The sequence below is a fragment of the Pundamilia nyererei genome, unplaced genomic scaffold (genome assembly GCF_000239375.1).
Source record: "Pundamilia nyererei isolate P.nyererei 1_Seehausen unplaced genomic scaffold, PunNye1.0 scaffold00190, whole genome shotgun sequence".
Classification (NCBI taxonomy): Eukaryota; Metazoa; Chordata; class Actinopteri; order Cichliformes; family Cichlidae; genus Pundamilia; species Pundamilia nyererei.
This window is the reverse complement of record NW_005187591.1, coordinates 971182-1041866: the sequence shown is the minus strand read 5'-3', so window position 1 is coordinate 1041866 and position 70685 is coordinate 971182. Positions and strand designations below refer to the sequence as shown.

The window sequence follows — 70685 nt, the reverse complement described above, 5'->3', positions numbered from 1 at the left end:
CACTGTAGACAGGTGCTTTGTTAGTTAACTCATGTAAGTTCTCAAAATATACTGACAGAAGAGACACAATAATGAAAAATGACATAAACAGGTTTTCGCATAAAAGGTTTTCGCAGAACAAATGTGCGCTCTATTATCAATTGTGCAATTCTGTATTTATTTCTGTATTTATTTGTTGATGATTTGGTGCCCAGAATTACTTTATGTTTCTTTTATTATAAACATTCCTTAAAATGTTGTTATGTTCCTTTGCTGACTCTGAGTTTGAATTTACAATGTGCATTCTGTGAATGTGAGTGCTGACTTGATGTTAAATACTAAACCTCACCTTTATATGATTTCCATGTTAAATGCAACATTTTCCCTGAGTTAAAATATTTGCCAGGCTTCCCATCACTTAAATCTCCACCATGATTTCACCACATTTTCATGGGTTTTCCTGAAACACAGACAAAAGCCTTTTCTGCCTCGTATCTTTCATGTCTCTTTTATAGCTTGCCCTTCACTTCCACTCCCTTCTGCTATCTACTCTCTGTCTTTCTCGTATTTTTTTCCTCCACTAATGGGAAAATGTATGTTTGCCGGGGGAGGTGTTGCTATGAAGGCAAAACAGTGTCTTGCGTTACTTCTGCTCAGCTGCCTGCTTTTAAGATGCTGCTGCTCTCTGTTCAGCATATGAACCATTGAAGGCCAGCCTGGGAGAAACTCCCTTTGATACGGAGAATAAAACCCACACGCATACACACACACACCTGCATAAAAGATACACTAGCAACTGTATCACTGTGAACAGGGAAAGACTTTCCTGCCCTTTCTGGATTCTGCATTCGATAGACTTTATTGCCATTTCATGAAATGCAGCACACATATAATTAGAGTTCAGTACAGTTAGTGACACTCACATGCATTTGCAGAAAAGAACAAGATACACCTTCAGCGATTTTAGATCACCAGACAAACATAAACTGCATGAATTCCAACCTTTTTGGTGGTTTGTTAACAATAACTGCTTTATAGATCAGTAATAAATCACAGTTCTAGATTATTTAGAATATTTTTGACTCAGTGATACAACATTCAATTATTAACACCTCATTTAAAATTTATATTAATGGTTTCTTCTTCTTCTTTTGCATGCTCCCTTTAGGGGTCACCACGATGGATCATCTGCCTCATTCTCACACTATCCCTAAATCCTCCTCTGTCACATCAGCCATCTGCATGTCCTCTGTCACCACAGCCATGAACCTTCTCTGTGATCTTCCTCTTTTTCCTCCAGCCTCGCAGCTCCATTTTTAAAATATATCTATTATCCCTCCTCTGCAAGTCCTCTCATCCTTGTCTCTCTGACTTTGTCTCCAAACCTACCATCAGCTATCATCTTGTAAACCTTCCCTTTCACTCATGCTGCTTTTGTCACAAATCACCCCTGACACTCGTCTCCACCCAGTCCACCCTGCCTGCACTCTCTTCTTCACTGTCCGTTGCTTTGGATTTTTGACTCAGTGTAGTTAAACTCATCCACCTTCACTACCTCTGCTCCTTGCAGCTTCACTATTATTAATTAAAATCGTTCATAAATATTATGTCAGTGGAAATCAATAGCCCTCTCAAGGGTAAGAGGAAAGAGAACAGACAAAGAAGATCATGGAGAGACAAGGACAAAACACAATGGCAGAGAGAAGAAAAAAGTTAATGCCATGCTGGAGTGGTATGTAAATGCAGCTGTAGCATAAAGCCATAAGAGAAGAAGAAATGCTCATTGCATCTTAGCAAGTCCCCCAGCAATATTGCATCATAATCAAGACATGGTTCGGGGTCACCTGATCTAGCCCTACCTATAAGCTTAAAAGAAAAAAGGAGAGTTTTAAGCCAAGAGTAAAGAGGGTATCTGTCTCCTCAAACTGGGAGCTGAGTCCACAGGGGAGATTGCTAGCTGAAGGTTTTGCCTATGATTCTCCTTTTAGAAACTATATACATCAAAATATCACCAAAAATTAAGCGGAAAAAAAAAACATCAGTCAAAGGAATCTTCAGAACCAACTCATCCATTAGGTACCTTTATTAAATAAATAATAGCAAAAGCTTTGTTTATCTTGCATCTTTAAAACACACAAAGAGACAGCAGTTAAAATGTGAAATCAGGACGTACGATGCTAAACATGTAAGATAAGGTTATAATAGAAGGATGAGACGCGTGCACGCGCACATTATTACATTACTAAGCAGGATGACACTAATTAAAAGGATGTGCCCGAGGGCCGCGTGTGGTAAAAAGTGTTGGGGAGCGATAAAGGAGAGGCTTTTGTAACTAACATAGCAACAGTGCTGCATGACCACCGGTGCTCCGTGTCCGTGACAGCTGGGTCCATTTGAACTGACAGCCCGGCTTCGGCTCTCCATTGGTGGAAGAAGTCATCCATCCCGGGAACGGGCCCGCCCCTTGTCCCCGACGCGGCACATGAAAAAAGCCTTTGAAGTCGCGAGGGCGGTGCCGAGCAAATTATGCCATGTGGTGCTCGAGAGCGGGGTTTTCATTGGACGGCGGTGAAATGGTCGCCGCCCATTTTTGAAGGATACCCTTTCTGATTGGCTCAATCGGCCACCCCAGATTCGCCGTGCGCGCGTTCACAGTTTTCCTATTCTCCCTCGCGAGTTACGTCAGCAGCGTGAACGTCTTTCCGTGACGCCGGAGCAATCCCTCGAACAATTTGCGGAAACGGCGTACCTACCATGCGCAGCGACAAAGACTGCGAGCCTGAAACCTATGGGGAAGGAATAAAAAAAGAAATTTCGTATCGTCGCACTCTGAGCTTAAAGACCAGTATTTTCTGAGGAGCTCGCCGGCCTGGGGTCTCGGTAAAGACACCGAAATTTAACCGAGGCAAGGCTGGATTTAGAGTCGGCGTACGGCTAGTGAATTCGCTGAAGAAGACTGTAGCAGCTGGCAGATTTTCCGTTGGACCGTCTGTAGGCTAGGGTAGCGAGGGAGCCGCCATGGCAGTCGGATCATTGAGCCTCCACATCGGGATATGAAGTGGAACTGCATGTGTCCCGAATCGTTAAGAAAACGCCGCATTTGTCACCGATCCGCACCGGATCAGTATCTGAACTAACCCTTCTTCATCTCCGTGAAATCGATTCCGCACCCCGAAAGAAATTACCGCTGGTTTTTAACCGTGGGGCCACAGGGAGAGGCCAGATTCATGACTATTTTAGTCGGATACGTGTCTTCAAAGGCCCGCTGAAAGAAATCCTGGAGCACAAGGAGGAAACGATGCTCTGATAGACCGTCGGTGGAAAAGAAAAGGGTCATTTAGTGGCGATACGAAGTAGTGTGAAGGATTCCTGGGATAAGGGGATCTCTTTCTGGCTGACCTCCCCGTGAATTACAGTGATATTAATTTACTGTCATCCCCCCCTCCTTTTTTTTTTATTATTTTTTATTTTTGATGAGAAGGTTCGGCGAATCGATCAGCTCCGCCGTTTAAGCAAGTCACAGTCGAGAGAATCAAGGGGATCGTCGGATCATGTCGGGTCGGCCCAGGACCACATCTTTCGCCGAGAGCTGCAAGCCAGTGCCGCAGCCTTCAGCTTTCGGCAGCATGAAAGTCAGCAGTAAGTACACCCGTGTAATTCTAGAGTGGCAGACTTTTCCTGCACGCACCAGGCCCACCGTGGGCTGCATATGCTCGCTTAAGTGTCCTCTCACTAACTAGACTGGAAATGTGTCAAGTTAGCATACGGTTAGCTCCGGGAAGCTTATCTCTGTCATATATGTGTGTCACAGAGCGAGACAGTGGATGGTGCTGAGCGGCACACACTGCTGCTCGCCCCGATGTTGGCACACAGCGTTACGCGCTCTGTCGCGCCGCCCCGGGGCCGGTCAGCCGGAGCGGGGTTAGCAGGCCGCGCCGGGAAGGGCCGGGCCATAGGAAGGTAGTGTTGGCACAGGCCCAGGTCAAAACCAAGCCTTCTCCTTCCACCGCAGATCCGGCCTGATTATTGTCCATTTGAATGTAGATTAGATCGCGTAGAGATATTGCCACACAGCACCAATCACATGCGTAATGGAGTTAAAGCGATAGGTCCGGTCTATTACGCAACTGTCAGAACGGAAGGTGCGCCCGTAGTTGAGTCGGGCAAAACTGACGCGATCCTACGGGGGGTGGTTTATTAGCCCTGTTTCCACTACTTCCACGGGCCGTGTCGCGACGACCGGAGGGAGTGTGACATCGAGTATCCTGTTCATGAAGCCACGGTGGCACGGTGCCGGAGACCGCTTATAGACTGGCTGCAGAGAGGAAGCCATGCGACTGACTAGGCCTGTCAGCTGAGCAAGTGGCGGGGTGGGGGGCTGGCAATGTGGGTGCTAGACGCCTCTCCTTCGTCTAGTCTATCCATCACCACGATGATCTCAAGGCAAGGCGCACTCGCTCCCATGCTGAAGATACTACTGCTGTGTTGGTTATATTTAATGGCCCAGTTAGAGCTCAGTCAGTTTAAATAACATCAAATTAACACTTTACATATCTAAAAGTCTTTTCATTGAAATTAATTTATAAGTATAGCATCTTTATTATTAATGAGTATCGACTGTCATAGATGGACACTTGCACAGTTCCTAGTTACACCCCTGTCTTATCTGACACACAGATGGGTGGGGTGGAGTGGAGTGGGGTGTGAGGGCACGTACCTGTTAAAGAATGCTGATGGAGCCTTAAGGCTGTGATGTGAGCATGATGTATGTCAGGCGGGTGAGGCCTGAGCTCAGGCTCATGTCTGGGCCTTGGTGCTGGAAACCGATTAGTGCACTGTGACACACATACACACACCAAACCCAAGCCTAATTCTTGTCTCACCCCAGGTGCATGTATGGGTCAGGTCTGCTAAATGTGAGAATTAATTTTTTCAGACAAAAGTTTTGGAGACTCATCTGGTGACTCGGTACTTTTTTATCAACTAAAATAATAAGCTGAACCTCTAGTTGCTCAATTAAATAGGTGTTTGATAATCTGATGTCTAACAGCAGGTGGTGTTCATCTCCATGGAGGAAAGTAGAGTGGCTGATTGCTCAGATGTCCCCTGTTGTAAAATTTTTCAGTATTTTGTCTAGTGTCAGTTATATCGTTATCGCAAATTTTCAAATGTATGACGTGATAAATAGTTTTGGTCATATCGCCCTGCTCTAGTTCCCAATCTTTAACGATCAAGGATGACAGCAAATCTAAATCACTGAGTTTTATTTTTTCTTGTAACAAGCAGCTACATATAATTTAACTTTCTTTTTAGTTATAGTTTTAATCTAAGGTAGGCTCTGTCACACAGAGGTATGTGGTACGCAGTTTCAGTTGTATAAAAACTGTACTTTGGACTGTGTCACTTAGCTGGAATCTACCTAGACTTGTTTTTTCATCCGGTCCAGGATGTCATCCACTATTATCCTTTCCTCCACCATCCTATAACACACACACACTTGGATAGATATATGCACTCAAATGTGTGTGTAATAACTTGGCTGATGGTCCTAAACAGCTGTAGCCACTGCGTATGATCCTGGAGAGAATGCTCTTATCCCTCCTACACAGGCAGACGGAAACACACATGCATATACATACATACAGTACATTCACACACCCACTCGAGCACCCTCAGGTTTTGTATTTTGGGGGGTGAGGCAGCTGGCCAGGAACAATGAGCAGCTTGTTTAGCATCTCAAAGCAGCAGCTCTCTCTTCCTCTTTTCTCCTTTTTCCTGTCTGTCCCCCTCTCACGTTTTACAAGTGATGACGAGAACAAAATGAACTAATTATACTCTTTGATTCCAAACGAAACAGCAGGGCTTACAGACGAGACGAGGACCACCGGAATCGCTCAGGGTTTAGAAGAAAGATGAGATCTTTTTTTTTTTTTTTTTTTGTGAGTGAGAGAAAGAGAGAGCGAGAAAGCTAAATAAGATGAGTGTAGTAGTGCAGCAATGGCTCTGCAGGCTGCACGCTACCCTGACATCTACAATCCATGCACCAATATTATGTCTCCATCTCAGTGATTCTTGGCCAAGTTTGCTTTGCATTAGCTGTAACACTCGTTCCAGTAATGCAGTAAATTATCGTGTCAGCTTTACAACGGGGGGGATTCTGCAAAATTGTTTGTACCTGTGTCTGCATTACAGGAGCTGAGGACTGCGAAGCAGCAGATGCGCGTCTGTCATGAAAGACACGTGAATGCAGCATCAGTGGGGGAAAAAATAAAGAGAAATCTATTAATATTAATAAAAAAATGAAGCATAGCAAGGGAAAAATGACAGTGAAATATATACGGTATATACCGGAACTGAGCCAGAATGCCAAAATTTTGTATCTTAATTGCTTTCAACTTGCTTCTAGGAAGCCACTACACTTTAAAGCAATGTAGACTGAAAAAGAGGAGGCTGGAGAGGTGTAGAAGAAAATGCAAGAGCTGTCACTGCCACTTCCTGTTACCTGTGTGAATGCAAACAAAAAAAAAAGGTATTGAAAAGTAGTAGCGACTCCTTAGAACTGTTTGATCCAATGCGTGGATGCTTCTGCTTGCCAGGTTCAGGCATGACGAGGCCTAAATGTTCTCCTGACTCGGCAGTGTAAAATATGGCACACATATCTTGAGCTAGGTTTAAAATCTAAGCTTAGTGATAAGCCCGTCAGGTTTTAGTTACCCTAAAGGTTATAAAAATATCTCTGCGTGCACTCTTCAGGGCTTGCACCTATGTTTAGTTGGGTGTTGATGCTTGGACCTAAGGTTTCCCAGCAGAACACTGCCTTGTAACGAGTCGTCCACAAATCCCCTGTCAGTAGTTCCCTTGCGTAGCTGATTGGTGTGTGAGCAAGTTATTGTGTGCAATTCTTTGCCAAAATTCAGAAAGCGATGGACACATGGGCTGTTTGGCAGGCTTTACATTCTTTGACATTCACTTGTAGTGATGCAACATGAATGGTGTGAAAATTATTATTCGCACTGCAGTAAATACATGACTAATTTTATGACTGCAGCTTGATTACTGCTGCATATTTATACCCCTGTAGTACTTGGAAAGAGTGTGGCTGATCATGCTGTGGGAGTCGAGTGTAAAACTACAAAGAAAATTTCTTTGTTTAGACTTCCGTGTCAGACAAAATACTAATGCATTAACTAGAAGGGGTAAAACTGCTATTGCATTAATAAAAAGAAGCATCTTGTCCAGAACTTGGACCATGGAATAGTGAGCGTGGAGGATTTGTCTTTAGAATTATGCCATGTTATTCTGTTCATTATCAGTGCCAAGGCACTGCTGTATATTAATAGCTAATAACTAGGGGTGCAACGATACACAAAATTCACGGTTCGGTTCGATACTTTGGTGTCACGGTTTGATATTTTTTCGATACAAAAAAATGTTCATGCCTTTTTAATTTGTCATTTATTAAAATTATAAATATATATTTTAACTCAAAAGTACAGTTTTTAAATTTAACCCTAACCCTTGTGCCTGTTTTTTATTTTGACAGCGAATGCGCACCTGCGGACCACTTATGTGCAGCCCTGGTTATTTAGCTCGTCATATTGCAGCCACAGAAATTCTTTTGTCCATGAAACCATAAAGCTGCACTTTCTTTTTGCCTTATAGTCTGATTTGTCATAACTTCTCCGTTTTGTGGTAAGCTTTTCTTTGGCTGTCACTTCTTCACCCTGACCTGTCTTATTTGGCTCAGCAGAACTGAAATATAAATCCTGCTGCTTTTACACACGCACTCACATAAGCTCAGCGATTCTCTGCGCGATCAACCTCTCACATGTTTAAGCTGCGGGAGATTTCACTTGTCATGTTTGCATAGTAAGCTAACAATTAATAAGACGATGTCAGAGGAATTGGTGCACAAATTATCATCACTCACAGATCAGTGCTGTCGCTCTCTACACACAGTTCGCGCGATTGCAAAGTGAAAGCAAAAAAACAAGCGCAAATTCAAACGCGACTTCAATATGTCACATATTGACAGTGGCTCACCGATGCCAATGACATAATTACCCAGCTACATTTCTGAAAGAATGCAAAAGCATTGACATATATTTTTCCTTCCTACAAAAGCCCGACGGGCAGGGCAGAGATAGATTTTGGTAGCCCGACTGAAAAAAATCGCTAGCCCCAGGACGTCGGGCTAGCGATATTGCGAGCCCTGTATCTGATTGAGGAATCACTCATCTTTGGAAAAGAGAGTTTATTGCAGAGAAATGTCTCTTTCCAAAATAAAAGCTATACTATCCGCTTCTTCTGGGCTATATTCTCAGCAGCATATTAAACATATATAAGGAGAATCATGTGCTAACAGCTGTCTAAATGACTCGGCTAAAGTTAGTAGCATGCTTGCTTGTTTTTTTTCTGCTTCCACTTGTCTTTGCACTAGGATGATGTCGGCGTAAATGTGCAGTCATATTCGTTGTGTTCCCACTAGTGCTTTCAGGTTAATCTCGTTGAAATGACCTTAACGCCACAACATGGCAAATCTCCGTTAACGAGCTACCGCCCATCGCCCCGTGCATGGGGCTAGACAGCCAACACGTTAACGAGCTAACTGCGCTAACACACTAGTTCCCACCCATGTAATTGAGCATTGCATGGCACATCCAACATACTGTTTTACTTTAGTCCATGACTCGCTTACCTTCAGGGTCATCCGTCACATGAAAACCAAAATAATTCCAAACGCCAGATCTGAATGAGGGTGGGGGAGGTCCATGTTGCAAGGAGAGCTTAACTTCTGTCTCGCTAGCTTGCCCTGCGCTCTTCCTTCTGACTATGCTGTCTGTGTGGAGCGCTCAGTGGATCTGTGCTCGACAGTGCAGCCTAGGCGGAGTAGTCGAACGCAGATTCACTGAGCGCTCCACACAGACAGCATCGTCAGAAGGAAAGTTGATAAAATAAATTACAAATGTTGTATTGTTCGATACATATGCGTACCGAACCGAAAGCACTGTATCGAACGGTTCAATATCGATACGAATATCGTTGCACCCCTACTAATAACTTATTGAATTATCGTGTACATGCCACAATGTGAGTGCGGTCATTTTGTGGCTAATCTTCTGTTTTGAGGAGGGACTGACAAATAATTTCAGTGGCAATATAATCTTCTTTTTTAGGGGTAAAATTCTGTTGGGCTGTGATTAAAAGAGAGTTTAACGAAACAATAAAGATGTGATTAATATTTGCCAGCCACAGGAAGACTTGAGAGTCAGAACTCAAAGTTCCTTTACTGACTGTGACTGTGGGGAGACGTCCACACAGGGAGCAATTTGTTGTCACGAGGCGTTTAGAGGCCGTAGAAAGTCAGTGACACTCAACGTGACTACGGGCAAAAAAGATCCCACTGGTGACGCGTTGAAGCGACTGCCAGTGAGAGGACAGGATACCGGTGGTTGACATGACCTGGTAGGAAATGCCTTAAAGGGTAACCTCGGCAACTGGAACCTAGAATATCTTCTGTCGACCAACTGTCAGCATCAGACCAGTGATCGCTTCCCTGTGCGGATGCAACCTAACCTGAAAGGGCTACCCTGTCAATCAGCACGTCCTTCCCTCTCATTGGTAGCTGCTTCATTTTCTCACCTCAGGTTGATGAAAGTTTAACGCAGGATCCCCCCACCTTGCATTGCCAGCAGTTATTTTGCTCCACATCACCTGAAGTTGCTGAATATTGTTGACTATTTATGGTCTCTTGTTGCCAAGATGCTGCTGGTTGCTTCCTTTGTGGATGCCCCTTAAAAGTACTTCATTGCCCTCCACCAGAGAAAAATAAATGACAAAAAGACAGAATAAAAGTGTTGCTTTTAGGCAACACTTTACAAACTTAATCACGTTACTTATCCCATAATAAGCTTCAAATAACTGCAAGTCCTTATTTATTATTCATGTCAGGAAAATTAAGATGATCCACAAGGCTGTAAGTTAAAAAGTAGTTTTTTTCCCCTTGATTTGATTTAGATAAACACAGATGAATTTATGACATTTGCTCAGGTAGTTTTTCAGCAGCTTTGATAGAAATACAGGGTTACACGTTTTTAACAGCAGCAGCCGCACACGTGTCCTGTGACTGCTCAGCAGCAGTGTTGTTGTGCGCACGCGTTAGCCATATTCAGCCGTGGCCTGAACTAGTCTGCTGACCTGAATCGAATATTGATGCCGCTGGCTAAACGTCGCATTGCAACAACCGTCTCTGCTCTGTCACTTTGTAGATATATAATACAGCATACGTACATGGAGTGATGCACTGCGATTTATGTATTAACTAGTGTACTTGTCGCAGGCTGACTGATAAGTTAACAATTCCCGCGCATGCTTGAAGATGTTTGTTGTTGCTCTGATTTCTCTGTTATTGGTGCAAAATTCATGTTTGGTTATATTTAAAGAACTCTTTACATGTAATAGAAGTTTTTACCAAATACTTTTGCTTGTTGGGGATAGTTTATTATAGGGATGGACAGATTATTGGTTAAACCAATATTGGCCTTTTTTACTGTAGAAATATTGGTAGAAATGACTGTTTATCAATGCCTGGATCTATTTTTTTGTCTCCCCAATGTTTTTTAGTTTTCTAAAAGTTAAATGACAAAGTGATTAAGAACTAAACTGCAGTTAAAGTTTTTAGGATTTTTTTAAATTTATTGTAGTAAAGATTTGCTTGTTTTCCTGGTTTATTGTTTACTTATTAGAATAAATAGGTGCCCTTTGCTTTATAGGAAGTTACATTTCTTCTCACATGTGAACTGAAGGTAATTCCTAATTGTGTGCAATTGTAATAGTTTCTCTAGTCTGTGTGAAAAGTCCTGCTTCATGCGTGTCCAGTTAGTCACTCAAATGACATTTGATCGCTTGGTCATTCCTTCCTTACGGCAGTGTGGGTTCCCAGTATGTGTTTGTGAGCAGGCACAGACTTTTCTCACGGTTTGAGGAAGTGCAGAGGCGTCATAGAAATGGCCCTGTTGGAATATATGTAGGCAGAGTCATATTCCTCTCTCTGTCCACAGTCCTGGAAAGTCTATTTCTGTTGGTACAGAATCCATCTTTAGTTTCCCTTTCTAGACTTGGTCCTGGAGAGGGAAGCTGTCTCTTTTTTCTTTTTTGGGTTTCTCAGACCCCTCCACTGTTTTCTCCCATTCCTTCCCTATTCTTTGATTGTAATTGCATCTTTGGTAATGGAGCCTCTCGCTGGCCACACAGCAGCAGAATAAGGCTTGCAAACGCACATTAATAATTTTATGTCTGGATTGAGCCCGTGGGGGGATTATTTGCATCGAAATCAATGGTGGTGTTGGAAAATAAACTCAGCAAACCAGTGAAAGTAAGAAATAGGACTGGTTAACCTCCACACCCTCGGTTATAGTTTGAGGTCAAATGTTGATTTGTGGATTAGCAGTGCGGGGTTAATCAGTCCGAGGAAATTGTTGATTCAAAACACACATGCAAACAACCCATGACCTGGTACTTTACTAGAAATCAGCATGACATGCACGCCCACTCAATATGGGTGGACGCAGCGGCCTTCCAGAGTCCATCCAACCAGTTGTGTTTGCTGCCTACCGCTGTGAGAAATTCAAAGAAGAATGCATTTGATATTTTTGACTTGTTTAGGCTCCTCCTCTGAAGTCTGGGTTAAGTTCAGACCTGTCCAGTCATCCTTTTTACTGCCAGCTAATGTAGAGTTTCCTCAATTTTACAGCTCTTTCCACTTGTGCTTTTTTTTTTTTTGTCTGTCTGAGGCTAAAGCTGATAGGCATGACAGTAACACGGTTCAAATGTTCATCAGTAATACACGGTCCTTGCCTGCGTTGTATGACTTGTGAATCGAGGACCAATTTGACGCTTTGATGACCAAAGACAGCCTGCAGCAGAATTCAGAAACGGTGTCAGAGAACGAGTTCTCACAGTGTGACCCACATTTAAAAGCCAGTCCATCACACATGAATCAATACACCAGTCAACTGTCGTTCTGAATAAAGTTCAGTTTGAAGATTTAAAAAAAAAAAAATTTTTATTTTTTAAATGCTTGGAAGCACTGCTGCAGTGGTCACACAGTGGTCTGGTTTTCTGTGAACTATCTTTGGATTTTCAGATGGGGAGCTCTGAGACTCACCTGAAACTCTCAGGATCACGAGCATTTTTACTCTTCTTTCGTGTATTTCAGACAAAATGATTCGGAAAGAATATAATAAATGGGAAAATCAATGTTTTGATCTAATCTACTCGGATCTGAACACTTGTGTGTTGCTTGTGTCTTTGTCTGTATCTGCAGGGGACAAAGATGGCAGCAAGGTAACGACAGTTGTGGCCACCCCAGGCCAAGGCCCCGACCGGCCACAGGAAGTCAGCTACACGGACACCAAGGTCATCGGCAATGGCTCTTTTGGCGTCGTCTACCAAGCTAAACTCTGCGACTCTGGAGAGCTGGTGGCCATCAAGAAGGTCCTGCAAGACAAGAGGTTTAAGGTAAAACTTGTTATGACTGAGAACAGCTGCAGGCGTAATTGACGAGTGTGCATATAAACACAAACTCAATGTTTACCCTCCAAATCACCCTTTTTTTCTTTTCTTTCTTTCTTTTTTTTAAAACAAAAAATCCATGCAATCAGAGTCGAGATGTGTGGCATTAATGAATGTTACGGGGTAACCGTGAAAGAGACATGAATGGAGAGATCTTTCACACGAACGGGGAGATCAGAGAAGCTGTGAAACAAAAGAAAACAAAAGAAGAGCATGAAAGTTTGTCATTCAACACATTCCTACTTTAAAGCGTGTCTTTTCTTCTTCTTGCAGAGAATGTGCGTGTTTGTGTAGTAGTGGAGCGGAGGTCTTTTCTCACACCGACAAACTCAAACACATAAATACTCCGTCATCCGTCAGCTTGCAAATGTCATGTTTCTTTCCAAGTAGAGCTCTGCTGGAAATCTCCTCCTGTGCTTTGAATAGATTTGGCTGATGGCTCGTTGTTCCTTCATTTGGGCAACATTGTCTTTGCTCCACTGGTTCATGGCCTCCGCTGAGTGTATATGGGTGGAAATAAGTGTCCCGAGGATCATGCGGATAGGATGTTTACATGAAACACACAAACTTGATAATAAGATGTATATAAGCAACATTAGCTGGGATTATTTTTGAGTGCTTAGGATAGCATATTTGGGTCTCTCTGACTGGTTAAGGGTTTGTCCTTGTTTCAGAAATCAGGATATGATGTTTATGTGGCAAAGACAAAATGGGATGCTTCAAAAACTCATGTTCATATAAACAAACTCATTGTCCCTGCCACTAGACCTCAGAAAGCAACGCTTGCAGAAGAGCTGTTTAGAGTTTCATCAAGTTTAAAGGCTTTAAAAAATGAGCTTCCACAGTATTTTAAGTGTGTGATCAGGCTGGGGTTAAACTGGGTAACAGCTCAAAGTGTTAATCTTGCAGTTGGTTATTTTATACATATGTATAATGTTTGTTAAATGGTTTAAATTCAAACCAGCGCTTCTTAACCTATTTCTGGGATGCTTCAAAAGCAGCCATAAACTCTAACACTGGGATCAAAGTTTTATTTATTAAAATATACATTACCAGGATACCATCAGTCAACTCGTGTTTGTTTCACTTTCACCAGAAAAATGATATCTGTTAACTTAGCTGGACTCCACATTTTTACCCAGGTCACCTTCACTGGTTCTCTTCCTCACCACTGAAGCCAGTGCAGTCTAATTAGGGATGTTATTGGATTTAGTGATACCAATACTATTATTGAGTCTGCTTAAAGGGCTTATTCTTTATCGATTCTCTTATTGATTGTTGATCAATTTTCTGAAAAATGGAGGCCCATTCTTGTTTTCAGCAGCCAGTATAGCAACAAAATATAAAAATAGCTTATGTTAGACTCAGGTACTCAACATGCTAAAGGAAGTTATTAAGCTTGCAGGTGTGTGATTATGGTGTACTGGACAGTTTAGTAGTGGTTCTTAACTGGAACTTGGTTCTTGAAATGTAAATGTATAGTAGTCACGTTTCAGTTTCTTTAGGCTCCAGTCACACAGGATAGAAATCGGTCGGCAACCAAATGCAAACTTCAATTCAATTCCATTTTATTTATATAGCGCCGAATCACAACAACAGTGGCCTCAAGGCGCTTTATTTTGTAAGGTAGACCCTACAATAATAGATACAGAGAAAAACGCAACAATTATATGAGCCCCTATGAGCAAGCACTTTGACAGTGGCAGTGGGAAGGAAAAACTCTTTTAACAGGAAGAAACCGCCAGCAGAACCAGGCTCAGGGAGGGGCGGCCATCTACCGTGATCGGTTGGGGTAAGAGAAGGAAAACAGGATAAAAGACATGCTGTGGAAGAAAGCCAGAGATTAATAACAAGTATGATTCAGTGCAGAGAGGTCTATTAACACATAGTGAGTGAGAAAGGTGACTGAAGAAGAACTACTCAATGCAGCATCCATTCAGGGCGACCTCAGCCCTAACTATATGCTTTAGCAAAAAGGAAAGTTTTAAGCCTAATCTTAAAAGTAGAGATAGTGTCTGTCTCCCGAATCCAAACTGCAAGCTGGTTCCACAGAAGAGGGGCCTGAAAACTGAAGGCTCTGCCTCCCATTCTACTTTTAAATACAGTACAAGTAGGTCTGCAGTGCGAGAGCAAAGTGCTCTAATAGGGTGATATGGTACTACAAGGTCATTAAAATAAGATGGGGCCTGATTATTTAAGACCTTGTATGTGAGGAGCAGGATTTTGAATTCAATTCTGGATTTAGCAGGGAGCCAGTGAAGGGAAGCCAATATGGGAGAAATATGCTCTCTCTTTCTAGCCTTTTTTTGATGAACTGAAACCACTGTAAGCTACGGGAAATGCTGGTGAGTGGTTGCTACCTCCTTGGAATTGTCTTGGTTACAATAAGACAGCTTGTAGTTTGCAAGGGAGACGCAAACGTGTCCACAAACAGTGCCGCTGTGCACAGACTGGTGGTGAAACTGTGAAAAGTACAATACAAATGGAAACAAAGACGCTTAGCCTTGAAAGTAGAAGCTACACCTTTATGAAACATGTCAGCAGTAAAGCTTAATTTAGGCTTCTGCAGGAAATTTACGTCTTAACTTACATAGTAACTCCTTTTACCTCCACACTGCAACCTTTCACACCACTCGAGTGGTTGTGGTCGTCGACCCAACGTGTAGTTACTTTTCTCAGGAGGTGCCTGTCTGGCGTAGAGTTAAAATAGGATTCCGGTTATTGCGTACGTTACAATGTAGATCTGACGCAGGAGTATAATTTACATGTTAGGCTTAAACTTGAACTTTGTGTTTGTGTCAATGCAAACTAAGGGTGACCATGGCTGCCTGCTAGCCACGCAAGGAGGATTTTTTTTGGTTTTGTTTTTTGGTGCAGCGCTGTCTTCGCAATCGACAACCCCTAGCGACAGCCAGCAACCTCCAACAACTTGTCAGCCAGGTAGGGAATACACATTTTTCCTGGCAACTGAAGGTTACCAGGGGCTCACCAGCCGACCTCTAGAGTTGCTGCCATTCCAACCACAACTGAAAGTCACACCTTAAAAAAAACGAGTGCACTATTGTCGTGTGAGACTATATATTTGTCATACACACAGACACTCAATACAGTAACAACTACCAGCTGAGTTGGGGTTGGTTTGACTGGGCTCTTCCAGCCTAAGCACAGCAATTACTTTGCAGCTCTGAATGGACTCAGACACTTAATTTCTAACCTCACAGGCAAAAATAAGAAGTTTTTGCGATGATTAAAGGAGATACATTTCAACTGTAAAATTACTGCAAAAAACAATTTATACCTCACATCTCTGACCTTGTGATGCTGTAAAGTTTGTGTACGTTCTACCCATAAGCTTTTATTTCACTGTGTGACAAGAGATGCTTTAATTGTAGACATTTGACTAGAGGAAAGGGGGGAAAAAAGCACAGACGTTACTAAAAATAGCAGGGGCTATGTCGTCAGACTATGGTTCCAGTAAACAATGGCTGCAAACCAGGAGAAGCAGTTCACATTTACATGCATTTAAAGTAAAACTGAAAATACAAAATGAAATCTGGCATGAAGAAAAGAGGGGAAAAAACGAACTAAAAATGTATTGACAATGATAAATGGGTAGGTTATGTGTCATACTACATACATGCCCCTGTTATAAATAAATAAATGAGTAGTATGTCTAATGGGAATTAAGTCTGTTAATATTTGATTTAAGCTTGGAAGGCAGAGCTATTCCCTTCTCGCTCATCATTTATGTCCGTTATTCCCAGGAGGAGAACGCTCACTGTTGTCTTGTAGACTCCCATCCCGCTGCTCTTTTTCTTTTTACCCATAACTGTGAGAACTGCTCACAAAGTTCAGTCAAATCTATTTGCCTGTAGCGTTTTCACCCAACTGGTTCAGCTAAATGCTTGAGCAACTCAAAACCCTGGGTTTAACCTGTTGGAGATTCAGCACAGTTTTTCTTTTCCTCGGGATGTGCTAGTCCTTTGCTCTGTGAAGCCAGACAAGATGAATGATGTCACTTAATGGTGTAGGGGGTCGGACATCTGCCACCAAATTCGCGGTGCTCGTTGCGGACGCTCACACTGTCTTTTTGTGGCTCTGCGTGCCGGCCCCGGTGAAGTCACATCCTGCTCTTCCTGTTAGCCTGTGGTTAGCATGACGTGCTAGCAGGCTGCCTCCTCTTTTAAACAGCTCAGTGAAGCTCACGCTGGTTTGATTGTTCAGTTTCCTCTTTAGAGAAGACCCTCTGCCTCAGCTGGCTGTCGCTCTTTCCGCCTCGTCTTTCTCGCTGCTTCATCTGCACGTCCTCCTCATGAACAGCTTGTTAGGAAAAATGAAGCAAATGAGGGCTAAGACTCTTCACATGACTGTCAAGCATGCAGCGCGCGCGCGCGCGCACACACACACACACACACACACACACACACACACCTGCGTTCTATTTTCTTCTCCCCCACTTCAAAAGCCTTTTGTCCACACTTCTGCTTTTTTCCTGTCTGATTTAGTGCTCATCTGTGAAGTGAGCGTGGGTTGAGTAAACCATGCCAGTCAACATGTGTGAATGTTTTATTTTCTCTCACTGGGCGCACACACACACACACACACACACACACACACAACCAATTCAAGTCAAACAGGGTAATCATGTGAATAGGCTTCTGGTTTAACTGTGAGGCTTCTTTGGTGGGCTCACAGTGTTCTTGTTGTCCATTATGGGATGGGTCCTTCTCCCATCCCAACTGAGGGATCACATATCAGCCTATCGGAAAATGGATGCTCGCATTAGACCTCGCTGTCACACAGACCGAGAGCACGCCTGATGGCAGATACTTGTAAATATTATTAACGAATAAAGAAAAATAACAAATCCTGTAAATACTCTGTAGCTGAAACCTGATCAATTTAACCCCGTAGGTTTTTTTTAAAATTCACAAGTGTGTGTTTGACAGTTTTGAGTAATACACTTAGAGAAACCCCTTTGTTCTTTTATTTTGGATGATTTACAGTTTGAGTGGGCTTGAGAGGGACCGCAGGTCTATTTTAATTGCATTTAACTTATACATAAACAACATTTCTTCTCATTATTTATATTTAAACCACATCAGATTGATCATTTTTTCATTTGTTTGATTGTACAAGTGCATTACAGTATTTATAATCAACTTATGTTGATGACAGCTCCGTATAATTCCCAAACACAATCCAAGATCTACATTGGTGCTGTAGGAAGCCATTTAAAACGACAAAACCAAGGAACTGGTTGACTCATCTGGAAGTATGAGATGGGAATAACTATAGTAGGACAGGGCTCGTGTTTGCGAAGGTTGTATTGTTCTGTGGCTTTGGCGTTCTTAATCTTTTTGGGATGCGGTTTGGTTTTGGCAGCATCAGCTGCGTGAGGCGCTCAGGTGTAGTCCTTGCAGCCGCCGCAAATCAAGTCATTTTTCTCTTTCCTCTCGGTCTCTGCTGTCTGTGCCGCTCACACTCTGGGGGATGATAGGTCAGCAGGATGGACTGCAGTATAACTGGAGCTGGGTTGGGCTTTACTCGACAGCCTTCCCACTCCTCCTCCATATGCTACTGTCTCTCTCTCTGTCTCTCACACAGAGACACACCCTCGGACACTCCAGCACAAAAAAGACGAGGGCGTTGCCTGCGGCCGGTCTTTGACCCCGTGTGCAGTGATGTCACTCGGTGATGTGGGGGGTTGTGTGTGTGTGTGTGTGTGTGTTTGTGGTTGTCGTGGCTGCGTAAAGGGTAAAAAAGCAGGGGGAAGACTGTGGGGATGATTTGCATCAGCTTAAGTGAATTAGACTGGGGGGTTGTCTGCAGGAGGCTATTGAGCTACCAGATGCTCTGTTGTGCTGCTGTTGTTTAGGTGGAGAGGACCTAACCCTGCTAACATGGGTTTAAAGCCTTATAAAGACAAGGACAGCTGCAAGCATCATCCTGACCCACGTAAGGGACTTTTCATGAGTCACAGCTTCAGACAGACAGTTCAAACCACGCAGTGTTTTGTCAACCACGTTTATCCATATTTCTTTTTACGAAAACCACTGATTTACAGGCAAAACTATGAGCTTAAAATCTTTTGGTTTGAGGAATTGGCATTTTTTTGTGTGTTGTTGCATATAATGAACAAACTTACCCATTCTGCTATCTTACACTGAGCTGCAAAACCAGTTGATGCCAGTCGGGAGGCTTTTAGCGGCTTTTGTAATGATCGTCTTGACTTGGACTTAAGGAGTTAAACAGTTATCAAAGCCGCTGTTAAATAATACTATAAATTTTAGTTAATCATTAGATTAGTCAAAGAGGAAGATTAAATCTCTAGCTGCTGTGTTATATACTAAATAGTAGCACTTATGTTAAGCCTCTTTATTACAGAAGAGCAAAGAGAAGAACCTTCAATAAGTAGTTGTGTATTCCTACATAATGTGTTTTTACTCGCAATGATACTAGACAATTTGTGGATGGATAAGTTGCTTAAAAGCACAACAGTCTCTTAACTTCGTAGTTTCAATTGATCACTCTCTGTTTAAAGTCCAAAGCTCACAAAGTAGTTTCTTTTGCCATCACATGTGCATCCAATTTAAACAACACAAAGATGATTTGCGTGGCTTCTAAGCCAATCGTGAAACCTGTCTTTAGACAAGTTCAGACATGATGTTGAGTGGTTGACACTTGGTCTGGTAGCTTGTTAGTCAGCTGGACAGTCATGCAATTCTGTGCTTCCTTAATAACTTTGTCTGTGAATTAACTCTGTAACCAGTCTGGTTACAGGGGAATTAGACAGGAAGCTGCTGAGTTTCTTTGAGTGGAAATGTACATCTGATTTTTTTTTCCATTAAAAGCATGCTGCATACTGATCATTGTGGCTATATTTGCCATCTTTATGTCACCAAAGTCACAGCGCTTGGTTTCTGAATGTAATCATATTTTTCCCAGAAGCTGCTAGCCTTCATCAAATACAAAAAAGAAAGTAAATGTGGGCGGCAGTTCTTTTGTACATCTACAAGTGGACAGCTTCACTGAAAACCCACATCACAGCTATAGAATATGCTGCTCTAATACGTTTCTAATTGAAAATATTAAAATGTACTCATTCAAATTGCAGGACTTCTAACCAAAAGTCAGAATATTACGTAAGGAGTCCACTTCACTGCTGCACACTGATGGTGCGTTTCTTTTCCACTTTGTCCCTGTACTGAGCTTTCTTCTCTGATCTCTGTGTTAGTTCTCCATATGCTTGTTACCCTCCATTTCTTTCTCGACACCGGGGCCACACAATGTTACACAAGCACTTTAGTCAACACCGAGCACTGTGGAAAAGAGGAGGAAGGAAAATGGAGAATGGGAGCAAATGTGGACTATAATGGAGCTGTTAAAGCTTTTTGTAATGCTTGAATTCCTGCCCAACCTTTGAGAAAATCCATACGCCCAACCTTTTTATGTATGGAAACACTGTATATGAATACAGATGGAGTGGTCTGACATTTTTTCTCTGCCTCTGGATTGTCTGACTACAGGGCCCAGAGCTTTACTCGAACCCTTCTGAACATCTTTTTTTTTTTTTTTTGGACAACTCTTTTTCTGGGGCCATTTTCTGTAGGTGCTGGTGCTTTAAATGGGAATGGATGGCATGCAACCTTTTTTTTGTTTGCTTTCTACCCCTCCCTGTGGAAGTGTTTGTCTTGGTAACACACTGACCTGCCACAATGATTTTATTGTGAAACCAGTTGACTAACGGAATGCGTTTTCTGTCATAAGACAGTCATAAGCAATATAAGGTTGATGGTTTATGTTAAACGTTTGCCTTGTCCAAACTGCACTCGTTGCTGTTGAACCCACTGAGGCTGACACGTAACGCTTCTGACATCTAGTTGGTTAAAAAAAGCTCAAAAGGAACTCTCCACAGTGTGCTAAAGGTTCAGTGGAAAGCTTTCATGATCTCCTGACCCTCTTTAGACCAACTGTGTTATGAAAGCTGTCTGAAGCATAAACATGAAGTATCTCTCACGCTTTTTCTGTTTTGTTTTCTTCTTTTGTTCAGAATCGTGAGCTGCAGATCATGAGGAAACTGGACCACTGCAACATAGTCCGCCTGCGCTACTTCTTCTATTCCAGTGGAGACAAGGTGAGTCGGCTCGGTGTGCTTCTTCTAATTCTTCATCTGACCGTGGGAGGATGCATATTTAATTCTGCACAAATATACAGGAAAAAATATTAACAGCCATCTGTTTAAATTGACTGTTCAGCATAATCTATTTTTTCCATCCTTGGAAAAGTATCGCAGCTTGTGGCTGAGGAAGCGTATTCAAGGACGAGCCTTGCTTAGATTCCTCTTTTATGGGCCTTTTTAAGGTATCTTGGGGTCTTCTAAACAAAATAAAAGAAGATCTAAAATTCAATTTATTGACTCTGATTGCAGTAGCATAACACCAGCCTCTTCTACAGAGTATACACTAAATGTGCTCTGTGGACGCTGTACTTTCAGAAGCAGTTGAGCATTTTCTAGCTCAATCAACTTGTTCTGTGTTTAAAGGGACTGGACTCATAGCTTATTTCACTGAGTCCCATTCACAGGTCATTTTGTTGTATTTTGGAATCTGTTGTTTTCCTGTTTTTATTTTTTTATTTTTTAATGTTTTCTCCTGGCCAGCTTAGCTGTAATAAATACAATAGTACATATCTTGCCTGGAAAGTCCCTCTCTGTGCCCTGCTGTCGGTCTTCGCCGAACATCAGAGGTCCCTTGGAGACTACACGGCTGTGCTATGTCATTCAGCTAGCTTACAACGGGCAAAGGTCTGTGTGTCAAATATAGAACCACGTGGACTTGGCTCACATGCTGTCGGGACTATACCCATGACACGGCAGTTAGGAATGCTTTCCTGTTGCTCACCTAGCGACACCAAGGAAAGCTGTTAAGGTTTGAAGGGAGGGGAGTGGACGGTGAGATGGTCAGAGGGCATCGGCTAATTATAGATCCACTCGAGCTCTCCCTTCCGCACCGTGCAAGCTCCAAGCCTGTCCCAGGCTCTCGTCACACACCCACTGACCTCTGGGAATCACCTCTAATTCTTGGTATACTGACACAACGCCCGAGGCGACATGTTACACAAATCACCTTACACGCTGCCAACCTTTTTTTTTTATATTGCACAAGTTTCATGTGACTGTACCATTGCATCCACCTTTACATCACTTTCTTGTATAAGTCCCCCCCACCACCCCTTCTCTTCGCCCTCTCCTCACCATGTCTAATTATGGAGACCGGCACCATGTTTTTGGTATGGGATTTTACCACCCATAGAGCTGCTGAGAGGTAGTGAAGTAGCCAAAAGGCAATGTGAAAGGGATGGAGAGTTTCAGGCATGTTGATGGATTGATGGCAGATGGGTTTAAAATAAGTACGGGAAGAAAAAAGACATAGACAAAGAGATGACATGAGAAGAGGTCAGGTGTGTAGGTGCCACTGGTGTCCTGAAATGAGGGTTCATGTTGGGTGCAGCTGTGAGACAGGCAGGGACTGTTGCTACAGTAGCTGTCAGTGTGTGCACAGGTAGTCTTATATAAGTGCTGGCATGTGGCGTGCCTGATGCACACAGTGTGCTTTTGCTTTTACCCTTTAACCACTTGTATAATGCTGTGTTTAAACAGAAGGCCACCGGTCCAAACAGCGTAGGCAGGGAAGCAAATAGTCGCTTGACTTTTAACTATGAAAACGCTCAGAGGGTGCATGGAACGTACTCTGCTGACATGTAGCTGCCCTGTGCTGCATTTCTTCTTAAAATCACATATATTTACACACTGATTGCTTTCAGTAACATGAAAAAAATTAAGATAACATTCTTGGCAGCAGATTGACACTACAGGTTTTTTTTGTGTTGTAACAGACTTGAAGACAAAGTTCAGTTCATTTTCAGGTTACTGACTGAACGGTGATTAGAAATATGAGAGGCAGAGTTCAAAAACCAGCTAATTAATTGTTCATAGGTGACGAATCTGCATTAAAATTAACTTGCACTCTCACTTGCAACTTCCACTGGCACATCTAGCACTAGGACCACCTTTGGTCTTCAGAACTACCCTAATTCTCTGTGTCTTAGAATAAATAAGCCACTTGAAACATTCGAAACATTCCTCATTGACTTTGGTCCATGTTGACATGCTGTGGTGTTTTAACAATGCTCAGCTGGTACTAAGGGGCCCAAAGTGTGCCAAGAAAAAAAAACCCTCATCTTTACACCATCATCAAGCCAAAACCACTGATAGCAAGCAGGATGGATCCACAGAAGAATCCACTGAGACCTCTCAACAGAAAGTGAGGAATCTTAGACCATCCGGTATTTTTCCCCCAATCTTCTGTTGTCCAGTTTTGTTGAGCCTTTGTCAGCTGTAGCTTTAGTTTTCTGTTCTCAGCTGACACGAGCAGCTCCCAGCGTGCTCTTTTGCTGCTGTAGCCCATTTCCTTCCAGATTTAATGTGTTGTGCATTCAGAGACGCTCTTCTGCTTTTGTTATTTGAGTTACTGTTGCCTTCCTATGAACTCGAAGAAGTCTGGCCATTCTCCTCTGGCGAGGATCAGGATATTTTCGCCCAGAGAACTGCCGCTCACAGAATATTCTCTTTTTTTTTTTTTCTCTTTTTTTCAGACCATATTCTATAAACCCTAGAGATGGCTGTGCGGGAATATCCCAGGAGATCAGCAGTTTCTGAAAAACTCAGCCTGTCTGGCACCAACAACAACGCCACATTGAAAGACACTTTAATCAGTGTTCTCCCCATTCTGATACTCAGTTTAAGTTGGTGCCATATCATTGACTGATTAGATATTTGCATTAATAAGCAGTTGAAAAGGTGTAACTCTAAAAAGTGTAGGAGTTTATTGAGGACTATGAAATGCATACAATTTGGTCTAGGCGTATGATTCTCGCTTGGGGTGCGAGAGGTCCTGGGTTCAAATCCCGGACGAGCCCCCAGTTATGCCCCCAATTAAACATAAGAATAGACTTGTACATTACAATGGTGTAAAGAAATGGTAACTTAATGATAGAGCTGTGACTTTGGTTAATGTCTTACATTAGTGTTGGAAATCACTTTGATCATGTCCAGTTAATTTAACGATGTGCAACAGATGCACTTTTCTAACGTGGGCATTGTGACTTTCCTGACTTCAACAGTGTCTTAAAACTGACATCATTATGTGATTCAGACAGGATTCAGGAGGGATGTGTAACGATGATGAGTTTTGTTAACATGGAACTCATCTGTACTTTAGTTAATACATCTTTTTTTATACTGCAGCTTACAAAGTGAGCAAATCAAAGTACGCTGTGTCACATCCTATTAGATTTTGATTTATGTCGGAAAAACGTTTCCACGTTGGGGAAAATATATTGTACGTATAAAGCTATTGTGCTACGTGCATAAGTGATGCTGATGATGAATCCTGCTGCTCTGTGATGTTGCAGATATATAATAAACTCAGAGGAACGACTCCAGCACACACAAAGCCTAAAACTAAATTTCACCCCCTGTTATTGTTTTGTCAAAAACCCAAATCATATTTATTGCTCCCACTGAGTTTTGTTAATCTGTTATACTGAATGATACTGAATTGGAGGCCCTAATCTTTGGTGTCCACTATTTCTTCTCCACATTTATAATCAGTCTGGGTGATTAAGAATGTAACCCTGACTAGTTGTTGGAGGCATACATTCTTCTTCTTGTGATTCTTGTTGAGGGCATTCCTCACATCAGTCTTTCCTTTTTCTTTTTTTGTGGGCTCAGAAACTGGCGACAAGAGAAACCACAGTCTAGTGCGTGCCGCTCCATTAATACTGCAACGAGTTACTTCAGATATGAAGCAGACGCTTTCAGATGCTGTCTGATAAGCAGAAAGACGTGCACGTCACAAACAGATTTAAGTGACGTGAATGACTCAACAACCTTGCGTGCTTGGTGAATTAGCTGGAAAGGAAAAGGGAACTGCTCTGGTTTTTTGTGGTATTTGTTGCTGGTGCCTTTAAAGGACTTTTAACAACTGATTTTTAAAAGACAAAATAAAAAATGTGTATTTTCTGTATGAGAAATAAATCTACATCAAGTTTTCAGTTATTTATTATGTTAGATTATGTTGCGCTTGGATGGTGCATATTTTTAAATGAAGTGCACTGAACTTATGAACTGATGGGTTGACAATGAGCCTGTGTGGCTATTTATGAGTGCAGCTGAAGGATGGTTGTGTAAACATCAAAACGAATAGGCCCAGGGGCACCTCTTCTGCCCCCGGTCCTCCTGACTGGTTGATCCGGCTGTTGATAACATACCAGTGTAGCTTTCTGCTTCTTTCTGGCTTTTTTGAGCTATTAAATCAGTGATTCCAGATTTTAATAGAGACACTGTGGTTGAATCTAGATAATGAATCTGGTAGAGCTGCCACTGGATTTCCCAGGAGCCAGTGAGAAACAGGTGAGAGTTTATGGCTGTGGCTGACATATCTGGCATTGCTCCTGCACATATTAAAGACTTATTCTTAGATTCGTAGTGCCATGTTGCAGTCTTCATTAGCGTGGGCCAAAATAAGGACTCAGTTAACGTCCCTCACATCTTGCTCGAGCTCCGTCTGTGCCGCTGTCTGCCTTCCTTGATTTCACAGACTCATTTGCGCTCACAGTTGTGTAATTTCCTCCCATAATATGCATTTAAATATGCTTCATAATGTCAACACAGAAGCGCAAACACACATGCTAATAAAAGCTTTGCTTGTGAAGACTGACATGCAAACTGTGCATTACATACTGAAGACTGCTAAGCTTACTGACAGATAGCGTAGCCAGGTTTTCTCACCAAATTAAAGGCTGGGTTGCTTAGCTGGGAGTGAACAAGGAGCCAATCGGATCCTGCCTGGCTAACCTCCGGGAACAAGCCAAGGAAGTGGCTTTGTAGTGAGGCAGGAAGTGAGTCATCACTGTTGCTAGGCTAAATATAGCTTTAGTGGCACCAGAAGGAGGTGTAATGGGCTCTCCAGACGTCACAATTCTTATCAATGGGAGTTTTGCTGGTGAACGAGGGATGGCTGTGTGCTATGATTGGTAGAAGAGAAAGGCACGCAGAGATCGCGTGCTAAGGAGTGAACGCGATGCCGGTGATGGATCAGTTTGTAAATGAAGCTATACTCACCAGTATCGGAAACCCTGTGCGTGCCTGTCCATCTGTCTTCCAGGAGTCAAGGCCCTGTACTTCGCTCGCTGTCTGTGTATGTGTCCAGTCATCTGAGTGTGAACAGGAGAGAGCTGTCAGGACAAAGCAGGACACTGAGCTGACAGAAGTGTACCGCACAGTCTGTCTGGAGGCTCTTCACAGGCCCAGCTCACTCATTTTGCTTTGCAGACCTGCAGGGAGCCAGCGCCTAAGCTGCATGTTGGGCAGCGTTGCTAACAGATGGGGAAAAGGAGGCAAAAGGAATCCAGACACTCAGTCCCAGACTAGATAGGAGGGAGAGAAGAAAGCAAGGAATAATTTAATTAAAGTGTAATTTAAAAGCTCAGATTTATTTATTTATTTATTTTACTCAAAGAGGGATGTCTCATGGGTGTCTGTGCAGATACTGTTCAATACCAGTCAGTGCTACATGATTACATGTAGCAGTATGCGCTCACCGCCCACTGATCCTCTCAAAGATGTCATGATGAGGGAACACATGAGGTATATAGCTTTGCAGATGCAGTTACAGTGTGGGCGATGGGCCGCTGTTATCAAAAATGCAGTTTATCACAGTATTACATGCGCCTACACAGAAGACACACCCATGTGAAGTCCATTTACACTTTATCTTACATTTATGTTTGAAACGAGTGAAGGAGCCTTCTGCCAGTGATAAACAGTGAACGCACACAACTTATATTTTGAAGGCGAGTCGGTTGTGTTGCAAAGATTAAAGACTGCATCAGCAAATCCCTTGAAAGAAAAGCAACACCATCAATAAAGCGATGGCCAGGTTTAGCTTCTCGCTCTGCTTCATATACCTCAGCTGTATTTAAAACACATCAGTGGCCCGCAGTGTTGCATGGCTGCCATGTTTCTTCACTACAACATGGCCTGTGTAGTTTATTTTGGGTTAGTCCCGCCTCACCATTTTGGTGCTATGAATACTTACTAGAGCATCAAATGTGTACCAATACCCTGGTGAGAAAAGTCCCCTCCACTAAAGCTCAGCTTGCTCTAGTTTGAGCAATATTAGATCAAATTTGCTCTGTCCAGTGGTTTGGGCATTTTTCATAAGACCACAATTTGTGATTAAGTGGCTGTTGAATGATTTATGCAGTTGGGAGGGAAGTCAAAGTATTAAGAGAGACAGCAGGACTGTGGTTGTGCTAATATTTTGTAGAGAATGCATGAAAAATATATAAATTCCAGGTTTGTCTTCTAGAAAAGTGCTCAGTTTGTTACATTGTTACTACTACTGGTATTCTGTTACTGGTTTTATTGTTAGCATTAAATGCTTAGAAGAAGACACTTCTTCCGATGATGGACATTTTCCAAAAAACACCACTGATCACTCAGTGCTGATTTATTCACATCACCCTCAACATGGGCATAGTGTTTTATGCAGAGGCCTCTGCTGTTCCTCCTAGCATGCAATCAGAGCCTGAGCAGGCTAGTTGTCAATGCGTCACGTATGCGTTTGTGAGTAACCTTCCTCCTGAATTTTTAAAGTATTTCTTAACTCTGGCATTTTAGCCTTATACGATTTACAGCCTCCCAAGCTTGAGTTCCTCAAGACACTCTAATGGCTTACTTTGGGCTCATTCTGGCCATATTTAAAGGAAATGGGAAGTCTAAGAATAATTGGGTGGAGAACCCCCCAGATACAGCATCCTTTCATGGTCAGTGCGCTCCAGAGTTCAATGTACACAACCCCGCCCTCCAGCACTGGTCTCGTCCAACCAGGAAACAAGGAAATGATATCACTGTCTGCGGCCACTGTCGGGGCAACGGCCGTTATGACGCACGGTTGTGTGCTTCCTGCCCACAGGGAGAGATACAATGGATTCCCAGTTAGGCTGCAAGAAAGCATCAATTACATCAGCATGAATACGGCTTCTTTCTTAGGAAAAGATGCACCACAGCTAAGAGGAGAGAGACAGGGTAATAGGATGGGGATACATATTTAGATCACAAGTTTTGAGTTAAATTCATGCATTTTCCAAGATTGTGTTGTTTTTCTTAACATGTTTAGATTACAAGTGTCTTTTCTATACAGTTTACATGATTTCTGTCAGTGTAACCATGTTTTTTTCTTTTCTATTGTTGCTTCTCACCGACAGAAAGATGAAGTGTATCTGAATTTGGTTCTGGATTACGTGCCTGAGACCGTCTACAGAGTGGCCAGACACTACAGCCGAGCCAAACAGACTCTGCCTATGGTTTATGTGAAGGTAAAAGCTCTGTCTGTTTAACAAGGCTGAAAAACACAGTTTAAAGTGAACTTGACGGACATGTTTCCAATCTCATATTTTTTATTCTTGGAGTCTACTATAGTAACTTTCAAAACAATCCTCATTGGTGGAGCTCCTTGGTTTATCCACTGACTGAAACAGTTCGCTTTAGCAAGCCTTCCTTTAATCCTGCTTACTTCTGATTGGTATCTCTTTGTAAACAGAAGGTTATGAGATGACCATGTAACAATTCTGAAATACATAATAGTTAATCGAATATCTCTGGTAATTCTTACCGGTAGTTACAGCAACTTAGTTAAATCTGAGTTAGTCTGGTGAAAGCTGCAAGTATAAAGACTGTAGATATATCAGTAAAATGGGGTGTGGGCTTTTTGTGTGTGAATCAGTCGTGATAAATTTGGGCTTTGAGAATTGTTATACTTTTAATATGGGACACACTGCTTGTAGGTCCACTTTAACCACACTACCCCACTATGTGTCCTTTATCTTCACATTTCTTAAAGTACGTATTTTTCTTTTTTCTACAGAAAGAATATTATCAAATCAAAACATTTTTTTATTAAACAGCTGTGTTGGTATAAAATGTGGCTTAACTCTTCTAGTTGATTATGGGGCTCAGTTTTCATCCAGCACCATAAGATCCAGATTTCACTGAGCTGTGTTATCAGCTCGTTTTTGATAAAAGCTAATTTATCATATTTTGAGAGCTTCACTGCTAAACACTAAATATAAACAGCTCAACAAATGAAAATTTTTGTCCTTGCATATCCCATCTATTTTTGCCCGTAGACGACTTTTACTAACTTTTTAACGTTGTGTTTTGTACAGATCTTAGATTTAGCTAAAAATCATAAAAAATCTCAGAAACAATCTCTGTCTTCAGGTTTCTTTTACACAATGTGAAACTTTACTGCTTTGTTGGTTTGCATCGTGTGTGCACACATGAGATGCTACTTTTTAGGACTTACTTAGATGACAGATGTGCGAAACAAATTGGGAATAATTAGCAGAGGCACAAAAAAACCTCCATCTGAAGGACTTTTCTGTATCAGTGAAGCAATTAAAAATAAAACACACCTACTGGTTACTACACCTGCTGTTCCACTGAGCAAATTCTCTGCTCAGTTCTCTTTGAAAGTAAATCCACCATTGTAATATTAATTAGGATTAAACAACTAGTTCACTGTGTTAACAAGTAAAACATTTTTTGATCTTATTTGTAAGATTAGATTGACCTGAGGCGGCAAATTTGAAACAAGAAATGAGTTTGGATTTAAAAATTTGCTTTAGTTTTAAAACGTGTGTGTCTATAAAAACACTTCATATACTTAATTTTATCTCTACAAAAGCTGAGTGACAATGTTTAGGAGTTAAAAGAAACAGTGTGTGAAACTGGAGTCTAAACATTTGCTGTAAAACTCATTCTCTGGAGCTGAAATACAGCCCAGAGTTTCTATATTTTAGTGCTGTAATGGAAGTTTGCTGTTTCTCTAACCTCTGTGTGTGTATTTGTGTGTGTTTTCCTGTGTAGTTGTATATGTACCAGCTCTTCAGGAGCCTGGCCTACATTCACTCGTTTGGTATCTGCCATCGGGACATCAAACCCCAGAATCTGCTGCTGGATCCAGAGACGGCTGTTCTCAAGCTCTGTGACTTTGGCAGGTGAGGGACAGTCATGTTTTACACTGATCTGAGTTTTTTCTTTTCTTGGCATTTACAAAAGATGTTCACATTGGTACCGCTGTGATGTTCGATAACATAAAAAGTGAGCGCCAGCAACCAGTTAGCTTGGCTTAGCATGGACAGTGGAAATAAAGGAATGGGTCTTCTGGATCTGTGTGAAGGTTTCAGAAGGCTTCTAAGTAACATTGCTGCTCATCCTCAGTATTTAGCAGTGTCCTGAAGACAGCAAATCACACACTGTAACTATGCACAACCAAGAAAAAGGCCCTGTAACACTGCTGTACATCATTCTTACACCAGATCATGTTGGAATTAAGCAAACGAGACTGACCCCTGTTTACATCTCTTCTCATATGACTTTATATTTATGAGCATGAGAATGAAATCAGTCTCCAGCTCTAAACATACCTAGTCAGTCTGTTTCCCCAAATGTTACTCTCTTCCTTTTGAAGAGTTTCACCCTTAAGCTGATGCACACTGTGTGGCTGCCTGGTTGAACTGAGAAAATGGGTGAGGCCATAGTTAAAGTCACGTGGTGCCATGAGTCTAGGTTTACTCTGTTCCTGGGAGATGAGCACACTGTACCCTGAAGAGAGGTAGATAAAAGTGATGCAGCCACCATCATTGTCATCATACCTGTACCTGCCCTACAAGCCTGTGGAAGCAGTGTTATGATCTGGGGTTGCTTCAGTGTCTCAGGTCTAGGTTCAGCAACATTATCTGCCCAAACATGAGGACAGCGGAACGGGCACATTTCAAGATGACAATGTCAGGATTCACTGGGTTTAAATTGTGAAAAGAGTAGTTGAGAGAGCACGAGACATCATTTTCACACAGAGTCCAGACTGTATCTCCACTGAGAAGCTTTGGGATGTGCTGTAGAAGACTTTCAACTAACTGTCCAATTTGTTCAGTTTGTTAGTGGAAAAACGTGAACCACCTCTGGAGTGAAAATGTCGTAATAAATGTTGCTTAAACGTATCAAAACAATGCCATGGAGAATGCAACGCCTAAATCCAGCAACATAATAATGTGGGAGCTGTTTTCAGGCGCATTATACAGGCTCTGGAAAGTGTGCAAAAGTCAAACTGAGATCAGCGTGCGTTGTCGAAAACAGATGATTTATTTACTTTTCATTCGTTAGCATAAATGTTGATTATATTTGTAGCAGAAATGTAGAAATCTTCCTTTTAGCTGTGTGTTTGATTGGATATGAAGTCCACTGAGGTTTTATCACACGTGTAAATCCTCAGTACTGGGTGTTTCTTCAGGTTCATTTTTTCCCTTTTTTTGAAGTATGCAGATGGTGGTGATGATGATTATTTGCTATGATTTTGTGTGCAGCGCTAAGCAGCTGGTCCGTGGAGAGCCTAACGTGTCCTACATCTGCTCTCGCTACTATCGAGCCCCTGAGCTGATCTTTGGTGCCACTGACTACACTTCCAGCATAGGTAGGCTAACTCGAGCAACAACTCTCGCTGCCTGACACATGCACATTCATCAGGAAATTATGAGATCGTGTGTTACTTATGATAAATGGACTGGTTCTTATATAGTGCTTTTCTACTCTGGTTCAGCACTCAAAGGAGTTTATAAGCTTTACAGCAAGTCGTCATTGCTCCTCTTCTGCTTTTACAATCGGACTCCTGCCTTGTCCTTTAGATGTGTGGTCAGCCGGCTGTGTACTGGCAGAGCTGCTCCTGGGACAGCCGATCTTCCCTGGTGACAGCGGAGTGGACCAGTTGGTGGAAATCATCAAGGTAATGACCGTACTAACCGAGAGTATTCCAATATTCCCAAACAAATACCGCTTCAAGTTGGATGTAATATTACTCGGGCTAATGGTTCCACCCGTGTGTTTCAGGTTCTCGGCACCCCGACCCGAGAGCAGATCCGTGAGATGAACCCCAACTACACTGAATTCAAATTCCCCCAGATCAAGGCACATCCATGGACTAAGGTGAGTCAACAGGTACAGGAGCCCTTTTACTTCTTTAAGATCCACCGCAAAAGCATTCTGCCATTCCTGTTTTGCCTGCATGCTTCGCAACCATCCAACATCATCATCTTCATCTAACAGACCTGCATGTGAAATAGTTAATGCCATAAATGTTCTAAAAAATAAAAGATGCAAAGAATTTGCATTTACTGAAAATTTACTGAACTCAGCTCACACTTATCTCCCTCAGATCGAGATTATGGAATCAGCAGCACTCGTGCTCAGAGCAGATGTGCTGACTGGTAGCTAGCAGCAATGTGCGGATGTGCAAATCAAATATTGAGCACCAGGCAATGAATCTGAGGCGCCGTGTACTTTTTTTGCATCAACTGTTTCAAACTCGGGGGGATGGATGAAGGCCTTGAAATCCTACTCAGTGTTCCCGAACGTGCCGTGCAGTTGTGTGATTTCTTGGTGTTGATGCTGCCAAAGATGCTTTTGTTTAAATGTTTAGTGAGAGTCTTGACCAAATCACATCAGCCAGACAACTGGCATCCTTAACTGAGAGGAAGGGTTTTTTTTATTTCTCCAATTTTGAATAAGTCAGTCCTGAATTTTATATTAAATTTATATATTTTATTGGTTTTTAAGTTTTTTCAGTCCCAATAATTATTTGAACAAAGAACAAAATATCAGACTTTATAAGAGCAAGAAGGGAGAAGGATGCAACACCATCGCTGGTAGAACTCTACATTTTAAACACTTGTTACCGGATCTGACTGGTGATTCAGAACATGCCGTTTTAAAGTAGCAGTTAACCCTGAAATGAAAGTTGACTTACCCGATGCTTCAAAACAACTGAAGCATTTAACCACGACTTCCGAGTTGCAAGACTTGCTTCAGGGAGGAGTTTGATAATGACGCACTGGTTCATCGAGCTGAAAACAACCACTTTCTTTGTTCTTGACCACCTGTAGCACAATGTCTGGGCCTATTATCAGCAGCATCAGAGCTTTGGCACAGGCTCAAAGCAAATATAAGATCTGCCTGATGTTTTAGAGTGGACTGATGTTAAACCTGTGCTATCCTGCTTCAGTCAGTTACTTCATCAACTGCCACCCTACCTCCCAACATCACGATGTTGCCTCGTTGCTTGTTTTAACTCATCTTAAGAACTAAACAGGTTTTAAAATCTAAAGGACAGTCTCTCTTTCTTAGCTAAGCACAGCTCTTCTATTTGAAAAAGCAATTAGCCAATCAGGAGGGAGCAGGGCTATCAGGCCCTCCTGTTCACCTCCGACGTGCCTCGCTGTGGTCGCTCTCTGCAGCTGCATTTCATTTGCTACTCACTGCTACAGCAGTCATATGCTTCCACTGATTCATTCATAGCACGCCATAAAAAATGCATTGGTCAAAGTGCATTAGCTTTCATAGGATATTAGTAAAGATTCATTTTTCATCCAGTCATATGCTCTGTGTGTGTGTGTGTGTGTGTGTGTGTGTGTGTTGTATATGCATTTGTGCTAAAAATACTGAAATGTCTCTTTTCTTTGGAAACTCGTGATGTTCTCATTGTTGATTCGAATTGACGTTCAGGTGTTCCGACCACGTACGCCTCCGGAGGCCATTGCCTTGTGCTCCCGCCTGCTGGAGTACACGCCCACGGCCCGCCTGACACCCCTAGAGGCATGCGCACACTCATTCTTTGACGAGCTGCGCGACCCCAGCATCAAACTGCCCAACGGGCGAGAGAAGCCCTCGCTCTTCAACTTCACTACCCAGGGTAGGCGCACTCACAAAGCATTCCTCGGAAGAGAAACCATTCATTTAAAAAAATAACACCTCTCCCAAAGTCCCATTTGCATTGTAAATACGGTTTAAACACGAATATTAAAATAACAAATTCAGGGGGATCCAAAGCCCTGAGGGTTTAAAGTTTTTCTGTTTTGAATAATTCACTTTACTTTATTTAGATACTCCAATCTAACAGATTTTTTAGAAGAATATAAAGTACATTTAAATATTTTTTTTTTGTCTGGGACATATCGGTTATCTCGTATTCACAGTAGCATTTATCCGTAAGGAAATCTAAGCACATCTTAAAACGCCACTTTTATGTTATCGCTGGTCTGCAGGTAACTTTGTAACAGCATAATGTGGTAATGCATTGTGTGTTCTTCTTCTTTTAGAACTATCTAGTAATCCTTCTTTGGCCTCCATACTCATCCCTGCCCACGCCCGCAGCCAGGCTGCCGCCTCTACCCCAACCAATGCATCTGCCACCACAGGTTAGAGCCACGCTACCTCCGTCAGACCCTTGTTTTATGTGGTTAGCTGCTCTATATTTATTACTTTGAAGTACTGGTTGTGGCTTTGTTTTTCAAATTAGCAGTAAGCAATTTCATCCCCTAAAGGTCAGCCTCTTTAGTTCAATTTAAGTTCAATTTAACTTAAGCCAGAAGTTGTTTTGCACTCATGTCTCCGAGCACTAAACGCTGCAAACAACAACACATGCTGTTTTCGTCGAAGGGTTGACTTTACTTAACATGCCACCTCAGTTTGGCAGTGTGTTAGGTGTTTTCAGCTGTGAGTTTGGCTTTTAATTATTAATAAAACAAGATAATTGAGTTTTTTATAAAAATTGTGACACCCTTGCTTTGTTTTTTGCTATAAATTCTTCGCACTGTGCTCTATTACAGCAGCGGCTTTTGCCCGACACCATAGGCCCAAACTCACTCCCAGTCATGTGACATGCTTAGCTTACTTCACATTCATTAATTATTGCGTTTCCACTTCAAAGAACTGCTAAAAAAAAAGTTTAGTGTTTTTTCCATCAATCTATGGGGTTTCTAATTGTTTTTAAATTGTGTGTTTTTCCAGAATTTAAAATTCCTTTCTTCTCATGTATGCTTATGTTTAACCTGCGTAGCATTATCGATTCACATTTGCTGCTTATATTGTTCAGTGTAGTTTGTATACACAGATTTGTATCCTTCGCTCTCATTGTGTCTCTGTAACTCTTTTTCTACCTTTATCTCTAAACCAGCTGTTCAACTGAGCACTTCCTCTTCCTGTTCATAGATGGCAGCAGCACAGAGCGAGGTCCCACCACCACCACCGCCTCTGCCTCAGCTTCCAACTCCACCTCCTGAGCCCACAGAGCACCTGCCCCGCCCCGGTCTCAGCCCCAGCCCTCAGCCTCTCCATTGCCCTGGCCAGGGGGTGAGCTCTGCTCAGCTCAGCTCTGCCCTGCTCCTCTTCCCCGGCAGCAGCGGAGCGATGCTGAAGCAGGCCGGGTTCGACAGCTAACTGACCACAAACCTAGCATCCCCAGTCTGCCTCTCTTACCCCCAAACCCGGCCTCAACATAAAGCTGTTTGAACTCTTCTCCATCCTCCGTCAAAGATGCCTCTCCGTGCCCTCTCGACAGGGAAGTGAAGCGCAGGGCCGAAGATGTTATCGACTGTACTGTTGATTTAAAAAGTACACTGTACACGTATACACAATGCTAGCCTGCTAAGAGGACAATCTGTAGAAAAGTCCTGAGCTCTCCCCCTTTTTTTGCCCTGTCTCTATCTGGCCTCCCTCTCCATTGTTCCATTTTTCTGCATCCTTTGACCTCTGACCCCTCCGTCCCCTGGCCAACCCCTCCTCCTCGAAAAAAAACAAAAACGAGCCCCGCCCCCCTTTTGGTTCTTTCTGTAGTGCATGGCCTGAGTATGGTAGGATCACCTGGGGGCCACCAAGCCCTCTCACATCCACTTCTGCAGACAAGGCATGAGGCTCACGCACGCGTATACACACACACAGACACACACCTACACCCTCAAACACACACATCCTCACACACATGGATGCATGATGATCCTGGTGTATGTGGGAAGAAACAGTCCTCTTTGGAAGGACATGTTTGGACAGTGTTGTTTTTTGTTTTGTTTTGTTTTGTTTGCCCGGGGTTATTTTTAAAAATTGTTGGCGATCTGTTTTATTCAACTTTGTTTTTAATTATTTTCTTTTTTGTTGTTTTTTTTTTTTGTACTCCTGGGCAGACGTCTTTTGGATTGCCACGTGTGATGGATGTGACATGTATCTGGTCCTGTGTGCTTGTATAATATATACATACAATACAAAACAGACATGCATACACACACAGTTTATATATTACTTTTCCTTATGTATAAAAAGTATATATAGATATATGTATATTAACTACAATGGTTCAGAAATCATTTATGGTGAGCTCATATCTGGCAGAGCAGTGGCAATATTTGCCGCTGCCTAAAGACAATAGATTTAGATAAGGTGGTGTTTTGTTATTCTTTTATTTCTGTTTTTGTTGTTGTTCTCTTCTTTGCTGGAGTGTGGTTAGATTCCAGCAGCCACTTCCCTGTGTCGTCTGTATTAAGGCTGTAGATGGATTTAGGGCATCGCTCTATTCCCCGTCTTTGTACCGGCTCTGTCTGTAACAGTGTTTCTGTGACAGTGCAGCGTCTAGACAAACGTGTCCCCCACCCTTTTCCCTCTCTCCCTCTCTCTTTCTCTCGCCGTTTCTGTGAAGAATTCGAGGTTCGTTTTCACGCTCGACTCTCGGCCCGCGGTCTTCGGCGCACCACCGGCTGCCTCGTGCGCTACGACCACCGACCGGAGCGCCCCTTTCTTTTTGTCCCCCTCCACCCCCGCAGCACATAGAGCCACTCGGTACAGTCTGACGAATCGTCTTATTTACGGAGAATACTCACTACATTTAAACAAAAAAATTAAAAAGATAAAACCAACAAAAAAAAAATTCAGAAAACAAAAAAAAATCACACACACACAAGAAAGAAAAACTGAATTTGTACATACAGTATAAATGCTCCTCACCAAAATTCTGACTTGTATGACTTGTATGTTGTTTTTTTTTTATGTTGTTATGTTGATTTTTTTTTTTTCTTCCATGTTGTGTTCAAGGTATGTATATATGCAGACCCATGTACTGTTTATGAGCAAAAACAAAGATGACAAAGGGTGAGGGAACGGATGAAAAAGATTCAAAAACAAACAAAAAAATGAAACAAAAACAAAAAAAAAAACCAGAATCAGGGCAAAACTGATGTTGTGTATGGATATTGTAGATGACGACGACGATGATCAGCTTTATCCAGCCATATGTTCAATCTTACCTGTACAGTACAGTAGATTACAGCTGTATTATTGTAACAAGAACTAGTCATGTATAGTGTAACTATAGTTTGGAGTGCCTTTGCTTTCATACACCTTCGCCTTGTTTCCACCCTCACCCAGCCCACGCCATCAACCCCCCACCCCCACTGTCACCGCCCCCCTCTGATATTGTGACTCTCCCTTTTGGTGCTGTTGAATGTCCTGCTGTCCGCGTGCTCACTCACGCGCCCCCCTCTTCCACCCGATGCACATCCTCTCCCTCCTGCTCTTTTCATTGCACACTAAATGTAATATACAGACATTGTTAATTGTAAGGATATTTTTTTCTTTAACTGAAGATATAGTAGACAGGTGTTTATTTTAATAGATGTTTTATCTTGGGGGGCACACACACACACACGCACACATACACGTGTACTGCAGTCCTGGCACAGATTTGGGGTATGAAGTGGGTGGGTGGTGTGCTGTGGACGGCAGCAGGGTTTTAAACAAAAAAAAAAATCAAACCAAAAAAAGGCCTCACATATTATATACGATACAGTGCAGTTTCTGTATTACTCGCAGTGTTGGTTCTGTTACCAAAGCCAAACCATCATGTTGTGATGAGCCATCCTCAGAGGCAATAACTCTTCTTCTTCTCTTCTCTTTGGATGTTTTGTTGTTTCTCCTCCTGCTCTTGAGTAATCAGGGGGGTGAAATTCAGTAGCACCTAAGGGGTCAAGTCATGTAGCCTTTCTCCTGTCTCTCCCGCTTGCTGTAATTTTGCATTCATGAACGTGTTGCTACCCTCCACCAGAAGGTTGGACCACTTCACCCCTGCCCTCTTACTCCAGTTCAATTAAAGCACCACAATGGCTACCAAAAAAAGAATAAAAGTGTATAAGCTAGTATAATATCTTATACTGACATATACACTAGTGTCATGCTGACTGGGTTAAACTGGGGTAATAGAAAAGAAGAATCTTAAGAAAATACTACAAAAACATCCTGTATAACAGTACTACTACTTGAATGCCTCTGTTTGTGACTGAAATTTCGATTTCTTTTTTTGTTTGTTTGTTTTTGTTTGTTTGTTTTTTCCTTTTGTTCTGTGAAGGTATGCTAAATGTGCGCCTCTGTAAATATTCCCTCTGCGTGCTCCGAGGAATAGTTCCCTGGTACTGTAATTTGCATTAAATAAAGAGTAGGATAGCCTGGAAATGATCATGAAATTTGTCTGTTTGAGATTCTTTTACTGTGTTTGTTCCCGTCACTTTGTAGACATCGGATCGATTTTGTTAAAGAAAATTCAAACCAAAGTAGTGGCAGCTTAAATATATCTGACATTTATGTACATTGCTGAAGTGGCAGGGACACATATTATATATTGTAAATGGCAATTTATTAGGTAGACCTGCTCAACTAATCATTAATGCAAATATGTATTCGGCTGATCGCATGGCTCTAGCTCAGTGCATTTAGGTGTAGACATGGTCGAGAGACCTGATGAAGTTCAAACAGAGCATCAGAATGGGGGCAAAAAGGGGACTCTGAATGTGGTGTGGTTGTTGGTGCCAGACTGGATTATCTGACTATTACAGAAACTGATTTCTACCACACAACCATCTCTAGAGTTCACAGAGAATTATCTTAGAATTATTAAGAGAGAGAGAAAACATCCAGTGGATATAACCAGGATACATAAGACCATCTCTGAATGCACGCGCATCGAACCTTGCAACAGAAGACCACACTGGATGTCACTCCTTTCAGCTAAGAACAGAAAACTGAGGCTACAGTTTACACAGGCTTATCAAAAGTGGACTGGAAAAACACATCTGCCCTGACGTCTCAAGTTCTGCTGCTGTGTTCGGACTGTAGGGTTAAAATATTTTGTGAACAACTTAAAAGCGTGGATCCCTCCTGCGTTGTATCAACAGTTCAGGTTGTTGGTGGTGTAAAGTTTTCAGGGATATTTTCTTTGCGAACTGGTTTTTTGAACATGACAATGAAGTCACTGTAGCTAATTGGCCTCCGCAGTCACCAGATGTGTAATGCTGTCATGTCAATCAAGTCTCCAGCACTTCAGCCTGTGCCACAAAGAATTAGGTCAACTCTGAAGAACAAACCATGACCAGCCTGATACTTTCACAACATATCTGTTAAAGTGTTTAGTGAGTGTCTTTTTGTGTATATTACAAAACCAGCATGGCAAAACTCATATGATCATATAGATTCACACAGATTTATGTTTACATATTAAGAGTCTGAAACCTTGCTAATGGTTCAATGATGCACTGGCTTAAAATAAATGTGTTTGAAAAAAGAATATCTTTATTACAACATGATGCACAGAGATAACAGAAGCATCAACAGTGAATCACAAAGTCTATAGTAAATAAAAGTAAACAAATGTGGAGGTATTCTGTGCCAGGTAAATCCAAGGATTTCAGTTAGAGTGCCAGTTTCAAGTTCAACCCAAACCCATTAAAAGTTGCCCTTTAATGATGATCTGAAGGCAATAGCTGATAAAGAGAAAAATAGTAAAAAACTGTGTCCTTTTGCTTAATCTGAATCAAATGGAACAACTGCCGGGTACTGTACACAGAAATCTTGAAGAACAAAACTCTCAACTCTCAAAGTCACATAATGAAAAAAGTTCTCCTTAGTGCAAAGAGAAGACTCGAGTCTGCCATCACAAATTAAGGTGGACAAAGAACTGACAAAATAAAAAGTTCCTCCCTTGGGGCGTGTTTATTTAATCCATTAGATCAAAAGTGATCAACAAAACTTCAGGACAGTCCAGATGTTTGCAGTGCAGATCAGCCTCACAGAGAATCTGTTTTTCTGTGTGTGGCCAGAGGGGGGCAGTGTTTGTCTTTATATGCCATCAGAAACGCTCATGTCAAGCATTTTTCATTCATCACGGTTTACAATAAATGAACATTAAGGCACCAAAAGCACAAAACTAGACCAACAACAAAATTCTACATTTAAAAAGCAGCTTTTTCGGAGTCACAACACTGACAACACTCGTTCACTCCCTCTCACCTATATATTTTTGTCCTGTCAATATTTAAGACAATTCAATTCCATTCATTTTTATTTATATAATCACAGCAAAAATCGCCTCGAGGCACTTTATATTGTACAGTAGATCGCACAATAATAGATACGGAGAAAAACCCAACAATCATATGACCCCCTATGAGCAAGCACTTTGGCGACAGTGGGAAGGAAAAACTCCCTTTTAACAGGAAGAAACCTCCGGCAGAACCAGGCTCAGGGAGGGGCGGCCATCTGCTGCGACCGGTTGGGGTGAGAGAAGGAAGACAGTATAAAATATGATTTGATGCAGAGAGGTCTGTTAACCAGAGATGGGCAGTAACGCGTTACTTGTAACGCGTTACTGTAATCTGATTACTTTTTTCAAGTAACGAGTAAAGTAAGGGATTACTATTGCAAAATCGGTAATTAGATTACCGTTACTTTCCCGTAGGAACGCTGCAGTACTGCGTTACTAAAACCGTGATTTTTTGCGAGAATGTCTCACGACAGTGACGTAAGCGAGTGCGCCGTTAGTGACAACAGCTGTGTGCAGATCAACAATGGATCACATATCGATTGTGGGAGAGAGTATGAGCGTGCAGCGTTTAAAGCGTGGAAGTACTGACCTTACTTTGAGTTTGATTCCATAAAAAGTGACAAAAATATTAGCGTCCATCGTGCGTGGGAAGAAAACTTTTTACAGCGAAAAAAAACCCTAAACTTCCAAGCAAGCACCGAGTAGCTACGACGTAATGGGAAACTCACAGAGAAACTCGCGGATTCTTCAACTGACCGCGGCACACCTGCACCAGGGTAAACCTCCGCCTACCGCAGTGCTGCTTTATAGGTGAAAATAGAGCAACAGGACCGCTGAGTCTTTGACTTTATTTATTTTCTGCTGTGTTTTACTTGCATCTATTTGAAAGAGTGAGTGTAAACACAAAAAATATTTTATTTTATGTGCTGGAATGTGCAGAAAATAGGTTTAAATGTTAAACTAATTTATTCAAGTCAGAGAATGTTGCATATAATTAAATTTTTGCTTGATGCATAAAGTTAAAAGATTAAAACTGATAAAACAAGTTTAAAAAAAGAGACTTTTCCATTTGATTACATTTTGTATGATGGATTATGCAGAAAAAGTAGAATTGGGCTGAAAGATCTATCGCTTTATCACCTATTCAGGTTGTAAATCATGTTTTTAAAAAGTAACTAAGTAACTAAGTAATTAATTACTTTTGAAAATAAGTAATCAGTAAAGTAACGGGATTACTTTTTTGGGGAAGTAATCAGTAATTAGTTACTGATTACTTTTTTCAAGTAACTTGACCAACACTGCTGTTAACACATAGTGAGTGAGAAAGGTGACTGGAAAGGAAAAACTCAATGCATCATGGGAATCCCCGGCAGCCTACGTCTATTGCAGCATAATTAAGGGAGGATTCAAGGTCACCTGGTCCAGCCCTAACTATATGCTTTAGCAAAAAGGAAAAGTTTTAAGCCTAATCTTAAAAGTAGAGATAGTGTCTGTCTCCCGAGTCCAGTCTTCACTCTTTCGACACATGTAAAATAACAATAGGATACTTTCATTTAAGCGTCCCCATTAATAGTGCTTGTGCTGCTCATGTACAGCACACTCTTCATAAGTCATTACAGGAGCCTTTACTGACCATCTCCATTATGAGAGGACTGATGGTGTCAGGCTGGATGTCCTGGATCTGTAGAATCTGTTTGCTGTATTCCTCAGTCATTGTTCTCATCTCTGTAAAGCAGGCTATCACTTTGGGATACAGCAGGCTGAAATACAATAGAAAAGTCAATAACTGCAGTATGTAAAAACATTTCACACTGACTGAAAAGGGGCGAGAATTTGACATTTCACTCACTGTTTCTCTGGACCTGTTCTCTTGCACTCAATCCAGGTTTTTAGCGTCAGCGCCAAGTTTTCATGAACTTTGTCAATCAAGCTGTGCTGCTGCACGCCTGGACGGTCTGGTAAATCAAGTAAAAAACAAATTTCTTTTAATTTGAAGCCACTTCGCCCTGAGGAAAATCTGAGAATGCATTTTTATTTTGGGCTGGGTACAAATGCACACTGTTTGTAGGGTTTAAATATTTACAGGGTTGGTTAATTATTGATTTGGTCCTAGCAAGGACTGGGATGAACTGCTGAAGAACGACCATCACCTGGAGAAAACAGAGACATGGCTTGCATGAGAACGTATTCTTCCTCCTGTAGGCCCAGTGTGCGCAGCGTGTGGTGAAATCTGAACAGAGGCTCCAGCAGACATGGCTGAAATCCCGCTGGAAAACACAGGAAAACGGGTCAGGAGCAGGACAGATACGGAAGGACAGTCTGAGGGCCACTGAGGTCTGATCTGTTCCCACTTTTCTCCACACTCCAAGAAACGGATTCAAATGGATATGTTTAGTTCCCACTTTCGAGTGAGCTACCATCAAGGTGATTCTGGCAGGGATTTATGTGTGAAAATGTGCAACACATGTACACAATCTAAAAGCTCATTCATGCAGAATTATCCACAATTAGGAAGGAAAAAAAAATCAGGGAGAACGATGAGCTCAAAACTACCAGCTACACAGTAAATATTCACCAAATACACAAAACACGTATGCCAGTCAGATATGCGCTCCAAGAACATGCTGCAGGATTTTCCAGACATTCTTGCAAAACTATTTTTGCACAAGTTCTAAAAAAAGCAGGGGTGGTGATTTGCCACAACTTCCCTACAGTTTTTCCAACACACAAGGCTTATAAATGTAACTGACATGCTGTTAGCCTAGGAGCACTGAAACGGTGAAAGGAATTTGCACCAATAAAGACAACTAAAAGCCAGCGGATTAGTCGGGATATCCTTGGTGTGTTGACTGGAATCAGTCAGACATCATTTTATACTGATTTCTGTTGTTGTGGATGAAATAAAGGTACAGTTATTCCACTTGGCTTTGCCAGACAGATTGCACCAGTCCCAAAAAAATAATATCTAACAGATTATAAACAAAATACAAAGTATTTATAAAAGCATTTATACCAAAGACCCCTGTAGTTCAAATGTCATTTATGGTTTATGTGTATTTTCATTCCTTTAAAAACAAAACAAAACAAGGAAGTGCTATTTTTAGTGTTTGTTCTGTGTGACCTACTTATAGGTCAGTCTGAGCAGTTAACTCGCAAGTAAAGTAGCATGAAGAGCAAACACCTTTGTGATGGATATTTGTAGCTGCACACCTTATCCAGTGTGAAAACTGCAGGTCAGCACCTTGAAAATTAAACTGAGCTGTATTCCCTGTAATCTCAACTTTCACCTAGTGCTCAGTGTGAATTCCTTATTCCTAAGAGCTGTTTGTCTAATAGTAAAAGGAAACCTTCAGACAGCGCGTTGGTGAAGCACTTTGGATCGAAAGAAGTAAAAACCAGTTTGACAGCATTGCAGTGAGTGTTTCTTAAGGAGTCATATTACACCACCGTGTGAGAACATGTAACAAGAGTGATAACAGACTGGACATGTTACTGACTGACTGTTGTCTGACTGCTTCAAAAATAAAAGTGCAACATGTGCATGCATGTTAGGAGCGTCAAATTTCTCTTTGTTCATTTTACTCCTGTTTAATAACAGTTTGCAACGTTACATATAGTTTAAAAGCAAAAAAACTAGCGAGATCAGAGAATAACGACTCAACGTGTTCATCAAGTGAAAAAACATTTTGCGGGGGCAAAGGTCATTCAGTACACGTTACATGTTATTTAATCAGGTGTACAGAATTTGTGATCAGGGACGTTACTTTGAGTCCTCAGACAACACACACCTCAGAGTTACTCCAATTCAATCAACAACAGACCATAATTGTCTCCATTACTGAATGCATTTTGTATTTTTGTATATTGACTTGGTTATAAGCACTAAGTCCATCTTTATGAACAGTGAAACACAGTGAGAAGTCAAAGAATTTGCACCTACATATGCAGTTTCTCACACTCTTTGGAGTACGTCAGCATTTTAAACTGCACAGCCACTCATTGTCACACTTTTTTCAGCAAAAGCTTTCATACAGCGCTGCAGTCTTTGCCAGCACCAAAGAGCACCTCGAGATTGCTAACACAGCAGATGATTAGGGAGCTAATTAGGCCTAATCCTCCACTATCCTCTGGTAAGCAGCGTCAAATGTAGAGACAAATGAAGAAAACAAGTGTCAAAAACTAAACTGCAGTTCCTCTAATGACCACTTGAGGCTTCATTCATTCATCATGCTTATCCAACTCAGGCTCACCCCGGGGCTGCAGCCTATTCCAGGTGCCAATGAAATAGTGGACGGTTACACCAAACATCGCAAGGCTAACAGACAGAGAGCAACAACCATTCACACCTATTTAGATTCACCAATAAGCCTAACATTGAATTTTCCTGAGTGTGTAGAGTCAGTTGCTCATTTTAGGCCATATTGTATAAAACATGAAGTTCAACTTTTCTAATTTACATGTCAGAAAGGAGGATTATCCAGGACATGCTCTTCTCTTCTGGGATGGTTTGAAACACACAGCAAGCCATAATAATTGTCAGATAAACTATTAAAAATGCTCCAGATGATACAACTTCACTTTAAATGATGCTTTGTCACAAATGTTCAGGAAAGTGGCCACTCTAAGTGACAGTCTGACTTCACCTAATCTAATCTAATCTAATCTAATCTAATCTAATCTAATCTAATCTAATCTAATCTAATCTAATCTAATCTAATCTAATCTAATCTAATCCATCCAACTGTAAGAAGTCTTACCTCGTACAGCGTCATCTATGCAGTATGTAATATGGCCACATTCCCATGTGCTCGTTTTTGAGTTGAACACCATGTTGAAGCGGATCTGCATTATTTCAAACGTGGCTCCCTTCAGCAGAGATATTTGGTCTTCCATGGTAAGAGACCTGTAAGACACCAGTTTGACATCAAGTGTCGAAAACGTGCCGACTGAATATAAATATTCGTTGATGTACACATTTACCGGAAGTCTTGGAGACTTTTGGAAAAGCTAATGACGTTCTGGATCATGTAAGTCGTGAGGTCGGCCACATGCGGAAGAGCAGTGAAAACACATCTGTTTTCGACGTCATTCCGTATGTGGTGTTCTTGTTTTTTAATGGAACTGTGGAAACAGGAGGAGGATGAAGAGCATGAGGTGGCAGATGGCGATGATGTGGGCTCGGTGGTAGATTTACTCGCAGTGCTGCAGCCGTTTCTAGGGCACTCGGTCAGAGGGTTAAAGAGCTTGCTTGCCGTCTGCTTGTGCGTATTCACAGGAAGGATGTTTCGGTCCATAGGCTGAAAAAAATCAAAGATCAATTACACAAGTTAAAACAAAGATGATGATGAAGAGCTGAAACTGCATGCATTCACTCACACACCCTGAAGCTGCTGAAGCGGGAAAATGCTGAGTCGAATGTGCTGCGGTGACCAAAGAGCAGTTCCTGAATACGTTTTTCTTGTTGGAATGAAAGCTCCACTGGGGAGTTAAGCATCTTATTCTTCTTGATTTGGACCCTCCTCTCCTGCACCTTTTCATCAGACATGACCACTGAACAAGCACAAAAATACAAGCATTTACTATGTCAAGCATGTCAGCATAAAAAAACCTGATCTGATTCATAATTTCTTCTCAAGGCATGAAAATTATGTGTATCAATTTATTGTATGACATGATGTAAACATGCAAAATGATAACAAGCATTCTAGAAACTGATGGGTGCACCTTTTATAATACCACACACTTCCTACAGTGACTTAAACATTAAGTATAAAAGCCTTTAGATGTTACTTACTGTCTTTGCACATGCCAATGGCCTGACATTTGCGCATGCGGCAGGCTTGACAAGACCGGCGGCTGTTTTTCGTTATAACACATTTATTCAGGAATGGACAACGGAGCTGGTTTGACCTCTTTATGTTACGTCTGAAATGAAAAACATCCACTCACAAAATAACAGCTTCATGCATTAGGTTTAACTGCTTGTTAATGCAAATATCTAATGAGTCACAATTTGCACAAGTTTACTGAAATTGCACAACAAATGTGCAGTCTCAAGTTCTGCCGCAACATTTGTTTGATAGGGTCAAAATTTGGTGTAAACAACATGAATGCATGGATCTCCACTCCATTTAGGCTGGTAGTGGTGGTGTAATGGGGTGGAAGATATATTCTTGGCACACTTTGGGGCCCTTAGTACCAACTGAGCATCATTTAAACATGACAGCCTACCTGAGTAATGTGCCTGACATGTCCACAGTGCACCCATTTTCTGATGGCTGCTTCCAACAGGACAATGCACCATATCATAAAACTCAAATCATCTCAACCTGGTTTCCTAAACATGACAACAAGTTCCCTGTAATCAAATGCCCTCAATAAAAAGCTCTCAGTAAAATAGAGCGCCTTTGGGATGAGGTGGTCTGGGAGATCATGGATGTGCAGTAACTGTGTGATGCTATCATGTCAAAATTGACCAAAATCTCTGGGGAATGTTTCCGGCACCTTGTTAAATCTATACCACCAAGAAATAAATCAGTTCTGAAGGCAAAAGGAGACCACCTAGGTACTAGCAACCTGTACCTAATGAACTGTCTGTACTGTGTGCACTGTGTGGATTTAATTTGTGAAGGTGTTGAAATTAGAGAAGGTCAAATTAAGAACCAAAGTAGATGAGAATATCACACTGACACCACCTTTTATGCCAGAAATTGAATGTTATCTGACCACTCAGCTCACCGACAGCAGCCCATCTGAATAACAGGGACAGAGAGAGCTTTGGTGGCAGCAAAGTGAGGTTTAAATAAAGAATACTTTGGCCTAAAGAAGTCAAATAATAAACAAAACTGAGCACACTTCTAAATGAGACAGTTCAGAGAGCATATATGGTGAACAGTATAATAATGTTCAATTAAAAATCAAAATAAAAGCCATTAAAATAAATGGTTAACTTCAATACTACAAAACTCTAGTATTTGGGCTCCCAGTGATTGATGATGATGATAACACATTGATGACACACAGCTTCCTATCTGACAGACATCTTGAGCTTCTCGTTGTATAAACTCTTTAAATAAAAGGTCAGATAATTTTAAACGTTTTACAGCTGAATGTGAGGAAAACTGAAAATGTGATTAGTGTTAAAGTTAATATATCTGTTACGTAGTTACAACACATTTCAAACATAACAAGCTTCTGACTCAGAGTAAATCATGTTTTCATTTATCATTTCCTGTTTGTGAGCCGTCCTAGTAAAAGAGTTCAACTTATTCAGAACACAACTACACCAGTCCTAACTAGGTCAACAAGTCACAATCTAGTCTTCTGAAACCTGCATGTGCCACAGAAAGAATACAATTCAACATCCTACAACTTCCTACAACTTCATGGTTACTCAGGTCACAGTGAACTGAGGTGGCCTTCAGATTGCAGAGCAGACGGTGTCGAGCTTATTTCACATTTTGAGCCTATGAAAGCAAGATAGTCACTGTATCTATGTATATATCTATGTATATAGATACTATGCAAGATGTTGTATATGTATAAATGTAGTATAGAGAATGTGCTTGTGTGTATGTGTGTATATCCGGTCCTCACGATCGCGTGTCTGTTTATTTGGTTGACAGGGTGCTATAAGTACAGAGGTGCTGAATTCAGGTGAACTGAATTCAAATTAACTTATAAATACTACTTAAAAAGTACTTTTTGGGCATGAAAAAAAAAGATCCGAAATGTGGTTTCACTTTATATGATATTAAAAATTTACAATATAAGCAGCCAATAAAATGCCATGAACATCCCCCACCCCACCAAAAAAAAAAAAAAGTAGTAATGACTGCCTGTACTCTTTATTACATTACAGTGTGTTTGACATCACTGTGTTGAAAAATGAAGCGGATGCCAATCAGATGCTTTCTCAGATGGTAAAAGCAATCTGATGGTATTTTTCTGTGATCATAATTATATTAATTTTGACAAGATTCCCAACACCACTGGATGTTTTACTAATGACTGTGGTATGAAGGTAAATATGTTGCACTTGCTGTGTACCTCTCTCCTGACCTATTAACAGAGATTTGAGCCACAAATTTCAAGACCAGTTGCCACTGATGTTTAGTCCAGTTCTTGTGTAATTTGGAATACCTCCACCTTTTCTGCATGTTTTCTTCCCTTAAGAGCAGATGGATGAACTGAAGGGCCAGATGCATCTCTCTGTGTCTCTCTGTGTCAGGTCTTTGCTGGATTTTTTCCTCTTTCTCAAGGACATGACTTTTAGAAACTGTTCATCTGCTGGAGATGATGGAGTTTTTCTAACCCTGCCACTTCTTCTTTTGTCTTCTACTTCTACTGAAAATTCTTAAGGACACACTGCTGAGATATGCCAAATGTTCATCTAATATTTCTTATTAGATGAACAAAGTTATTAGTTATGTATGGACAAAACACTGGTTTGAGTTCAACCAGGAGCCTTTTATGCTCATCAGGTACAAAAACTGAGTGAGTGAAAATGACTGAGAAAGCAGCAAATGTCAAAAAAGAAAAATTTTGGAAGACCTTCTGGAAGACTGGAGAACTATTGCTCAAGACCACTTTAAAAGATTACAAGAAAGTTTGGCTCCTCGGAAGGAAGATCACTAATTTGTCATTTCACATTCACAAGGGATTCTTTTCATGACAAAATTTTTCTAAATATAATTAAAAACATGAGAGAAACTCTAGATACAGCAAACATAAAAGCTGGACTATTTGTTTTCTAAAAGCCCTTAAACAGCCATTTATTGCTTGATTCATGATGTTATTAAATGTTGAAGAGCTTTACCTGAAGAAGCCCTTGCAGCCTTCACAGGTCAAGGCATTGAAGTGGTAACCATTAGACAGATCTCCACAGACACCACACACTCTGGACTCCTCATCATCTGTCAGCTTCTCCTCCTCATCCTCTTTATTCAGCCTTGCGAGCACTTCACTGATGATCTGCACTCCAGCGGCCTTCTCGCTCATTCTCACCCGAGAGATAATCAGATTAGTCTGGCGCCACTGCCTTCACATCTGTTCTGGGCAAGATTGATTCAGTAAGAAATGGAAAGGTTCCCTGTGAGATCAGGCTTAGGTTTAACTACTATCAGCACTACTACGTCACAGTTAATGTACAGGATACACACTGTATATCCTACGTTATTGTGCTATGATACTCTTAAATGAAAGGATATGACCACAATACTGTGGCTGAACCATTTTCTTCCAGCAGTGACGCATACCTGGATATGACTAAAGGCTCCTTGTGGAGTCATTTACGTCTATTACAACCCACTATTCATTGTGGCTAAATGGTCACAGTAGGAGATCACCTTGATTTTCATCAAAGAGCAAGAGCAATTTTCTGAAGTGCACAGAACAGCTCACAATGTTCAAGTGCAAAGAACAATGTGGACTCTTCAATTTATTTTTATTTTTTTAATATTTTCCAGTGGGAAAACGGTAAGTTGCACAAAAAACAAGCACAGGCTACTGTTGATTAATGATTTAGCAACATACATTTCAGGTATTTTCTGCCAGTAAACAATGCTTAATGCAACCTTTTTAATTTTAACACTCAAATCCCTCCGAATTACTGACACACTGAAATCACAACTTTAACGTAAGTCGTTGTGTTTCTTTAAAGCATACACAACTCCACACACTCCACTGAAGCAGCGTGTAAAACATGCTTGTTTGGGAGTGCTCCTACTTTACTCCCACCCTGCAGGTAGGCAGGTTTGTAACTGAAGCCTGACCTGTCTAACAGGTGTGCACAGGTCCACACAGGTTGTCATAAAGTAAACTCTTTTCCTTCCTTTACCTGGTTAAATGTCTGGCTTAGGTCATTCAAATCACTCACCTGATGATTCCAGATGTCAAAACAGCTGTACATGGTCCACAGGTGCCCGCCTCACTTCGCTTAATCAGGGGGAATTTTGAGCATGACCAACAGGGGAGAGAATCGTTAACAGGTCGTCGTGCAAGCTTTCGACCAGCTTAATGTTTAATACTGGCAGTTTGCCACAACTACAACAGGCTGCAGCCGAAGAAACTGTGTAAAATCCAGCACCGCCTACTGATGTCGTACTTCGTAGACGCAGGGGCGTTTCCAGGATGGAGCGACACAGGACGAATCCAAATATTTAATCAGCACAGAAAAAAAGGACACGATTTTCTTGCAAAAGTGATGAAACATAATTTTTCGTTGAATAATTGTGGAAACGTGGAAAAAAAAGAACTTTTAATGTAAGTTATAATCCTGTTTAAGAGTCTTCATGCAGCACGTTGTAAAATCAAAATATATAATAAGTACCAAAAGTCATTATGGAAAATGGCACCATTTAATGTTGAGCTGCGATTATTTTAATTGCTTGTGTGTTGCTGGGTATCTTAATCTGTAATAATCCAATCAATCAAAAACAAACAAAAAACAAACACTGGATTATCACGTTTGAATTAGTTTTTGAGGCTTCGTCGTCATCAGAGTGATTTTCCCCTCAAAAACTGAAATAAATTGCACAATGCATTTTAAAGAAATACATAGCTAAATATAAATAAATTAAAAAAACAGATGTAGCAAATATGACATAAATTAAAACACCTACAATAATAAAGATTTTTTTTTAAATTCATCACAAGGTTCAATAATCCCCTTTTTCAAAATAAATAAATAAAATATATAATTTCTGGCAATTAATTCATGCCTATGCTTCAAAGGGTTCAAATACATCATCTACTGCATAAAACACAACATTTGTTCCCAAAACGTGGTGGAGTAAAAGCAGAAAGACTTCTTCAAACATTTCATGTCAAATTAAATTAAATTAATTACTGCTTAGAGTAAAAAAAAACAACCCAGAATGATTATTAAACCATCACTTTAATAATATCACAACAACTTTTAGACATTATAGATTGCAATGCAGAACACTTTTAATATTCTAGTCCTCTCTTTTACTCAGTTTGAGCATCGTGCTGCTCTGCTTCCTTCCCCTGCAGCGGCTGGCTCATTGTCTCTTCCAGGACTTGACAGGACGCTTTTATACCAGGACAGGTACATTTTGACGCTTCCAGAGTACTGTTCAGGAGCTCAGGAGCATTTGAAGTCCCTTGAATGATGTTCCGAGCTGCCTGTAAGTGTCTATGCTGCTTCTGGTGCACTGAAAATGCAAGGTCAGAAAAAATTAGGAAAGGATTTACCTTTAACTTAATCACTCCATCAACACTCCAATAAGTCATTTTAATTTCTATTTTAAAAACAAGGGGCATTTATCTTTTACTAGTAAGTCATTTAATGCATTTTCGTGTGTTTCTAATTCTTGCTACAAACCTCTTTCCCTGACACCGATCTTCTTTACCTCCGGGATAAGGAAGCTGTACACCAGCTCAGACACAATCTCCTCCGACTGAAGATTATCCCGGCTACTCGCACACAAAAGCGATGTTTGTTAGTGTTACAATTCCTTAACACCAAGCAGCGACAGATATTCGAAGGTGCTTGTTACCTTTCCTCAACGGCATATGCGATGTCGTTGACCTCCTTTGCTCTCTTGTGGATCTCCTCCCGCGCCTGCTGGTCGGCTGTGTGCTCAATAGTCCCCAAGATGATGTCTTCTAAATACATGTCCACAGTCTCCTGATGTACCTGTACCACCTGTGACAAGAAGTGAAGGGAACCCACAAACTCACACACCTTAAAATGGTAATAATAAGTACAATAATTGACAAAAAAAATAGAAAAATAAGTACGTTTTAAGAAGCGATTTAGAGCTCAGTGACTCAGCTTGTTCCAAAGAGTTGGTGCTCTGACTGCAAATGCTTTGTTACCTCATTGTTACTGATCTCTGTTACCCTTTTACAACAGAACAATGACATGTGCACATACTTCTCTGAAGATCTCGTCTTCCTCTTTGCGTCTTCGCTCCTCTACCTGCCTCCTTCCGCTCTCCTCGGCCTCTTGCATCCGACGGTCTCTCTCAGCCAGCAGTGTAAAGGCGTGGATCCTTCGCTCATCCTGGAGACGAATCAGCTCCTTGGACAATGTGTCAAACACTCGTTCTAGTTCCGCTCCTACTACTCCGGCTTGATGCGCTTCCTGTTGAAAAATCTGAAAAGATGGAGAGAACGGGTATAAAGGTTGTTTGGATTTAGTACATTTTTGTCCACGTGGTCAGGTCCGTGTGTTTCACCTCAAGTCTGCGTTTGTCTCTTTGTTTATTCAGCATCATGACGTGCTCTTTGTCTGCCTTCTGTAGCTCCTGCTCTTCCCTCTTCAGGGCATGGACAGTCCTCAGTTCCTGGATGAGATCCTGATGTTTCTCCTTGCCCTTAAACATCTTTAGAACAGCAGAGATAAAAGTAAAAAGATAAGTGCTCAAAAACTGAGCAAGACTGAAACATTTATGTAGGAATGAAACATAGGTGGACCTCATACTGGATCCTTCGTCCTCGCAATAGTTTCTGCAAGAAGATTACAGCAAGTTCTTTCTCTTCTTCCCCCTAAAAAATAGAGAAATATTAATACAATAAATGTAATATTTACAAAGGAAGTCTCAGTAACAGTCAGAATAATTAACTGACCTCAGGTGGTGTTTCCACTGTGGGAGTGACAGGATGAGGAACAGGCGTCTCCTTTCTGAGAAGAAAACGTAAAGTCCTCAAAGATGCGTGGTCATCCTGCTTCTGCTTCAGATTCTGTGGAGCCAGAAGTGCCAGTATGTATGTATCTAAAACTTCAAAGATATACTTCAAGTGGATCTTGCATCAAACAAAATGGCTAAAATGTCAAATAATGACGTTGCTGTATATACATGAGCCAAAAGCTCAGGCTTCAGATTCCTGCCTGGTCTCTCACAATTTCTTCTGCTCTTGGCTCTGCCTGATCTTAATGAGAGCAGAGATCTTTACTGTGGTCATAACAGGTGCACAGAAGCACCATTGACCTGCAGTTCAAACCTTGTGTCTCCATGAGATAGCCAATCAGAAGTGTTGACTTCAGCTTGTTTCAGTGGGTGAATCGCCAGAGCCCAGCTTATGATAAGTAAGAGTTATTTTAAACTGTCAATTATTCAAAACTACTCCAGTAGTAATAAATATTGCATTGGACCTGAGCAACGTAGATCCACTTTAATGAACATCTATATTTTCTGTTCTGCCTTACCTTGTATTTCTTCAGCAACTGCACAGCTCTGCTCTCAGGAGGCTTCATCACATCCTCGGAGACTTTGGGTTTTGTTCTTTCTCTCTTTGACTTCAGTACTGAAGCACTGAGTTGCGCCTCTAGTTCTTCTAAACCTAACAAAGAATTAAAAATGATCTTAACAATGAATTTATGAAATTATCTGTGTGTGTTATACTGGAAATTACATACTAAATTTTTACTTCTGCAACAGCATTCAGATTCAAACCTTCATATGTGTCTAAGTAGCGTCTTGTTGACAGCATGCTGTTGATGTTCCTGTTGGGAAAAATGCCAATGCGGATCCTGGGGACATACGTCTGAGAGGCTGTGACGCACCGTTCTAGCTTCCCCTCCACATTTTTCCTCTTAGCTTCTAATTTTCTCAGTGCTGCAGACAAAAATAAGAAAAGAAAAACAGAGGCAGTTGCCAAGGAGTGAGATTAGATATTAAATAATATACTTAACATTAGAGGGCTGGACGTCTTACACCTGTTGTAGTCAGCGTGTATTTTGTTTAGCTTGGTCTCCCTGTCTTCCTGGTGCTTAGAATATATCTGGTTCAGTCTGTCATTTGTGACATCTTTCTGAGCCTCATCTCTCTGCCTCAGAAGGTCCTTTAGCACCTCTAAACGAGCCTCTTGCAACCTAGCAGAGAAAATGTACGATAAAAACACAAAACACAACTGCTCCTTATCAGAGTGACAGGAGTGAACTGAAACAATGAAGGTGTGATGCAATCAATGCACGATGAAGTTTAAATCTGTGCCAAACAGTGCATCACCATCACTTTAAGCAGTAGGTTGCATCCCTATTAGTGTGTTTTCCAGTTAGATTAGCATTTCAGGTGCATTATCACTCACTTCTCGATTTCGCCTTCTCTGAAAGCCCACTCTTTGGCCTCCATCTCTTCCATTAAACGCCTCCTCTTGTCGAGCTGGCTCAGGTCACTCAGTGGAGGAAGACTGGCCTCCCAAGCTCGCTTGGCACGGGCACGCTGTATCATTTCCACTTCTGCAAGGCCTGCAGGCAGACCGTGACCTGAGGAATTTTCATTCAGAAAAAAAACTAATTACCGTATGCAACCCTGTCACAAAAAAGCAACACAGCTTAAAATGTAAATATATACAGATTGCAATCATAGCCCATATTTGCCTAAAAATAAACTTGACGCAAAAGTAAGGAAAATTTGCATTTTTTGTAAGAAAGAGGAATCTTCTCCAAGCATGACATCCCAGTGAACTGCAAACCCAGACACACCCTCAGACAAAAACTGGTTCATCCCAAGGACAAAACTCGTAAACACAAGCTAAGCAATAAAGTGTATGCTGTGCAATGGAGTGAGGAACAGGTGGACCTCTAGTCTCCTGAGACCCACCCTATTCATTTATGTTCTCTGTCACGACATTTGTTTGTGGTCTGTGTCTTTTGACTAATTTGAGCTACCCTACGAAGTCCTCATGTGCTCAGTAGAGGACATCCTGGTCTTTCCAATGATATCTCATGATATCTCATGTGTTTGGGCGGCTTCTTCTAGTGCCAAAGATGCAGGAAATGACAAAAAAAAGTTAAAGCTGTTGTTAGGAGGCTACTCAATAAATAAAAGCAAGAAACAACATAGAAGAGCCACCTCGAAAGGACAACACTGGGCTGTACATCTGCACCTAAAAGGTAAAGGTCACTCTTTCAAGGATGCCAATGTTCACATTTTGGACTGAGAACATAGATTGTTTGAAAGAGCAGTAAAAGAGGCCATCTACTGTGAACAACCATCATTGAACAGAGGGAGTGGCTTCCCAGACGCCTCAACCCCCACTCATATATTGCGTCAGCTGACCTCAATAGGTCACATGATAGGGTGAGACAAGTTCTTACGGTGTTTTCATCAGAAACCTCTGGGGGTAACATCACATGCCTTTTATCACACCTCGGGCTCATGTGATGACACACATTATGCTCTTAAGGGACAATCCCCACTAGGCTTTCAGTACCTGTGACCAGGGGCACCTCAAGAATTTTTTCATAAGGGTGGCCATACGGGGGCCATTAAAAACAGAACAGTGCAGGGGTGCAGCGAAGGGGAGGGGGTAATGATGGGAAATTGTGAGGAACGTACAAAGTGACACAATACGAAACCTTTTAGTTTTAGAACTGAAGAAGCCTCTTGGATGAGAGGTGAAACGTCTTCATGAAAGATGTCTAGTCGCTTTCCTTTCAAGCTCCTTGGAGTACCATGACCTGAGAGCCCACACAGACACATTTTCCCATGTGCTACTGAGTCAGTAGCAGAATAAGCTGCTCGCCATAGGCAGAGTCAATTTGGAAAATTTTTCAAGCGAGCAACCCACATAGTCAAATCTGCTACTTAACCTAGAAATCCATTTTCCTTACAAACGTGGCAACATTTAAGGGAAATAAACAGGCTTTAACTGTGTAAGAGGTATTGCCATGAAGCACTGCCACAACTAAGAAATAATCAACCAAACTACTTGTACTATTTGTGCTAAGTGTAGTAAAAGATAAAATATCAAGCATTGACACTGAGACACTTCATACTTAAAAAAGTATCTTACTTTATAACTTGATACTAGAAAAACATTTTAAAATAGCTGGGACAACTAACACACTTAAAAAAGATTTAAATTATTTAAAAAATCCCTTTAGTACCATCACACAACTGAGCTAACCAGTAACGTGACAGGTTATGTAAACAGTCCAAGCAACAATTTAAGAATAAGAGGAGTCAGAGAGTGCAACGTCCCCAACATGGCAAGGGCTATACCAGGGGTCAGCAACCTTTTACACCCAAAGACCCACTTGGACCCGGTTTCCACGCAAAAGAAAACACTGGGAGCCTCAAATACTTTTTGAAATCTAAAATGAAGATAACACTGTATATATTGCTCCCTCTTCACCGTCGTGGTGAAGAGGGAGCTGAGTGTAAAAGCGAAGCTCTCAATTTACCGGTCGATCTACGTCCTACCCTCACCTATGGCCACGAGCTGTGGGTAGTGATCGCAGATACAAGCGGCAGAAATGCGCTTCCTCCGAAGGGTGGCTGGCCTCTCCCTTAGCCATAGGGTGAGAAGTTCGGCCATCCGGGAGGGGCTCAGAGTAGAGCAGCTGCTGCTCCACATCGAAAGGAGCCAGCTGAGGTGGTTTGGGCATCTGACAAGGATGCCCCCTGGGCACCTCCTGGGTGAGGTGTTCCAGGCATGTCCCACCGGGAGGAGGCCCCGGGGCAGACCCAGGACACGCTGGAGAGATTATATCTCTCGGCTGGCCTGGGAACGCCTTGGTATTCCCCCGGATAAGCTGGAGGAGGTGGCTGGGGAGAGGGAGGTCTGGGCCTCTTTGCTTAGGCTGCTGCCCCCGCGACCCGGCCTCGGATAACGCGGATGAAGATGGATGGATGGATATTGTTTTTTTTACCTTTATGCTTTGTGTGAACAACTAAAGTAAGTAAGTAAAGTTTATTTATTAAGCGCTTTTCACAGACAGGCAGTCACAAAGTGCTGTACACAAATATTAAAATAAACAATACAATCAATAGACATTATACACAATGTAAAAGATCAAATGTAAAGAATGTAAAGAATATAAAATACGTAGATCAACAAAAGGCTTGTTTGAACAGAAAAGTTTTTAACTGCTTTTTAAAAGAATCCACAGAGCAACTAAGGTGTGTTGCTTATGAAATCCATGAAGTGCTACAGAGAAAATTACATTTTATTTATGTAATTAACACATTTTGAACTCTTAAAGAAATATAACAAAAGGAAAAACACCCAACTGAACTAAAATGATCCATGTAGCAAACAAAAACTGTTGTGATCCGCCACCCTTATATCACCTTTGGACTTTTGAAGCCTTGGCCTGACTTTTAAAAAGTAATTGGAAAAAAAGCACAATGCTGCTAAAAAAAAAAAAGATATTTGCAAAATTCTGCCTAAATATGTATTTTACCAGGTTAATGTGTGTGGCGGGGCGTGGTCTGCAGCGCCGCTGCAGGGGAGTCGGACACACCTGAGCGGCACCCGCAATCACGCCTCGCCGCCTTAAAGTCTGTGCTCTCTCTGCTGTTGTGTTGTCGGGCTGTGAGCTGAAAAGCTACAGCCGGCTGTATGCGTACAGCAACCGTGTGTGAAAAGTGGTCAATAAAGAGATGCTGAAAAGCATGTTCATGGAAACATCGTCGGGTCTGCCGTGATATGTTTACAATAAGACTTATGGTCCCGAACCTCTGCGCACAGCGTCTGCAAATCGGGGCTTTCATCTTTACGCAGGACTGTAAGCTTTCATCTGTGAGGCGTGAGCGGTGTTTGTTTTTAACATAGTTCACGGTGGAGAACAGCTGCCGACATAATGTGGATCCGAAGATCCATAACTGGCCTACCTGGGTTTGAAAGTCTCGATAAATGCACGGCGTTTCGGCGGGTATACCGGCTTCCGCGAGTGTGACGCTTATTTTGAGCGATGAAAAAATAATAAGATATAATTTTATTTTCATATTTCAAAATCACAATAATCTTCCAATTTAGAACTACAAGTTAAAAAAAGAACTAAACACAAATAAAATGCACTTCAGCTAAATACTTCTAATTTATTTTCTCAAACCACCCGGAGCCGCAGTATAAGGACAAAAGAGCCGCATGCGGCTCCGGAGCCACAGGTTGCCGACCCCTGGGCTATACTAACACTGATACTTTATGCTGATGTCAGTATTGTTAATATGGAAATCTAGTGTAGGACGTTCATCTTTTTGTGACATTGGGAAGTCATATAATGTAATGAAAAAATAATGTTTTAAAGAGCATGTTTATGACCCAATTTATGTGACCCTGACCTTTGACCTTGAAGCATTATATGCAAAACTTGTGTATTTTATTATCTTTACCCATATGATTGTAGCAGAAATGTCTTAAGATTTAAGATATATTCATGCAATGTGAGATCTTGTGAAACTAGTTGTGATGTCGTAGGCCATCGTATTGAAAAATGAAGAAGTGCATTGTACAGTTCTCTCCAAACCCTTTTACATGATATATTACTAGATACGGCTTCTTTAATTTTTTTCCAAGCTCAGCTTTGACCTTGGGCACTAGCAGTGATGAACTGTGGATGCTTGATAACAAACATTTACAGCAGACAGACAAACAAACTGCACCAATTACATTTGTCGGGGGAATTTGTGGGGATAAGGCACTCTGGACCCAAGGCACAAACTTGAGAACTGAGACAATAAAATTTCTCAGTTTAAAAATATGATATAGTCACTTATAGGCATATTGATCAATCGTGCAGTGACAAATGTTAGCAGTGTTATGGTAAAGCAGACAGACTGCAAAAGGTTCCACGAATATGTTTAAGGCATGGTTCTATCTTGTGAAGCAAAGCTCAACTTTATTTATGCATGTGCCTTATGATAGGGGTGTCAAATATAAGGCCCGGGGGCCGATATTGGCCTGGCAAAGATCCAATCCAGCCCGCTTTGGAAAATATGAAGGAGTGCATCAATTTTGGGACTTTTAAGGGTATTTTCATTCATGTACACCTAAGTAATCAAGTAACCAAGTAATCTATCAAATTAACAATTAAATGACAGAAATGTTTCTTTTTTTACTGTCCACTATATAAATTTTAGTTTAAAAATATTTTGTTCATTAATCAATGAACAAAATCTTTATCTTGTTTTATAAATACAGGGCAGTGTGGGAAGTGAGCTTCCAGAATTTTTCTTTCTGTAATTTCCACATTTATCATTTAGAAAAACTGAGACATGCTGTTGAAATTGAACTTCTTCATCTTATATTAAGATATTTCAGTGATCTAATGTGCAGTTAAACGTCTTTACACTAATAGAAAGTGGAGTTTCAGTTATCCCTCCCACTCAAGATCAGTGTGGGTTGTATGTATTTTACTTGTACTTTCTTCCTGTACTAACTGTGACTTGTGGATGATGAACCTGTTGATGTTAACTATTTGTTTTTGCAACAATTTGTTTTTCAGTGAGTTTCTTATGCACAGGTTAGCCAGCACAGATGCATTATAAATTATGTTTAGTAAGTAAAAAAAAATAAAAAAAATAGGATGGAGAGAAGAGAGCAAGATAATTATACTGCCAAGATCTAATAAAGTTGCTTATGAGTGTACCATCACGGTTCATATAACAGATAAAGAACACAATAAGCATGCCTATACCCCAAGTCAAAGCTGCCATCTGCAGGAGCTCTGAGGGAGTAGTCCCGGGCTGAATCACATACTCGGGGCTGTATGGGTCTGTCTGTGTTTCACTTTCCCTGTAGTCTGTCTGGACCCCAACAGTGAAGTGGGTGGGTTTTTGCTCAGCATCAGACGTTATAAAGTCTTCTCTAAGGTGACACAAAAAACAGACATACTTCCAGAAAAAATAGCACAGCAGAAACAGCTGCACAACAAAGTAATGCAAAGAACCTCACCTTTGCAAAGCATAAATCACACTAGGAGGTATCTGCTGCCCAAAGGGAATGAGAGGGCTAAAGGGAACAAAGTGAAATACTATGTCATAGACTATACTGACATCTACATAAGTGGGGCAGTATGGCAGTTATCTTTAGTTTGTTGTGTTAGGAAAAACAGAACAAACAATCAGATTCTCAACTGGCTAGTCAAACCGTTTAAAGTATTTGCAGAAATCTGCTCCGGTTACATGGCACTCCTTGGTTTTCAGCCATGTTTGAGTGTTTGGAGAAATCCTGTCAAGAAGATAATCAAGATGTAATATATACATATTTTATCATTTATAATATATAATAGAGACATTAAAACATTACTTTATTTATTTTATTTATTTTGTCTGTAATGAGAGAAAGACTACATCTTAAAATGAAGCAACTTAGTAACTAAAGCTTCATGTGCATGTTGTGTTACCCAGCCAGCTGCTGCAGGGCCTCTTTGCGCTGTTCTGTGTGGCCTCGCCACTGAAGATCAGTAAAGGCCGGCTGCGGGACTGCAGGGTCTACTTTAACAGTATAGCGTGGGTTGTCACTAAACATGGATGCAAACTCTGGTATTCTCCTCTGAGCGAAGAAGACGGAAACAATGTTAAAGAGTGCATTTCACATTTAATTTTTAGTAAAACAAAAGAGACAAAAAAAGCCCCTCTATATTATATTCAAAAGGTGGAAGAAAATATACATTATTACAATACAAGATAAATGCTCTGTATACTACAGGTTTAAATTAAAATTTAAATAAACAATAATATAATAATGACAGCATTTTAAATCAACTTATCTTTTATTTAAAATGTAATAAATTTGAAATAAAGTATAGATACGACTTACTATTCGAGACCTGGACGCAAAGGCCTTGAAACTGGCCTTGGTGTGGTCTGCCTCCGATGACACTGTGTGAACCGGATCTGTGGAGGAACAGTTCAGGTGATGGCAACCGAAGCAGCTAAGTTCAGCTATTAGCCGTGCTCATTGGTGTGTTCGTTAGCTGTGCTAGTTAGTTCAAAGCTTACTCACCGTACAAGTAGTCATAAGCCCGTTCATGCAAAACAGCTGTACCAGCATCATTCTGCTTGGTAAACGTGTTAGTCACAGATGCGCACATTTTCTGTATTTAGTCAAACAGTTGAGTATTTTTACAGCTAATTTTACATGCGGACGGCCGCTTCAACGACGTCGTTTTGACACTGTAGTCATGGAGACAATAAACTGACCGTCCGGAAGTGGGAGGATTAATCTCGAGCTTTCTGTTTACTCTCACCGGGTGGAAGTTGGAAGTAATTCTTGGACAACATACTTTGGGTTTTTATCAAAATGTGATAGTATAATATTAATTTAACTCCACATGTCATCATTTAAGATTTAAAGGACGTTTCTTCCTTCGTGATTTCATCTAGGAGAGGATTCAGGGTCTACTTTTCCACCGGTGATCGTTTTTTTATGTCTCTTCTTTTTCATCCCTAGTAATAATAAATAATGAAGGGTTATATTATTAATTTTAATTAGCAGGATAGTTGAATAACTTTCAAATTTGCTACAATGAATTTTTGTACTTTTTACCAGCCTACAGTACCACAAACGTCACAACCTACATATAAACTACCTACATACAAAATCTGCTGTGTCTGCTAAAATGATTATGCCTTAGGCCGTGGGCACATCACAGAAGTTAAACTCCTTAAGTAGGTCAGGATTTTTTTTCCTAGTATCAGTTCATATAAGACAGCAAAGACTTTAAGACTTTAAGAATCAACTTTATCAACAAATTAAAGTAAGTGTGCACATTAATAATTGTATTTTATTTTTAAACAAAAGAAAGAAACAAAGTAAAAAAATGCTACAAAATGCAGTAATATAATCAAAAATATACAATAAAGCAAAAATACATATACACAAACAGTACATCAATATACAAACAATGCAGGATATAAAAGGTTACGAATTTGACCTCTTTTTATTAAAAAAAAAAAAAAACCTAAGTAAGACAGCAACAACTGTAAAATTTAGGACAGCAGTCTTTAAGAATTAGTAGAAGGAAGGAGGAGTGAAAACGTAGTTCCTAAAAATGTAATTACCACAAAAGCCTAGTAATCTAATCAAAATATATCTACAACATAGAGAAAAATATATATGTATGGCGCCAGAGTTACATCAATGTGAAAGGAATATAGAATATAACTGGTCATGAAATGTAACTGTTTTTATTCCATAACGGCAAAAATGCAAGAATTCAAAAGTAACGTGTCAGCTTGTTACTTAGGACATTTTAACATCTACATGCACAAACGACCTCACGTATGAGTCAGAGATGATAAAAGTTTCCATTTAGACTAGGGTGGAGTTGTCTGACAGTGTGAAGACTGAAAAAGGTGACCCTACAAGAAGTGGAAATAATATAGCTAAAATAAACCCAAAGAAAAACACCCTCTATGTTCTGTCAGATAAACAACATAGTTAATACTTAGCTGATTTAATAGCTGTGTTTGTAGCAAGAAGTAGTAGCACACAAGAAAATGAAAAACAAGAGTGATCTGATCCCCATCTACATATACCGGATGACCAGAAAATGATTTCCATGCTGATGAAAATTCTCTGTATGACTACACAGTCACAGCAAATCGAAAAAGCTCTATGTACTGTATCAGCGATCAAGAGGATTCACTTCATGTAAAAAGAAGAAAAAAACAATTAAAAAATGCTGGAATTTGAAGCATGTTGCCTTTCTTTTTAAATATGAACGAGGCACTGGCACACTGACCTTCACTCAGGATTTTACTGGACCATTCAGTGAACACAGAGGTATCAGCAGCATGCCGTACTCTTCTATTAAATTTAATGTTTCAAATCTCTTTACTTTGTGTCATACTGAACTGAAAAATGTAATAAAAGCAACCAGCAGCTTTTCAGCTGACCAAACTAAAGGCAGGGGGACTTCACAACAAGCAAATGGTACGTGTTACTGCACTAAGGTTTCGTTATTAGGGTAGATACAAGGCTTCAGGCTCTCAGGGATGACACAGCATGGCATTGTATATAAAATTATTTTTTTCTGAACCCCTAAACTTTCCAGGCAATTTTGCTAATACTGACGTAAACTTCTTAAACTGAAACCTCAGAAAAATAACTGAAGAAGAAGAAAAAAACAAAACAAAAAGAATTACGTGGAGCAGACCAAAATTGTCTGACAACTTCTGGTTTTTTTCTTACCCTCCGAGTTATATTTTTGGGTAGCCAAAAAGCATGATTTTGACATCAACAGGAAGTCACTTATCAAAGGGAAGCAGTGTATGCACGCATGCATAGACACATGCACAGTCTGTGCTTCTTATCGTTAAAGCCCAAAACATAAGCTCTTGTTGTTTTTTTCGCTCCTTTTTTGGGATATGTGTGCAATACTGCTGACTGAAGCAACAATAGTTCACAGATGAAGAAATTGCTATTTTTTGGAAGAACTAGTTCCTTGTCCCATGTGTGCCAACTCATAGTCAGCTGAATTTCTGTCTATACATGAAATAAACATGGTCTAATATTAGATCCAAGAAAAAGGAGAACGGCAGTTATTCATTTAAATACCCCTCTTTTTTCAAGGTCCCAGCCCAAGACGAAATTAGGAAAGGATGAATCAAACTCTGGCTGGTCAAGGTATGTGATGTATGAGTTTATATTTTTTTCACCGTTTTTGCCTTTTGTTTCAGCTTTCACAGTTGGTCACACTTAGAATACCCACAAGAGAAGGATAAGCTGAGCTATCGTTGCTCATCTGCCCTATCTGAACTTATATGGGACAGCTAATATCAAGATTTCTCATTGCAAGATGTATTTGTGAACCACAAACTCCGCATACGGCTTGGAGACCTTAACCGCATACAAGCAGAATGATTGCACCATTTGTTTTCAGTTAATGTGTGCAATGTGCAAACTGGAGATGGAGTCAGTAATAACACCTGCACCCACATTAATGCTGCATGTAGGCAAGCATGCATAGCACGAGTCTTATACAGCAGAATGTTCTTACACCAGCAAATATGAGACCACAGCAAGACTAACATTTGTCCTACTCAGCAGAAATCATTTCTCTCATCAAATCTTTCGAAATACTGATTAAACTAAGCTGAACTAAGCAGAAATACATAGAATGCTTTGTTTATGTCACAAGAAAGGACCAGTAAGCTCGTGATGAATCATCACCTGTGATTACGAACGTGGAGACGAACGTTGAAAGAATTTCATAACGTTGCTCTATTTTTTATGTGTGTGTTCACGCACACTGCTTTACTACATACTACTTTAGAGAGCACAGCTATGTGTCTGGCAAGAGAGGAAATGGGTGTCTTGACTTATCAAACGTCATCCTGTGTGGGAGAAAAAGGCAAGATGTCTCAGTGGAAAGCGGTTTGGAGAGAGGGGATGAGAAAGAAGAAGGGAGGGATTTGTTAGTCACACGATGTATATATTACTGTGTCACAAAAGACTTCAGGTTTGTCTGAAGTCTTTGTTGGAGGACATGCTTCACTTAAATCCAGAGCTTGTTGGGAATAGTAAGGAAATGAAATGGCAAGATAACGGAGGAGAAAGAAAATGCATCTTGGTTTGATGTTACTTTAGAGAGTCTAGCACTGACGGTTTATGTCAGGCCATACTTGAGGTTTTACGGTGTGAGCAGCAAGTTTACAGAGGAGCACTCGAAGACACGCAACGATGAGAGAGACTATGTGGATTTATGTCGTGATCCTGTTCTTGTCTGAAACACAGAGCGTGGAATCAGGTTTGACATGTTAACTCATTTTTCTTGCATTTGTTTTTCAGCTTTCACTACTTACATTTTCTTAAGAGTGAGCAACCTTCACAAATGTAATACATAGTGACAAACTCCATGCGGATTCATGTGGTTTACGACACAAGTGAGACATTTTTAAACCTTGAAAATTTATTTATTTTTTACCTTTTTTGTGTCATTATACTCTGCGAATGTATTTTAGTGTCAAATATGTGTAGCATGCATAATAACAGAGGTAATTAGTGTTAGATTTGTGGCTCATTTCTATGAAGTGGGTGAGTTGTAAACTGTAAGTGGTTGTGGGCCTCCTGAGATTTCAGTGAAATGGTTGTATTCTGATTCACAGCGTAGACAGTGTGTGGAAAGACTATGCATGACAGTGGGCCAGAGCAGAAACTGGCAGGGGGAAAAGGTGTTCCATAACAGAAGTCAGCCCCGTCTTTTCTGAATGATCAAACTGCCTGGTACTACCCTGGAAATCTTGATTTCACATCTGGGTAAAACTATGATGCAGCTCTTTCTGCATTGTAAGGGGGTCTCTGTTTTAGAGTTGTGGTTTTGTTCACTCACTTTCTGCGTGGTCTTGGTTTTACACCTGTCAGATGTAAACAACTCACTGAACACATCCACCTTGAATTTTCCGTTTCACTTATATGAAATACCGACTGTGTCTCTGGCTTCTGGGTAACGTGGAAGATTGTGATTAACCTTTGTCGGCTTTATAAGGAGCTGAACTTTAACTGTGACATTTTATCGCCCCACATTCGGTGACTATCATGTTTGTTTGTTTTTTTCAAAAGCTTAAAAAAGTGCAGTTTGTCTCACAGCTCTTTGTTGTTTAACTCTCCTGCATGGCCATTCAATTCATGTTACATCTTAACCGATTAAACTTCAACTAACAGACGACCATCGCTGCTGCTCTGCTGACTGAGCACTTCGAAATGAATATTTTGTTGCTACTTTAATTACTGAAACATTCTACTAACTTTTTCCTTAATTCACCTTCGTCTCTCTCAGGAACTACTGAAAGTGCCCCTGTGAACACCACTTTTCCTCCTATCACTGGTAACAGTCTTTCCCCGTGTTTCTATACTGCTACTGTTCACTATGAGTAAAATATGAAGTGAGAAAGTGTGACTAGCAAAATGTGAAAATGTCAGTACATTATGTTTAATTCCTTTTCTACTGCTTATTGTGTTTCAACCATTGCACAACCTTCTTTACTTAAAATGTATTAAAGCGAAAGAAAAAGTGCTTTAAAGCACTTCAGTACTTGTTGAATAAGAAAGGTGCTATTTATTAGTCTTTGTCTGATTCATTACCGCTTTTCGTTCTTTTTCCCCTCTTCCTTTTTTATTTTCCTTTTTTAAAAAAAATAATTTTTTTTTGTAATATATAAAACATTTTTTTGTAGTGCTAATTAGACAAATCTTAAAAATTATTACAAAAAATAAACAATGTTATGATTTATTTTCTATCTGTGTTTGATGCTGCAGCTTTATTCTTTAAGTAAATATATTTAACATATGCATAACATAAACAAATACTTTCTATTTTTTCTTTGCTTGTCTGCCTTTTTTGTATATACTAGCAAATCTATTATTTTGTCACACAAAAAACCCAAATGATTTAATATGAACGATATGTAAGATGCATTCACACTTCCTTTTTTTTTTCCAGAACGCAGAAATGAACTTTTCAGTAATGGGAGTGATGCTAATCTGACATGCACCGATAAGATGTGGAATGAGACATTTTATGTTATCTGGAAAATTAAATTGATTGACAAAACCCGTTGTGAGATCAACTTTGACAGTTATGGTCGAAACTCAGACACCTGCAATGATGGAAAGTCACTCCGAAACACATCCAATTCTCAGCCATATCTACACATCCCAAAGTTCTCAGAAGATGATGTGGGAATCTACACGTGTGAGTTTGCTTACAGAGGAGGAGCTACCAATTGTGAAATCCACGTGAATATCACAGGTAGGACTTCTGTTATAACATTAGTCACACACCTTGGTACCTCTATTGATATATAAGAATACAGATATTTGAAATATCAGCCTTCTACCATTCAGCTTATACCTCATAAAGGAGTAAAATGGATATGCATTTATGTTGCTCTGCAAAGTCTTTTCGGTGGCACATTTTTAAAAAATGATCTTCAGTTTGCCTTTTTTGGACACAAACACATTGTCCTCTAGAGCTGGGATGTGGAACTCATTTAACATCGCGGGCCACATGCAGCACTTTGATCTGAAGTCCTCTGAATCAGGAAAATGCCTCTCTCTGTGAGCGTAAAGAATTTTAACTGCACATTTAATCTAAGAAACAGAAGTGCGGTTTCAGCAGCATGTCATGAAACATTCAAATGCTGCTGCAGCAGATAAAAGACATCTGAAATTTATATAATAGATCGTGAAAAACAGGCTTTTCCTCCAATTTAATTGTTATTGTTTACCTGTTACTTAATTACGTTGGTGTAGTATGAAATACAATAGGGGAGGTCCCTTATCACTTGGAAAAAATCTAAACCTTGAATGAATATACACTTATTTTCATTCAATTATCCAATGGGAGCGGTTGGCCAATTCTGGCTCCCGGGCCTCATTTTTGACAACTCTGCTCTCAATGGATCACTGACTTCATTGTTAACATTCTTCATTTAGCACATTTAGATATTTGATCTGAAAATGAAAAACAAAGAAAAATGAAAATAGAGCACACCATGCCATGCAAATCCTATTTTGTGGTGTGGTGAAACTTCTAATAAAGCAAGCTTAAACGATTTGTTTTTGTCGTTGTTTCTTTTTTTTGTCTGTTTTGATTTAGTGACTCCTGAAATAAAAGCCTGGATAGAGTACAAAGACAACACAAGGGTAGCAGTATGTAGAGCTGAAAATGGAAATCCTGCAGCCAACATCAGCTGGAATCATGCACGAAATTCTTCTGTGCAACAACTGCCTGGGATAAATGGACTTTTTACAGTAGAAAGTCGTTTGGAGCTTCCTGAAGGCATAGATCCAGAAAACCTGAGCTGCACCATCAGTCACCAGAACCTGAACAAGATTGTATTTTTGGAATATCAAACAGTTAAAGGTCAGGCTTCTACAAACTGATGCACAAAAGTTACACAACCATGTGCATTTAAGGTATTAACAAACATTTCATTTGTCTCCCTACAGTTTATTCTCTCTGGCTGTATGCACTCATAGCTGGGATAATAATTGCATTTTTAGTGGGACTCTTATTTTTTTTGGTCATGAAGCTGAGGTAACAGGTTTAATTTAACAGAAATTGAATCAAAATAATAACTTGTGTTCTGAGAGTGTCCAGGTTACTGAACATGTTTGTGTAACTTTTGCCAGGCAACACCAACAGTCAGATACCTCCTCCTCCAAATCCCCACCGGTAGGTAAAACTGCCTGTATTTTATAGTTCTGGTTGTTGACTGCACTTTGTCATGTTTTGTTAAAGACGCCTCCCTCTGTTCTATCTCTTTTGTCTTTTCTTTTTTTTTCTTTTTTTTGTAGATAGAGGATGTGGAGGAAGTGGAGCCCTATGCTAGCTATGTTCAACGTGTGAACTCTATCTATAACTGATCTGCAGATATGTTCACAATGACAAAAGAAAAAGAAAAAAGAGCGTGCACATGCATCACAGCCTAAATGCAACAAGTCTTTGTGAGAAACTGAGGGCTGTGAAACTGAGAAAGGGTGAAATAGTAAAGAGAGGGAAGGATCAAAGATTTTCTCTGAAAGAGGAAAGTTTCTCGCTTTAAATGTATCCTAATAAACACTTAACTAATGGAACGGGGGATGTACCTGATGTCTGCCCACCACTTTGTGTGGGTCTCAAGGAGAACATTAACTAAAAAATGCACTGTACTGCTGAAATGAGGAGGCTCTTGAGCCACATGCAGCATGTAAGACTACAGAACTACAGACTTTTGATAATGCTGATGAAATATATTAGCTACAATTATGTACAAATACACTTATTTAAACATTAACAGTTAAATAGATGATCATTTCTTACATAGAATCATGCTGGAGTGGCTACAGTACAAGCACCAAGCAACGAAAACATGCATTTTAATCGCATAGCTGTCTCAAGGTAATGTGGACAATGCCATGTGAAGTATTTATGTTATGTATGAATGTGAGATGATATGATTCTTTGTATTAAAGTGCATGTATAAATGCTGACTTCATTTTAGCTACATTCTTCAGACTTAGGAACAACATTAGTAATGCTGCATCAGAGCAACTCAGCAAGATACACCAAAAAGAGTCAAAACAGTTGTTCTCAACATTTTAACAGTGATATCTGCCAAGGTGACTTTTTCATTGTTTGAGGGCATGCACTAAAAATACAATCAATACTAATTGTCACTTTTTTCATAGTGACTGTGTAAAGACTCACCTCAGTACAGTAACAGTGACTAATGCAGTTCCGAGAAAAGAAACTAGAAAAAGGAACTATTCTGCCCTCTACTGGTGAATAATAGAATTTATGTTGCTACAGGATTAAATGATGCAAGGCGTCTGAATAATTTCACTGATAGAAGTCAATCTATTCCTCCGAGTTTGAAAGCCATTATTTGGTCTTTGGGAATAGTTCTCCGGACTTCTTGAAGGACATTGAAAGCCCTTATTTGGATGTTGGCTGCCTGTTCTCTTTCAAGATGATCCCACACTGTATCAATATTGTTGAGGTCCAGGCTCTGGCGAGGCCAAGCCACGACTGTTTTCCATTGGCAGTGTGTTTGGGATCATTGTCATTCTGAAAAATGAAGCTCTTCCCATTCAGCTTCATTCCAAATGCTTTTGCATGGCGGTTTAAAAGCTGATGGCACATTTCTGCATTCATTCATCAATTCTGACATGATCACCAACACTATACTCATTAACAATGATCTAAACCAAAAGTCAAAGTCTCTCTCTCTCCATATACATAAATATATATATACACACATGTATGTCAGTGGCTTCACACTTGTTCTTTTCAGTAGCTTTAGTAAGTGATAGAGGGTAGATCAGAGGCAAGAGCTGCAGTGACTATAATTGTATTTCCATTATAATGAGAGAACTAAAAATTTGCCTCACAAATATATCCCTATTTTCACAGCCTGACTATTTGAACTCTTACAGTGACTTAGCACATTAACATGATTTCCTCTTAAAAGCAGAAGCAAATAGCAAAACTGGTTTTCGTTTTAAATTGAAAAGATTTTTTTCTTCTTCTTTCAGTTTTTCAGACATGCAGTTTATTCATACAGCAGAATAAGAACAGATAGGGTAAATAACAGTACTCTGCCATGAAGTTAAATGTATAAATAATTCTGTTGATTAGACAGATTCAAACTAAAAGGCACAAAAAACCATCTCTCAAAGAAAAAAACAAACAAACAACTTCTCAGCCTTTCAGTGTGTTTGTAGTATATTGGGGCCTGTGGAGTGCTTCTTACATGCTGTGAAATGCTTCTGACTATGTGTGGTCTGGACTATCGTTTTATAATGTGGCAATAGATCAAATTACACAAACTGTTTTCGTATTTGGTTGCACATTTGGATTGCATTTTAGGTTTGGGCAGTATTAAGTTTGAAAACGCTTTCTGAGGGAACTCAATATGGGGCGTTGTGAAACTGATTAATGGTGGAGCAAAGAGTTGGCATTGTTTCAGCACCAACCACCAGCAACAGACTCTAGATAATGATCAAACCTTCCTGTGCAGCACCTTACAGCAGATGCATTCATATCAACAAATTTGTCTCTCAAAAACCCCCAAACAGTTCTGCCATTATTGTTGCACATGCACGCTATGAAACCACAAAATACCAGTTCTAGACTTTCCTATGCAAACAAAATGTTAGGTATGTCTGAGAATGTGGTGGACATTCTCAGACTTTCAGTTGTGGTGTGGCAACAGTCTCAAAAAGGTCAAACGGGTCAAAAAGTCTGAGTTTCTTCCGGGAAACTTCTCTTTAAAGAGGAGCAAGTTTTGAATTTGTGCTGTGATGTTTTAGGAACTTGGGGCCAAAACATAAATCACATAACCTAACCTAAAGCTAAAGAAACACAACAAAATAAAACTTCTATTTCGAACATTTTCAAATTCACATTAAAATGTCACACATGGTGGCTTTAAGACTTCATCGATTCACTTGTAAGTAGTAATTGCATGCCACAAACTTCTGTATTTCCTGATTTGGATGCATTGCCCTTCTCAGAGAGGTCCAGAATTGATGAAAGCTTGTTGGCTTTCTTCTGATTTTTCAAATCTTTTAGTAAAGTCCCGATGTCTCGAGAATCGTGTCATCTCTCGCAGGTTCGTCTGCAATGCG

General features: G+C 40.7%; 4 protein-coding genes across 7 annotated transcripts; 2 read left to right on the top strand and 2 right to left on the bottom strand.

Moving 5' to 3' along the window:
- Positions 1–2695: 2695 nt before the first annotated feature.
- gsk3ba (glycogen synthase kinase 3 beta, genome duplicate a) lies at positions 2696–35305 on the top strand. 2 transcript variants are annotated; one of them, XM_013914367.1, is made up of 11 exons: positions 2696–3618; positions 12305–12498; positions 20606–20689; positions 27886–27996; positions 29549–29679; positions 31045–31151; positions 31363–31460; positions 31565–31672; positions 33236–33422; positions 33829–33927; positions 34721–35305. In XM_013914367.1, the coding sequence occupies exons 1-11, from the start codon at positions 3531–3533 to the stop codon at positions 34789–34791; spliced, it is 1278 nt and encodes a 425-aa protein (XP_013769821.1). In that variant the 5' UTR covers positions 2696–3530; the 3' UTR covers positions 34792–35305. The 2 variants fall into 2 exon arrangements, with proteins under 2 accessions (XP_013769821.1, XP_005747254.1); XM_005747197.2 differs by having other exon boundaries at positions 2697–3618; positions 31565–31660.
- Positions 35306–41366: 6061 nt separating this feature from the next.
- On the bottom strand, positions 41367–48866 carry nr1i2 (nuclear receptor subfamily 1, group I, member 2). The gene is made up of 8 exons (XM_005747196.1): positions 48685–48866; positions 45661–45791; positions 45247–45416; positions 44847–45163; positions 44624–44769; positions 42017–42133; positions 41716–41821; positions 41367–41626 (listed from the first exon to the last, which is right to left on the bottom strand). Exons 1-8 carry the CDS (start codon positions 48864–48866, stop codon positions 41470–41472), a joined length of 1326 nt encoding a protein of 441 aa, XP_005747253.1. The 3' UTR covers positions 41367–41469.
- Positions 48867–50750: 1884 nt separating this feature from the next.
- Positions 50751–60915, bottom strand: cfap91 (cilia and flagella associated protein 91). Its single transcript, XM_005747195.1, has 17 exons — positions 60573–60915; positions 60387–60463; positions 59971–60119; positions 59715–59795; positions 59520–59576; positions 59263–59432; positions 53925–54102; positions 53552–53709; positions 53291–53452; positions 53044–53177; positions 52464–52577; positions 52311–52382; positions 52073–52219; positions 51769–51990; positions 51389–51537; positions 51214–51305; positions 50751–51043 (listed from the first exon to the last, which is right to left on the bottom strand). The coding sequence occupies exons 1-17, from the start codon at positions 60658–60660 to the stop codon at positions 50838–50840; spliced, it is 2256 nt and encodes a 751-aa protein (XP_005747252.1). The 5' UTR covers positions 60661–60915; the 3' UTR covers positions 50751–50837.
- Positions 60916–60952: 37 nt separating this feature from the next.
- Positions 60953–69019, top strand: si:ch211-214p13.9 (cell surface glycoprotein CD200 receptor 1). 3 transcript variants are annotated; one of them, XM_005747193.2, is made up of 8 exons: positions 60953–60981; positions 63144–63197; positions 65350–65397; positions 66013–66321; positions 67171–67437; positions 67524–67611; positions 67707–67749; positions 67872–69019. In XM_005747193.2, the coding sequence occupies exons 2-8, from the start codon at positions 63173–63175 to the stop codon at positions 67938–67940; spliced, it is 849 nt and encodes a 282-aa protein (XP_005747250.1). In that variant the 5' UTR covers positions 60953–60981; positions 63144–63172; the 3' UTR covers positions 67941–69019. The 3 variants fall into 3 exon arrangements, with proteins under 3 accessions (XP_005747250.1, XP_005747249.1, XP_005747251.1); XM_005747192.2 differs by lacking the exons at positions 60953–60981; positions 63144–63197 and adding an exon at positions 63768–64320; XM_005747194.2 differs by lacking the exons at positions 60953–60981; positions 63144–63197; positions 65350–65397 and adding an exon at positions 63769–64320.
- Positions 69020–70685: the final 1666 nt, after the last annotated feature.

Excerpts from the sequence above, each read along its gene's own strand:
- gsk3ba (XM_013914367.1), top strand. The coding sequence starts at position 3,531 with ATGTCGGGTCGGCCCAGGACCACATCTTTCGCCGAGAGCTGCAAGCCA. Across the intron at positions 31,461-31,564 it reads AGTTGGTGGAAATCATCAAG|GTTCTCGGCACCCCGACCCG; the intron begins GTAATGACCGTA and ends CGTGTGTTTCAG. Across the intron at positions 33,928-34,720 it reads CAATGCATCTGCCACCACAG|ATGGCAGCAGCACAGAGCGA; the intron begins GTTAGAGCCACG and ends TCCTGTTCATAG.
- si:ch211-214p13.9 (XM_005747192.2), top strand. The coding sequence starts at position 64,254 with ATGAGAGAGACTATGTGGATTTATGTCGTGATCCTGTTCTTGTCTGAA. Across the intron at positions 65,398-66,012 it reads CACTTTTCCTCCTATCACTG|AACGCAGAAATGAACTTTTC; the intron begins GTAACAGTCTTT and ends TTTTTTTTCCAG. Across the intron at positions 67,750-67,871 it reads CCTCCTCCAAATCCCCACCG|ATAGAGGATGTGGAGGAAGT; the intron begins GTAGGTAAAACT and ends TTTTTTTTGTAG.
- cfap91 (XM_005747195.1), bottom strand. The coding sequence starts at position 60,660 with ATGTGCGCATCTGTGACTAACACGTTTACCAAGCAGAATGATGCTGGT. Across the intron at positions 59,433-59,519 it reads GTGATTTATGCTTTGCAAAG|AGAAGACTTTATAACGTCTG; the intron begins GTGAGGTTCTTT and ends GTGTCACCTTAG. Across the intron at positions 51,306-51,388 it reads GCATATGCCGTTGAGGAAAG|CCGGGATAATCTTCAGTCGG; the intron begins GTAACAAGCACC and ends GTGTGCGAGTAG.
- nr1i2 (XM_005747196.1), bottom strand. The coding sequence starts at position 48,866 with ATGAGCGAGAAGGCCGCTGGAGTGCAGATCATCAGTGAAGTGCTCGCA. Across the intron at positions 45,792-48,684 it reads GGCTGCAAGGGCTTCTTCAG|ACGTAACATAAAGAGGTCAA; the intron begins GTAAAGCTCTTC and ends TTTTCATTTCAG. Across the intron at positions 42,134-44,623 it reads CATAGATGACGCTGTACGAG|CGGGATTTCAGCCATGTCTG; the intron begins GTAAGACTTCTT and ends TGTGTTTTCCAG.